General features: G+C 37.4%; 1 protein-coding gene, 1 long non-coding RNA gene and 1 pseudogene across 5 annotated transcripts; 1 reads left to right on the plus strand and 2 right to left on the minus strand.

Moving 5' to 3' along the window:
* Positions 1 to 16,149: 16,149 nt before the first annotated feature.
* Positions 16,150 to 19,665, plus strand: LOC110735071. Of its 3 annotated transcripts, none has more exons than XR_002513985.1 (3): positions 16,150 to 17,102; positions 18,549 to 18,714; positions 19,236 to 19,665. It is a non-coding gene; the product is annotated as an uncharacterized LOC110735071 (long non-coding RNA). The 3 variants fall into 3 exon arrangements; XR_002513984.1 differs by having other exon boundaries at positions 18,558 to 18,714; positions 19,214 to 19,665; XR_002513983.1 differs by having other exon boundaries at positions 16,153 to 17,102; positions 18,558 to 18,714.
* A 3,285-nt stretch (positions 19,666 to 22,950) lies between these two features.
* Positions 22,951 to 29,197, minus strand: LOC110735072 (annotated as a pseudogene).
* Positions 29,198 to 36,286: 7,089 nt separating this feature from the next.
* LOC110735073 lies at positions 36,287 to 42,587 on the minus strand. 2 transcript variants are annotated; one of them, XM_021915207.1, is made up of 8 exons: positions 41,057 to 42,587; positions 38,812 to 39,185; positions 38,288 to 38,433; positions 38,100 to 38,188; positions 37,436 to 37,993; positions 37,051 to 37,252; positions 36,880 to 36,965; positions 36,287 to 36,797 (listed from the first exon to the last, which is right to left on the minus strand). In XM_021915207.1, exons 5-8 carry the CDS (start codon positions 37,454 to 37,456, stop codon positions 36,564 to 36,566), a joined length of 543 nt encoding a protein of 180 aa, XP_021770899.1. In that variant the 5' UTR covers positions 37,457 to 37,993; positions 38,100 to 38,188; positions 38,288 to 38,433; positions 38,812 to 39,185; positions 41,057 to 42,587; the 3' UTR covers positions 36,287 to 36,563. The 2 variants fall into 2 exon arrangements, 1 of the variants encoding a protein (XP_021770899.1); XR_002513986.1 differs by having other exon boundaries at positions 36,344 to 36,797; positions 37,051 to 37,209; positions 38,812 to 41,575.
* Positions 42,588 to 72,089: the final 29,502 nt, after the last annotated feature.

The following is a 72,089-nucleotide window of genomic DNA, read 5'->3' on the forward strand; positions in this document are numbered from 1 at the left end:
CGCATCTAATGCATTCTTGACATTTATCACTTTTTGCCACGACATCTAAGGACTCCTTACTGATATCGTTGAGCTTAACCAAGACAACTCGTATACCTAGTATACCTTACGTTCCTAGGGAAGTAGTGATGCCTCTCTTTGGCGTAGCCCATCACATATGCGCATTAGTTCGGTAAGTGTTGTTCTTGGAACGGCAAATTTTAGCTCAATATTTAAGGGACCTAGGGTTTCTGTGTTGGTTTGATTTAAGTGAACTTAACTAATCATCGCAACATAAAGAAATCCTAGACATGCATCTAACATTCATATATAACAACAATATATATAAAGCAAAAATGATGCATTTGGCAACTAGCATGACCCCTTGAAATCTTCAATTTCCATGGGTCTTCATCTTAGTTCGTCTTCGTCGAAACGCCGTCTTGAGACATCTTGGCCAAAATGAAATAAAGAAGCTAGCTAGAACGACTAAGATTAATCTAATAGTACAAAAATACTTAACAGTTTGCAGACCGTATTTAGATTTACAAAAATACATAACGGAACGCAGTCCGTATTTTCTATCCTAGTCGGGCCCCACTAGTTGCCATTTTCAAAGACCTGTTTTGAATAACAATCTTCCATTCACCCATTCACTATTTGTGAATGGTCCATGCAATTTTACGAAATACATAATAAAACACGCAAAACTAGTAACTAACTTAGGTGGTTAATCCAATTAACGCGCCTAATTAAACCTAGTCAAAGTGGTTCAATCCATTATTTCTAAACGCAAAAAGCTTACGCACTTAATTAAGCTCCCACTAAATTCTGCATCCGTACTTAATTAATCCGATTAATTAAGTCGAACCCATAATTTGTCAAAATTTTGCAAAATCGAAAATCGAGGTTTTTAGCCTCGTTAAAATAATTATTTAAAATTATTAAAACGACAAAAATTGTCGCAAAATCATAGCTCAAACTTAAGCAACAAGGCCCCATCCTATGATGCATGGCGCACCATGGCTGCTAGGCAGTGTGTGCTGGCTGGCTGGGGCTTGCTGCCTCGCTGCCCAGCAGCAGCACAAGCCCGCCAGCAGCTCATGCTTCACATGCACTAGCAGTATTGAAGGGGGGGTGGGCTGGCGCTTGGTGCTAGCATGATGCGCCCAGCACAACACACTACGCTGGCCAGCACCACGCATGCTTGAACGCATGCTGGCGCCTGGCAGCAAGTGGGGCTGGCTGGTGCTTGCTACCACGCTGCCCAGCAGCGCCTCCAAGCACCCAGCAGCCAAAGCCACTGCCCAAGCCCAGCCATAGCATCCCTCGTCACACAGCCACGCACCAAACGATGCACAGCCATATGCGCACCACAGGCAGCCTACATGTGGGCTGCTAGGCAGCCCGGCTAGCCTTGGTGACGCTTGCGGTTTTGCATCGATTTGAGTGCATTTTACTCGGAATTTTAATTCCGATTTGTGTGTGACAATAATCAATTCTAAATTACATTTTAGAATTAATTTGAGGGAAAATAAAATAAAATAAAATTAAGTCCTACTTAAATAAAATTTATTTTATTGGTGCACAAGCCTAAATTTATCCAAAATTTCAATTTTGAACAAAATTAGGTCTAACTTTATGCTTAAAATAAAATGAGCTATGTCCAAAATTAATCTTGCCAATATGCAAATTTATAATGGATTTGACAAATGGGAGTTGGAAAAAATAAATTAACCATCCAGTGATAAAATTTTCCAACTTGCATACTTGTGTAAAATACCAAGATTACATCTTCCAATATGAAGATTAACCAAATTTTACTCACAAGTAATTGAACTTATGGATTTTAATCAACCAAACATGAAAAAATCCAAACTTTGTTCAACATGGAATTTAGGGTTAGGGTTCCAATCATTTAAACCTTTAAAGATTAGAACTTTAACATTACTTGGGAACTTAAAATTACAAATCACAACAAGTTTTCACACTTTATTGCAATTTATTTGCAAACTTTGTGAAAAACAAGTTTATGTGAAAAATGGTATATCAACTTAACCACTAATAAAAAAATTCCATTATTATGCTCAAGGATATTTTAAAACCAGTAGATTAGTGATGCAAATGTGCATTTATTCTAACCTTGTAATGCTTGCATTAATCAAGGCTTAAAAAGAATTAAAATTTTCGTTAAAAAACGAAAAACCCCAGAAAAAATGGGTTTCCAGTTCGAATTTGGCTTCTAGACAACCTTGAAAGAATTGAAACAGTTCCAGAATGTCGATTCCACCCAAAAATCACTATTTTTGAGCCAAAATCTGGGTTCGACAGCCAAATCAATAATAAAATCGAGTTTTAAAAAAAAAACGAGCATCTAATCCAATTAGAAAAACATGAACCAGAAAATTAAATTCTTTTAAAACACCTTAATTAATAAATAATTGCAAAAATTAAAAGGAACGTGGCTCTGATACCGCTGTAGGGTTTCGATGTGACCTGACACTGCGCGGAAGGAAACCCACCAAGACCCACCCCTTAATTAAAACAATTAACAAGCATATTAAACTTAATCAAACAAGATTAAGAACAAGAATTATACCTTTGTCGCATGCTTCGCTCCCAAAGAGCTCTTACTTCAAAATCCCGAAAACACGAGATCTCCGACGGATCGTACCCTCGACCCGACCCGAGCGTCCTAAGTCTTGAAGGTTAGTCAAGACCCGGACAAAATAACTATGAGTTTTACGAATCAAAGGTTTACTCTTTCTTAGAGTTGCCTTTTTAATTCCACTCAAGGTTGTATTCTCAAAATCCCAACTAAGTGGGTATTTATAGAGAATGGGGACTTGAAACCCCTTTTCATGATCAATGTGGGATCATGTGGAATTGCAATAATTTATTTAATTCCAAAATAAATAATTAGGCAAAAGCAATCACAAGCCAACAAGTGGCAAGAGCAGAGAATGGGTTAGGTGAGGACCATATCCCATGGGGGGACCATTGCCTTGCTCCTCAAGGGAAGCTTAGAGGCTTTGGTCCCCACCTCTCCTAAACCGCCACTCATAAGGCAGCTGGGCTGGCTGCCACACACGCACATGCATGCGTGGTGTTGCTGCCTTGCTATCGCAGGCACACGCACATGCATGCGAGGCTCTCTCATAGCCAGCACAGCCAGGCCAGCATACGCATGGCCCAGCCAGCGAGCACCACTCGCCCATGCTCGCACAGCTACGCGCATCCAGGCCAGCACGCACTAGCGCTGTGCTTGGTGCGTGGCCTGCGAGGTGCCTAGCACACACGCAACGCCAGCGCTACCTGCCAGCTAGCTGTGCTTGGTGTGTGGCCTACGATGGTGCCTAGCACACACGCAAGGCCAGTGCTACCTGCCAGCTTGTTGTTCTATGGTGCACACGCACACGCACACACGCATGTGCCTAGCACTGCGATGGTGCTGTGCGTGGTGCTAGGGGGCTGTGATAGTGCCTAGCACAATGATAGGGCTGCGATGGTGCGAGGCATGCACGCACAGGCCCATGCGCCAGCGCCCAGCACTGCGATGGCCTGTGCTTGGTGCGTGTGGCTTGCCATGCGCGCCTAGGCATGATGTTAGGGTTGCGATGGCGCCTAGGCATCATGCTAGGGTTGCGATGGTGCCTGCCACTTATGCCTCACCTAGCACACCATGGTGCGCCTAGCACACACATGGTGCCTCTGGGCTTGCGATGAGCTAGCCTTGCCTAGCCTAGCTACGGCTATGCTCATATTTGTTGCTTGTGATTTTGCGACGCTCGGTCTCGACGCCCTAGGTTCGATATCCGACGTCTGTATTCGTAAAAATCTGCTGACTCATTAAATCCTTTTGGATTAATTCGTCGTCTCGGATCGGTGATTCAATTGGGTTCGACCCGAAGGGTTTAGTTAAGATTAAGCTGTAACATCAATTGTACATTGATATCACTGATCGGAAGCGGCCTCCACCTAGGCATTCCGATCACTTGACCTTATTGAAGAATTAGCTCCGTAATAATTCTGAACCCTCTATCGGAAGAATACACTTGTTGGAAGGACACCATTCCTTTCACACACCGTATTCAATTTTAATAAGGATTTGAAGGAGTTGTATTGGTGGCCAAATATGAAGAGGGAAGTAGCTGAGTTCGTGTCTAAGTGCTTGACGTGCCAGAAGGTGAAGATAGGCCACAAGAGAACCATAGGGAAAGTGCAACTATTAGAGTTACCGGGATGGAAATGGGATTCTATATCCATGGACTTTGTGACAGGGTTACCAAAGACTCGCAATAAGAATGGCATGATTTGGGTGATTGTGGATAGACTTACTAAGTCGGCGATTTTCATTCCAATCAAGGAGACTTGGAATAAGAAGTAGTGGGCAAGTACATATGTGAAGTTGTGGTTCGGTTGCATGGAGTTCCCAAAGACATAGTGTCAGATAGAGATTCGAGGTTTCTGTCTAAGTTTTGGCAAAAAGTGCAAGAAAACCTTGGGACAGCCTTAAAGATGAGCATAGCCTTTCACCCATCGACAGATGGCCAAACTGACAGAACAAACAAAACCATGAAGGATATGTTACGAGCTTGTGCCTTAGATTTCCAAGGGAATTGGGAGGATCACTTACCTTTGATTGAATTCTCCTACAATAACAGTTACCATGTGAGTATCAAGATTGCACCTTTTGAAACATTGTATGGAAGGAAGTGTAGGAGCCCTGTGTGCTGGAATGATTACGGTGAACGCATTACCTTGGGAACGGATTTCATTGAGAATATAGTGAGCAAGGTGAGGTTGATTCCGTCATGATTTAAGGCAGCACAAGATAGGCAAAGAGCTACGCCGACTTGAAGAGAAGGGATGATGAGTTTAATGTTGGGGATAAGGTCTTTCTAAAGGTTTCACCAACAAAAAGAGTGATGCAATTTAGCAAGAAAGGAAAGCTTAGTGCCAAGTATGTGGGGCCGTATGAGATTCTACAACGTGTGGGAAAAGAGGCTTATAAGTTGGTCTTGCCAATGGAGTTCGAGAAAATGCATGATGTGTTCCACATTTTCCAATTGAAGAAGTATGTGCCTAGTGAAACTCATGCGTTGCAACTAGAGACGATTCAAATAGATGAGTCTCTAACTTATGAAGAAAGACCAGTCAAAATCCTAGATCACAAGGTGCGAAGTACTAGAAACAAAGATGAGAAGATAGTGAAGGTCCTTTGGTCTAACCAAGAGTACGAAGAGGTTACTTGGGAGGCCGAGGAAAAGATGAGAAAGAAATATCCCGAATTATTTGTTGAGGTGAGTTACGGGGGCGTAACTCTTTTCTTTTAAGAGGGGTAGAATGCGATGTAATTTCGCGTTTTTTACCTCATTTATGTTATTCATTGCTTGAGTTTGCATGATTTTCCTTAATTGAACATTATTATCGTGTTTGCATGTTATTAAAGTATGTAAACTTTGGCCAAGTACGAGTTTATTGAGTATAAGTTCAGTTTGTTGAATATACATGTTGAGAAACAAGCAATTTACAACAATACAAAACACAAAAGTTTGAATAATTTTGAGAAATTATGGATATTGGGTTAAGTTTTGGGGACAAAACTTCTATTAAGAGGGGCAGATTGTAATCCCCCATATTTTTAGAGTAAATTATAATATATTTCTTTATTAATTATACAAATATTTTATTTCGATTTCATTATATAAATTATTTTATATAAAATTTAATTGAACTCTATTAAGCTAATAAGCATTAATTTAATTAAAAAAAACTCTCCTTCTAGTCACCAATATATTTTGTCAATAGTGTTAGTAGCCCAATTTTAAGTAAAGAAGGCTTAAACTCCTATTTAAGTCCAAACTACAATTCCTAATCCTACTTAAATTAGGAAACCAAGCCCACATACTTATATAAAAACCCCAAAATCCTCAATTTTCCCCCTCACCCACGTTATTTTCTTTTCTACTGCTTTCCCTTGCTGCTTTCACGATCAAACCAAAAAAAAAATATTTTTGCCGCTGATTTCTGCCGCTGCTTAGCCACCGCCGCCAACGCTGTCATCACTGACCACACCACAACACCAACGACCAGCAGTTCGCCCTTCTCTCCCCTTCTCCTTTTTTTCTTTATTTCTCTTTTGTTAAATTATTTTAAGTTTCAATATTTAATAAGTTTTTGTTTTTAATTGTTATTATTATGATTTGATTATGTATATGAATTGTAAAAGACTACAAATTTATGAATTATACTATGTTTAATTTAGTGACTAAAATTCCAGATTTATTTAAATAAGAAAATAAGGGTTTAAAACTTGATTTTCATGGTTTTAGGGCTTAAAAACATGTTGGTGAAGTCACTTAATCATATTATATGTAAATTATGTTTAAATTCAATTATCTTAATTATAAATTAATTTTCAGATTTGCTAAAGTCTTAGTTTTGGATTTTACTTGTAGTAATTTCATATTTTTATGATTCTAGTTTCTACAAATAATTGTTGGGGCTATTTTGTGAGTATGAAGTATTGAATTTTGAAGATTAGTTATAAGAGTAAATTTTTAGATTTTGAATCCTATAATTACATGGAATTGGTGAATTTTTGGGTTTAAAGCTTACTAGCTTAATCTATAATGTAGGTAGTTTCAAAGATTACTATAATTTTAAGATTTCATGTATAAAGTATATTTTCAGATTTTTATAAAGCTTTAAACTTGCTGTAATTTAATGTATAAGGGTGTATTTTAAGGTTTTTATGAAAGAAACTTAAAGAACTATATATAAGCTCTTAATTTTAATTAAAGGGAAGGTTTTAAAGTGTTGTTTAATTGGATTTTGAAGGTTTTAAAGTAAGTTAGTATTGCTGTAAATTAAATTGCTTGGGTATTGATTGAATTATTGTTGTTTGGTCTAGGAGAGGACTTCGTAGAACGCAATTTCTAGTTTCTAAAGTGGTCAACCAATTCGTTTACTCAAGGTACGTACAAGGATACAAAAAACCTTGACTTTAGGAGCATGTTTACGGATTTGGAAAACTTAGAATCATGATTAGGGAACTTGTAGTTGATTGAAATTATTTGGTAATAAATCTCTTTGGTATTTATGCATTAACTTGCAAGATGAACTTGGAGACAAAAGTACATGAGCATGTAGATTGAATTATTATTATTATACTTGTTCATGGTTATTGAAATGGAATGTGTAAAGGAAGATTTGAAGTTTTGTAAGACGAGGTTGGGAATTTGAGGTGCCTTATGCACTTAAGGTGTTTACACACTGAGGTAGTTTAAAGGATTCAACACTAAATGTTGTTTGTCACTAATAATTCAAGAATGAAATTAAAATATGAATTGTATGAATGATTAATGTTTTCTTGATTGTATTGCTTTTGTAAATGAGTCACCACCAAGTTTAAACCTGTAACTCATGTAAAGTGCAAAATGGATGAGCAATTAAACTTTGGATTGTGCACATCTAGAGTAATGACAAACAGGGGTTGGGGTACACGGGAGATTAGCCGTGCACTTTTCTAGAGGTCGTTTGAACTACGAGTCTCTTGTTTTTAAATACTTTTATAAAACTATAAGGAGTTAGATGAGATCTTATACTAGTTATGGCCACGGAGTCGCGCCCGTCTTCCACTAGATGTTTATGGATGTTTTAGGAAGGAGGCATGGGGTTTTTCTTTTATTAATGTTCCAAATTGGAGCATGGGGAGACAACCTTGTCTATTGCTTAATCCAATGAATAAAATGAAATGAAATAATCGGTATTAATTAGATAAGTCTTAGTAATGTTAATAGTTGAATCATGTGTTTGAGTCAATAATTAATTTGTTTGGGTGTTGATTGATAACTAGTAGCATGCTAGGAATTCTATTGTTATACTTTGTAGCTTGAATGTACTCAGCGTTGCTGATTGCACTACTAGAAATAGGCTATTTTCCGAGGGACATTTTCCGACGGACTGTAATTCCCTCGGAAAATTTGAAATTTTCGACGGAAATTAGAGTTGTTGGAAAAATCCCTCGAAAAAGGGACCTTCCGACGGAAAAATCCGTAGGAAATTTACCGACGGATTCCCTCGGAATATTCAAGTTCCGACGGAATATTCTGTCGGAAAAGCTGTTCTAACGGATTTCCGTCGGAATATTTTGTCGGAACCTGTATATTCCGAGGGATTAACTTCCGTCGGAACGCTGCAACAATTAAAAAAAATAACGTCAGGCTGCGAAAAAAACAGAACAGCCATTCGTAGAGAGAGAAAGGGAGAACGACATAGAAGGAGAGGAAGAGAGAGAAAGGGGGAAGGAGAAAGAAGAAGAGAGAGAGGGAGAAAGAACACGGTCGCAGCCACCACCGCCCCACCGCTAGGTCGCCGCCGGTAAGTTTTGATTTTAGGTTTTTTTGTAATTTTTTTTTTGGTCTTTTTTCCTATAAAGCCTAACCATCTCCACCATTTCACCTAGGTTCACCGGAAATAACCACACCCACCGCCGATTTGGGTCACAACCACAAAGAGTCAAAGCCGCTGGCGTTGAATAGTGGTAAGTGGTGTTTGTTTCAGGGTTCGTTGGCAGCTACCCAACATGCAAAAAGGATGGTAAGTTTATTTAAAAAGATCTTATATTACAAGACATATTTGTGTATTTCAATGTAACAAGGGTTTGACATGGTTAACGATTATTCCTATTTTTTTGTATCAAAGGTGGCGAAGAACAAGGGCCAGCTACCAACAGCTCCTGAGCTGTTTCTAAAGACACACTTCAAGGAGCTGCCTGGGAAAGGCACAGTGCCAGTAAACCCCACAACTTAGGAAATTGCGGTAACAAATTCCCTAAACTTTGTTCCTTGGTTCATTATTCATGAATAGGTGTAGATAAAGAAATAGTTCATTTGGTCGAAAAAGTAGTAAATGGGCAAGGAATAGGTCATATAGGCCATAGTTGGTTCAATTTGGCTCCAAATGCGTCCCAAACCTTAGGGAATTGTTGTTATTTGTGATTTTAAGGAATTTACCCCTTATAATACCTATAATAGACATGTTATGAGAAATAAATAGGTCATTTGGTCAAAAACGTAGTAAATGGGTAAATAATAGGTCATATAGGTCATAGTTGGTTCAATTTGGCTCCAAATGCATCCCAAAACGTAGGGACTTGTAGTTTTTTGTGATTCCAAGTCATTAACCCCTTAAAATACCTAAAATATGCATGTTTAGAGAAAGAAATAGTTCATTTGGTCAAAAACTTAGAAAATGTGCAAATAATAGGTCACATAGGCCATAGTTGGCTCAATTTGGCTCCAAAATGCGTCCCAAAACTTAGGGAGTTGTATTTTGTTGGCATTTCAAGGCATTTACCCCTTATAATACCTATAATAGAGATGTTTATAGAAAATAATAGTTCATTTGGTCAAAAACATAGAAAATGGGCAAAGAATAGGTCATACAGGCCTTAGTTGGTTCATTTTGGCTCCAAAATGCATCCCAAACCTTAGGGAGTTGTATTTATTTGGCATTTCAAGGCATTTACCCCTTAGACTACCTGTAATAGAGATATTTAGAGAAAAAAATAGTTCATTTGGTCAAAAACATAGAAAATGGGCAAAGAATAGGTCATACAGGACTTAGTTGGTTCATTTTGGCCCCAAAATGCGTCCCAAACCTTAGGGAGTTGTATTTTTTTGTAATTTCAAGGCATTTACCCCTTAGAATACCTTTAATAAAGATGTTTACAGAAATAAATAGTTCATTTGGTCGAAAACATAAAAATGGGCAAAGAATAGGTCATACAGGCCTTAGTTGGTCCATTTTGGCTCAAAATGCGTCACAAACATTAGGGACTTGTAGTTTTTTTTTATTTCAAGGCCTGTACCCCTTAAAATACCTAAAATATGCATGTTTAGAAAAAGAAATAGTTTATTTGGTCGAAAATGAATAAAATGGGCAAAGAATAGGTCATATATGCCATACTTGGTTCAATTTGGCTCCAAATGCGTCCCAAAACGTAGGGACTTGTAGTTTTTTGTGATTTCAAGTCATGAACCCCTTACAATACCTAAAATATGCATGTTTAGAGAAAGAAATAGTTCATTTGGTCAAAAACTTAGAAAATGTGCAAATAATAGGTCAAATAGGCCATAGTTGGCTCAATTTGGCTTAGCTTATTTGTATAACTTACTACCTCGTTTGTTCCCTTTTATATTTTTATCTTGTAGGAGGCCTACCAAAATAAGGTTGAGGTGGATAGCACTCAAAGGATTCATAAGAGTCCGAATGAGTTGTACTGGGAGACAGTGGGTGGTCGGAACAAAAAAGGACGTGTGAAAGGACTAGGCGAAAGTGCTAACGTGTACTATGGCAGCCAGATGGGTCGCCGACTTTCCACCTCTTCCATGCAGTACACGCCCTCCTTTGTTTCTCAGATGCAGGATCAGATGGAATCCAGGGTCCAGGCTCTTCGGGAACAAATGGAAGTCGACATGGAAGCCCGAGTTCAAGCCCAAGTTCAAGCCCAAGTTCAAGCCCAAGTACGAGCCCAAATGGAAGAAATGGAGAAGAGGCTGGAAGAAAGGATGATGGATCGTTACGCCAATGACCCATGTTCCAACGTGCGACCTCCATTTTGAGATCCCAGGGACGACGACCCGGGTTTTGGTGGAGCTGGCCAGGGCTCTCGCGCTGTTGTTTAGCATTGATAAACTTAGTGTTTGTTAGTTCTAATTTTAGATTAACTTAGTGTTTATTGTAAACATTGGAATTAGTATCTATATATATATATATATATATATATATATAATTATAATTATTTTTGCACAAATTATTCAGTGAGTAATATAAGAAGCAGGAATTACACGTCTGTCCCGGAGGAAAATATATAGCCAAAATAGAAATTGTCGTCGTTAATTCCGTCGCAAGTTTCCGACGGAAACATATTTCGTCGCAAAGAAGAAATATTTCGACGGAAATTTCCGTCGGTAGGTTGCGACGGAATTGTAATCCCTCGGAATGTTACGACGGAAATATCCGTAGGAAAATTCGCACTACTGACGGAATATTCCCTCGGAAAGGGGGGATCTTCCGACGGAAACATCCGTCGGAAGAGCAGAAGATTCCGACGGAAAATTCCGTCGGAAGGTAAGAATATTCCAAGGGATTTATGTCCGTCGGAACCTTGCGATGGACCTCCAATTCTGGTCAAACTAAGGTTCCGAGAAATTAAAATCCGTCGAAAATTCCATCGGTAAGGACGTTTCCGATGGAAAATCCCTCGGTATAACCCAAATTTCCGACAATATGATATCCGAGAACGTGTTCCGACGGAATTCCGTCGGAAACTGGCCTTTCCAACGGATTTTTAAGGCATACCAACGGAATATTTCCCTCGTAAATCAGCTATTTTCTAGTAGTGTTGTGTGCTTTTGTGTGTCTTTTTCTTGGTCATGGCCTTTGTTTCGGGATTTTCTGTGTCCCTCGGGAGAGTAACGTCACTAAGTCTGGATTCTGGGCGCCTATACCTGCAACACAACGAAGACTCCGGGTGGTAGGAGCTCCGCCTCCGACGATCAAGTTAGAACCGGTAGAAGAATGTAAAAAGGTGGAAAAGTAAACTAAGATCTTCTCGAATTCCATGATCAAGTGTTTTCTCTGATGTGAGATAATTCAATGTTCGCAATAAATGAACGTGTCCCTGAAATGGGGGAAATCTTTCTATTTATAGGGTCATTCAAAAATGTGCCCGCTCTTAGGTCATCTTGACATAGATTTGGTGGGCTGCGCCATTTTACAACTTTCTCAGGAACTGGGCCCTGAAGGCCGCCTTTTTCCTTTGTTGATTGGGGGTGCCACGTGTCGGGTGGTGAGCGGCCCTTATTGGATCTGTCTTGGGGTGACACGTGTCCCCTTCTGAGTGGGCCACGTAGCATGGGTATTTTTGCCCAAATCATTTGCCCCTCTCAGGGGGACGTGGCGTGCCACGTGGCGCCTGTGACGCATGTCACTCTGGAAGTGGTGAACAGTTTTTAACTGTTTACCTTCTGAGGAAATTACGGGGATTCCCCCGTTTTTACCCCACTTTAAATAAGCATTTACCCCCCCCCCCTTCCTCCCTCATCTTTGACATTTGAAAAAGTCTAGAGAGAGACTCTGGTTGCTGCCTGCTGTAACTTCCACAAACAATCTCTCCCCTTCTCAGCTTTTTCAAGCTTTTACCGTTTGTATATATATATATGTGTGTGTGTGTGTGTGTATAGCTTTCAATAAATAGATTCACCATTAGCACACACGGCACAACCTAGGTCAATAACAAGCCGGTCTCCTGGTACGGCTGAGTCTAGGACTGGGGGTGCCGTCTCTGGGTGTTTGGATCTGCCTTGCTCATCCCCGAATCATACCGTCTTTGTGTCTGTGCAGGACACAATGGCGAGGGTCAAATAGACGTGCTACAAGGCCAAGACATAGAAGGCACACTTTAGAAGTTCCGGCTGATGAGGTTACGCCGTCTGAGGAATATGATAGGCCGGATGAGCAAGAGACAGATTCTCCTCTGGGTTCCCCCACCACTCCTAGTGATAGAATTTTAAATGAGACAAACGCTGAGGGATCTGTCTCTGCCCCTAGTGCGCAAAACGAATCCGAACAGGAAGATAGTGAAGAGGTCGTCCAACGATCTGATTCTGAGGCATTAAGCGGATGCCAACTTCTAGGAGGGTGAGTCATCAAAGGGGTCGTCTATGACCAACCCGATTGAGACACGCATGTCCGCCAGGGATAGAATTACCCTAGAAGCTAGCTTCGAAGCTTTTAGGGACAAGTACCTAATGGGGAAAGGTTGGGAAATAATTGTGTCGCCTGTAGAGGCGATTGTTGTCTAGGAGGACGATATTAACCATGCCGACAACTATTTCGGCTGCTATGAGGCGGCATTCAATGCCGGCCTCCGCTTCCCCCTCTACAAAGGAATTAGCGCCATCTTGAGGGGTTATGAGTTAGGGGGCGTATGGCAACTCACACCCAACTCATGGGTGAACAATCTGAGCTATATCGTTGCCTGCAAGATGCAAAATCTTACACCTAGCTTTGAGGCGTTCGCTCATGCATTACATGAGCTAGGCTCCGGGAGGCTGGGTGGCGTGGTACACTCTGACCACACTCTTGGAATACATGATGACTCTGGACAAGTCGTCCAAGTGGACCAACTGGAAGAGCAAGTTTTATTTAGTCTCTTCCCCGTCTCTGCGAAACAACCACTTCCTCCGCCGGTACAACAAGGAGTCAGCTCTCTTAGGGAAGAAGTGTGCCCTTCCACACATTCCTGAGAAGGCTTAGGCTGAAAAAATGGAGCCGAAGATTTTCAAAACCACAACTACACCCCTAAACGATAGCTCAAAAATAATAGTGCCCAAGAATTGGGTACCCCATCCGGACTGGCTCAAGGATGAAACGTTCCTCTCCGGCTATGGTCTTAGTACCATGTTTGAGAAACGTACGTTAATCATTTAGCCAGCGTTATGTTTTCGTTTCTATTATTGTGATTTCTGTTTTTGTGTAATCAACTGGTTTCTTTTTGCAGAAAAAGGTCTAGAAATGGTGGATGCTGAAAAGATGCCTGCCAAGTCTGCGGCCCAGATCTGGAGAGATCAGCTTGAGAAAAAGAGAGCCCAATTGGCGGCCAAGAATACTGGGGTAAGTTTCGCCCGCATCCCTTGTGTGAACTTTATAGACATCAGATGGTTGTTACCCGGCGTGAGTTATGCAATTTTTAAATATGAACAGATGATTTATTATTGTTGATTATTAATGTTTTAGATTAATTTCCTATTGATTGATTTACTTCTATGCAATTTGATTTGACCAGGTTTAATAGTATGAGTTATGCAATATTGATTCGAGATTCGACATATGAGAATTGATATTAAGGCTTAGTTTCGATAGACAGGTTAATTTATAAATGGTTAAGTCAAGATTCGAGAGATGCGATTTAATACCGCTAGATTAATTCTATGATTGTAATACGTAGCGAAAGCCCTTTATAATCAGGTTAATTTATGATTGATATTGATTGTTGTCTTTCATCCTGGAATATTATTTATTGGTGAACCTACGCCCTAGAATTTATTTTATTGATATTCTCTTAGTTTTAATTGCTTAGTTTAATTATTTCCCTTAGATTAATTCATATGAAATCCTACTTGTTACTTTATAATTTAGATTTTAATAATTTATTAGGAATAACAAAACATTGTTTCTATTTGGATTCGACCCTACTTCCCTATCTATTTTTGTTAGTGGTTTTAGGAATTACTTTTGATTAGGTGATACGACTTAAGCCTGTCATAGGCCCTACTTGGTGTCAGCTGAGGTGATCCTCCTTTAGTCTGCTCCTGAGCATCCCACGTCTTTGCCTTATCCATCTGCGCCCTTGAGGGGGTCTTGGACGCAGAAATCTTGCGAGACTTGGACGACCCCTTGTCCTTTGAAGCGGACGCCGACTGCTTCTTTATCGGTTTCGGGGTAGCTGTCTGAAAAATGAAAACAAGGAAAGATAGTAAGATGCGTTGTCCGAGTAAAATTGAAAAGTATAACGTTCCCAGCATACTACTCGGCAAATACATCAACCTATTCACCTTGTCCGGGTGAAAGTGAAAAGTATGACTTTCCTAATATATTAACTCGGCCAAGATGGAAAAGGTCAGTGCGTCTGAGTAAAAGTGAGAAGGATGCCCTTCCTTGCATAGCAGATCGGACAAAAACAAAAAAAAAATAAAAATAAATAAATATATAAAAAGAAGAGAAAGAATTGAAAGGAGTTCGTACCCCCTTGGCCGCTTCACAACTTTGCCTAAGGAGCCTATAACGCTCCAATTTGAAGTCGGACGTATTGATCTCCCCCTTTTGCTCCAGATCCAGCTCAGACATGGCAGTCTCTATTACGAAAAAAGAACAAAAAGTAAGATTATATTTCCAATGGAAACTCATTCGGACGGTCATGTCACAAAAATCCACTTGGGGTATAATTCCGGAGCAAGCCGAATGATTACATAAATATGGGATCCCTGAGCCAGTCAGTCAAGGGGATCCAGTTAGAGATAATGGGCACTTGCTTCCCATTCCGGAACACCTTCTTGACTTTAAAGTAGTCAAGCTGATGAGCATGGTCCAGATGGACAGGAGGCCTAGATGGCCGATGATCCCTTCATCCGAGCTGAACCGGCTCGACATTGAATATGTTCATTTGGCGGTTGAAGCGCCTGTCCTTGGTCTTGATGCGATAGAAGCGGTGCTTCCAGTCACGCCATTTGGATGGCTTGTGCAAGACTACTAAGTAGTCAGGCGAGTATTCAGAATAAATTAAACTAGTCGTCCGCCTGCGCATTCAGCCGCACCATGTTGTGCATCTCGCAAAACACTGGGAAATTGGGAGTGAAGACATTCCTAAGGCAAGTCACCAAGTACCCAAAGATATTGGCCCAGTTATTCGGCACCAGCTGGAACAGGGCAAAATGGTATTCGTCCAGCAGCAGCCTGAATTGAAGAAGGATGCCTCTCAGAAGAAAGCAGCTCGGCCGGCATCAGAACCGAGCTAGTATATTGAGAAGAGGGTCGTTCCGAATTTTGGCCAGACGCCGCAGCATTAATTTCTCTCATCTCCGTGGAAGAAGACTGGAGAAGAATTGGTTGTGTGTTTGGTCCGGACGAGGTGGCAATAACTTCCAACACCGAACATGCACTGCCACTGGCAGTAACGACGCACTAGTAAACAACTGAGTTTATGTAACACGTTTTGGTAACACTTTTTATAATGCAAAATTATTAGATTTATAAGTAACATTTCGGTAACTTTTTTTAAGAATGTAACACTTTTAATATAAGTAACACTTTTAAAGAAACATTTTTTTACTTTTTTTTTATTTTTCAAAATTAAAGTAGTACTGATTGCTTATTTTTTCGTTAAAAAAAAAAGTATTGCTTATTTTATTTTGGACATTTTCATTTTTGCTACCACCAAAAGGCAGGCACCTCAGTTTTGCTACCCCTTTAATTTTTTATTTTATTTTACTACCACCTAAATCAGAATTGTTAAAAATTGCTACTAGCTGACAGAATCCGTTAAGTTTCTGTTAAAATTATTAAAAGAAAAATTAAATAAATAAAAATGTTTAAAAAAAAACAAAAAACCAACCAAAACCCCAACCACCTTAGAACTCCGGCAACCCGCCACCTCCCTTGCTCAGCCACCTCGCTCGCCCAGCCACCTCACTTGCCCAGCCACTAGACTCGCCGCTCCGGCGCTTCCCCTAAGCCACAGTCCCCCCTCCCCGAAACCCCTACGCAACCACCTATTAAACCCTTCTATCCCCCATTTCTAAAACTTCCAACCTCGTAACCCTAGAGGCTATTCTGGTGGGGCGAATGGGGAGGGGGTGGTTTCCGGTTCGGGGTGGAGGCCGGGGCAGCAAGAAGGGGAAAGGGAGGGGGTAGGTTTGCCGGCCGTTCAGGGGTGGGTTTCAGTTGCGCTCAGGGAGGGGCGAGGAGTGTGTTTGGCGATGTGGGAGGGGGAAGTTGAGGAAGATATGGGTGGCGGTGGGAGAGTGGTCGAGCGAGGTGGCTGGCAGGGTTGTTTCTGTGCGTGAGTTGGGCCGCTAGTTTGTGTGCATGCTGTCGGAAATATGCAGCGAGGGGCGACGGTGGTGATGTGTGACATGAGAGGTGTGCAGGGGTGGGCTGCGTTGGTGGGGAAAGACAGTGGGGTAGGGTAGCCGACGCTTTGGGCGCCGGTCGCCGGCAGGGGGGGAAAGTGGTGGCTGACGGGAGGGGTGGTGGAGGAGGGGGGAGGGTGGCTGGGTTTTTCTTTTTTAAAAAAAACATTTTAATTTTTTTTTTTTTTTTTGAATAAACTTACTTAACGAAAATCTTAACGGATTCCGTCAACTGGTAGCAATTTTTAACAACTCTGATGTCCTTTTATTTTCTATCTATCTTTCCATAGCTTCTCTCTCCTCTAATCCTCCATCATTCATCTTCATCTTCTCTAGAGACTCCGATTTGGAGGCCTCGAATCCCACCATTGTCTGATCTCTCCCTCTTTTAATCTGCTACTTTCGATTCTCTTTTCATACAAGGTTTGTTGATTTGCATTTTTTTTCACGAATTGATTTTTCGTTGAGTTGTGCGAAACATAATTTTGATTAGGAATTGATTTTGATTTTGGGGGTATTAGTGTTTGTGAATCGATCAATCTTTGTTTTGTTTTGTTGATATTCGAAATTGCGAAAAGACTTGTGGTTCTTCACTATTGTTGTTACTGTTTATTATCTAGGGTTTGCATTTCGTCGAGCGTCATTCAAGCTCTTGCGGGCCGCGATTTTCTTCTTAAAAGTACTGACGTTGTTACTTGGAGACCACTTATGTTGCAATTTATTCAAACTAAGGTTAATACTGGCAGTGGCGATGATAACATTTTGGGTGTTTAGTTAAAAGTTACAAAGAATGCTTAGAAAGATCAACAACATCAACCAACTTAGATACATATTATCTTTTTCTCCCAATATTTTCTCTTTTTAATTTGCTTTTATAAATATTATCTTTGCTGCCAAAGTTTATGTTGTCAAGCTAGATATTTCTATTGTGAGTGACTGTAGAGGGTACATGTTATTTCATGCTGTTGCTGCTGTTTTTCTTGTGCTGCCCTGTAACCGCTGTTCTGTTTGTCCAAATATCATCAACCTGAAGTTATTTTTAGGTCACAGTCCCTTCATGAAGGTTTTAGATCTCGAAAAGTTATTCAATCTAGGCTCAAGAATTTCTCGATTTGGAGTTGTGTGCTAGGAGTTATGCCTTCTGGAATTTACTGTGGTCTGCTGCTTTAGTTCTATCGCATCGGGGCTATTCTGTTATTGCTCATTTTATGCCTATGTGGTGTTGTTGTGTTAAGTTGGCTGGGGTGCTAAAATGAATTCTTGGGCTTCTCTTATTTATTTTGTTTATTTAGTTTTCCCTACCTCCATTTACTTACACATTAGTTCATCAAGTTAAAATGTGGTCAATTTTGATTAATGACTATTTGGACAGTGACTAATTGATATTTTGCCAAAGTGATGAGGATTAATGTATATGTTAAAATTTCGAATGTGTGAGTGACTTAAAGTTAATTAGTTTAAATGTATTAGAGGATTCAAATGTTTCTTTAAAAGTGATTTGATGAACGAACACTAATCTCCCCGAATTTGTTTATCACTCTTGATTAACTTCTTATTTCGAATTACATGAGCCATTTGTTGTTTTATTAAATGAGGTGAGAAAATAGGTAAAGGTTTGTAAATGTGGTATGTCTAGATAAGGGTTTTGTTATTTCTAATTACAAGAGCATAATAACTTATCAAGTAAGTTTGGGAAGTAGTAAGGATTCAACAAATGAGTCATGTTTGATATGTAAGTTTCCTTATAATTTATTAAAATAAATAAATTCATGGGAGTAATTTACATCATACAACTTATAACATGTTGCTACAACTTGAGAATCCTTAATATTATCTGCAGTGATATTGTTACTGATGACGCAATAGCAGCAATTGCAGGTTGGTGCAAAATAATGCAGTGCTTGAAGTTAGAGTCCTGTGCTTCTATAACAAGAAAGAAAGTTCAAATGCGTGGCGCTCCTTGACTCCATATCAACTTAACTAGCGAAAAAGCAACCTGGACATCGAGAGCCAACCTTCTTGTTAGAGAAAAGAGGTTAGTCTTTCAAATATATTCACTCTTATCTCCCATTCCTATATGTCAACTATGTGTGCAATTTTCTTGTTAAATTTAGTGATGGTGAGCGGGAACGGGATCCTTTATATTTAAAGCATTTATTAGTTTTATTTACAAAAGATGTGTGAAGTTAGATCATTGTTAGACCTTGCATTGCTATGAATCTCCCTGTGTTTGTGAGGCAATGGATTCTAAAAGTATATCCAGTTCTTCTAATTGAGATTATTACAACATACTAATCCTCTAGAATTTTGTTCCTGAGCACTTCAATTAATCTAACTCTTTGCTTGCTTCCTTTATTTCCTTGATTGTATGTATTAGAAGCCTGCCAATGCTCACTAAAGCTTAGAGAGTACTCATTACTCTAGGAAAATACAACAAAACTCATCATGATCACAAAACAACGTAGTCATGACCTGAATATTGTCCATGCATTTGCCATTTGTAACTTTATCTACTCCTATACCAAAACTGAGAGGAGTTTCTAATGTGCATATAAGGAAATAGATGACTTAATGTTGAGAAGATTCCTAAGAGCTCGTAATCTAAATGTGAAGAAGATGGGTTCCATGTTCTTAAAGTAATCAAGAGTCTGCTGTTACTGACTCATGCTGATGTCTGCTGCCACTGCTATTTGCTGGCGTGGTGCTGTTGACTGCTGTGTACTCCAAGCTGCTGTTATCTGCTGTTACTGCTAGCCTGTTACTACGTACTGACTGTTGTTACTGCTAGCTGCTGCTATCGGCTGATGGTGCTAGCTGCTGCTATATGCTATTAATTTTGCTTTTTTTGTTTTGGAATTTGATGGTCTAATCTAGAGACCGAAGTTCACTTTCTTTTTGTTTTGTTTATTAGATTTTTAGCCAAACAAAAGTTTTGGTGTAATGGAATTTTTCTTAAGAAACTATGAAATTATATCATTTCAAATTATTGTCTATTGTATATGTAAATTTCACATTCGTAGTTGTTTTACATGTTAATATTATTTTATATTAAAAAAATAAAAAAAAGTTGCATATTCTAATAATGTGATACATTAGTTTGCAAATAGTGATATATAATGTCAAATAAAGTGTTACTATATGTCAAAAGATAATTGAAAAATGTTACTTAATAATCAACAAGGTGTTACTTTAGTTCGCAAAAGTGATACGAAATATAATGTCTGATAAAGTGTTACTATATTATTGAAAAATGTTATTAAAGATAAATAAGTGTTACATAAGTTATAAAAAGTAACACTTTAAAAATGATACCAATAATATTAAAAAGTGTTACATAAGTGGGTTTATAATAACACTTATATAAGTGTTACCATACATTACCCAAAATGTTACATAAGACCTTAGGTAACATGGGCGGATGTATCACCCACTAAAGTGTTACCTAATGTCTATAATACACTTTTATCACTTTTTTTGGGTGTTACTTAAGGTTAGATATGTAGTAGTTGTTCGTCTCTTCAGTGTCCGTCTCATTTGTGTTGGGAGGAGGAAAAGGATTAATTCTGCAGCCACCTCTGTTTTTGGCCGCCTCTCGGTCAAACGTACCGCGTGTACGTGCCATGTTCGATTGTAGGGACAAAGAAGAATAAGAGGGGGTGAGTTAGTACGCACTAAAAATAGACCCACTCCAAAGAGAAGAGGAGTTGGCTCCGTCCACTCTAGACTCCTCAGTCCTAGGCGAATGACTGACCTCATGAGGAGAGACGAACGAATCTGAGTATTGTGCTAGTTCGTGTTTAAAAAATAAAACAAGTATGGAAAGAGAAGAAAAGAAAAAATATAAAGGAGAGGAAACGGGCGATTACCTCTGTGCGAGTACTAAGTTCAAGGAGCTTTGAAGATCTTGAACAAAGCTGACCGGAGAATTAAAAAACTCGAACGGAAACCTCAAACTCATAGCGGAGCTATCGAATATTTGGGTAGAACAACACTTTCTCTCTCTAAAAGCTCTGACTTCTCTCTAGAAAACAAAAACATTCAAAGTGTTTTTCTAAAGTCAAACCGGTCCTATTTATAGGCAAAAATTATGAGGGCAAAATGATAAAACCACTTTTCCCGCCTAGAAGCTCAAACGGTTAAGAAACCGCTCCGTCATTAAAGATGGGAAGATGTATGGATTAACTAACGGCGCGTCAAAATAGACAGCCAAGTCAGCAGAATCAGAACTGTCGTTCCGAAAAATACGGAAGACAGATGTTCACTTAAAGCCAGTGGGCATAACTCGTCCACCTGATTTTAAGACTTAAGTCCACTAATGAAAATAGGCGGACCGATTAAGGCAGATAGCCCAAAGGATCTTCCCAAGATTCGGACGGACGTTATAATCCGTCACTTCCAACCAATGCACTCAAAAGCCTAAGTACTCGAACGCATTCGGACGAGTGATGATCAGAGGAGGCGCCTTGTATGATACGATCCCATAGTGGCATGTGGCCCAATAAATGGGAGACATGTGTCCGTATAGATGACACGTGGCAACCCACCTGAATGAGATAAAAGGCCACCTTACATCAAGAGGTCCAAATCCCGAGAAAGCCGCAAAACGGCGCCCCCAAAGGACACTTGTCCTTACCTGATTGCGCCGCCAATTAGAGACCACCTTTCTAGGAGACTAACCCTAAAGTAGCACACATTCCCACCCCTATAAATATTCCGATCATTTATGATGGGATGGGTGGATTAAGACATAATATTCAAGAGCACTAAATAGCTCCAACTTCTCTCTACTCTCTCTTTCTCTACATTACTTCGTTTTTCGGCCACTAACTTGATCGTCGAAGGCGAATATTTCGTCAACCAGAATATTCGTTATTTTACAGGTGTCCGATACCGTCCGGCTGTATTCAAAACCAGTATCCCGAGGGATTCCAAAAAACCCCGAAACAGCCCCCACCTCCCCTTTTTCCTTTTTCGATCGTCGACGTGTTAGGGGTGTTAATGAGTTGAGCTATAATCAGAATTAAAAGTTCTTTTTACTTTCTGATCGTCAATGTAATAGGGGTGTTAAGCAGTTGAGTTGGAATCAAAGATTAGGAGATTTTTTTTTTTTTTTTTTTGTTTTTTTGTTTTCTTTTACTTTTCGATCGTCAACCTGATTAGGGGTGTTAACGAGTTGAGGTGGAATCGAGATCACGGGTAGGGAGCTTTAGAGTTGGTTAGGTTTAGCTTATAATGCTACTTGAAATTAAGCATGAGTCAAGTGTTGTTTGGCCTTGGTACTTACGTTCTTGGATCAATGTTTCGAGAGAGAGGGGGGGTTGTTTGGTTTATCGGTTTACAGTGAATAAAAATGGACTTTAAATACGATATGTATAGTACTTCTTTTGTTTTTTTATGTGTTCATCTTGCCTTTTGCTCTATTTACACACATCACTTGACCAATGTGATGCTTTATATTTTAAAACAAAAAAAAAAACTGCCAAAATTTTCTCTCTTTAGGGGCACACGATAACAGTGGAGTCTTATCATGCACCAAACTCCATAGATGGGAAAAAGGGAAGAAACAAGTTGTAAATGCAAAGAAAGGGAATCACGTTATGCCTTGATTTGAGGCAAATGGAAGTTCTCAACCTCGAGAAGAAGAAATTTTGAGTAAACCTAGAATAATGTTATTTCATCGAGTCTGTGTGTCTATTTTATGTATTATTTTGTCCCCCATCGCAAAGTCATATTTGTGCTTGTTTGGGGTTCTTTGGAGCTATTTTTGTTACTAATGTGTGTTTTCTATAAGGCATTAGAGATAAATAGTGTTATATGACCAAGTATTAGAATTCATTTCTGAACAAGAGTAGATTTCGAGTTTGGTGATCAAGGGTTCAATTCTAGAGACAAAAGGCTCATCACTTGAGACCCTCAAGAAGAAAGCCACGAGTCCAGTGTCATTCAAGGCCAAAGTTGCGCAAGATGTGGGCTTGAGAGTTGAAGCCCAATCGAAGAAGCCCTAGACCAAAGAAGTCTAGGCCTCAAGGAAGCTCCAGAAATTTAGCAAGCTTGATCGACCTTCTTCACCCGATTGCACGGAGCTTAGCCCGATCGGGCGATCGATGCGTGTTGTCTCAAATGCCCAGATTTGAGCCACTTTGTAATTTTTTTAGGAGGTATAAAACCTACTGCAACCTTGACCCCAAAAGGCACTAAATTGGTTCAAATAACACTGTCAAATTGTCAAGAAACAGAAACAGAATGTTGGTGTTGTCAATTAGCCTGATCGGGCGATCGATGCATGTTGTCTCAAATGTACATTCCTTCTGTCATATCTTACAAAATGATCACAAGTGTTTACATGATGGCAAAGGAAAAACCACACCAATGGCTGAACGTTTTATTTAGGAAAACTATACACTCTGAATAGATGTTACCCCCAAGCCCCCAACATCTTCTCTCTAGCAAATGCACACACACAAACACAAACACAGATCCCTCCCAAAAAAAAAAAAGGGCATCTTCAAATTAATAAAAAAAGGAAGCAAGACCCTTATGAAGCACCCAACCTCTCACGGATAGTGTCAAAAATTGATGTAGCTGCAGTAATTGTGAGAAACTCAACCTCAACCGACCAAGCAGCTCACTATCTTTCACCTGAGAAGCAGCATCTGCAGCTTCTTTGCCATTCCAATTTGAGCATAAGCCTGAGTAACATAGGACAAGAATCAGAAGATACTTTAATAGTTGACACTGGTTTCAGACCACTTCACAAAAATGAGCATTTGCTGAATGTCCAAGCTTTTAATAAATAGTATGGAAGAATAGCAAAAACAAAGTTCAGTTTACCTCAGCTCTTTCTCGAAGATCAATAAGTTTTGGGATATATTTCAAGGCTTCACCTTTTTCATCTGCATCAACGCAGGCCTCAACAAAGGGTTTATAACCTGAAAGGTGCAAGCACAACGCAAAGCTAAGGTTAACATAAAGAAAAATTGGGTGATTGGTTTAATTTACAGCTTGAATGGTGCAAGTATAACTTCAGATCTCAATATTCTTATCCCTTAAATAATAAAATAATTATTTACTGACGATTTAGAAAACAAGTTCAGGAAGAAAAAATTAATAAGAAACACCAAATGGAAATGGCACAACGGCACAAGAAAGAGCATGCTAAATTCTCACACACACACAAAGAGGAAAAAAAAAACAGAGAAGTTTTGTGAAACCAGCTAGCCACAAGGATTGAATGAAAACTTTAGCCACAAACCAAGAAACAAAGGTAACATATACCACACAAAAATTTACCAGAGAACAGCTACACCTACATATAAACTGTACCCTAAATAAATACAAGCACTCGTTTCAATCTATGATTAGCTTTCATTTCAAAAGGACATATTTTAATAAAAACTGTGACGCTCACTGAGGCAGCAGAAGACCATAACAAAAATCGTTGCAACTGAGTACATTAATGAGCTGATTATTGGCATAGTTATAAATTATTCCACATATCACGTACAACTTTACATTTTTGTCCACGTTCCCAAGGATTTTCTTCAGAATCAACTGAGCATATTGATAAAATGGATCGTGTAGCATTCTAATAGGAAGAAAAATAAAAAAGAACCATCGACAACTATTAGTCTCCAGGGTTTTAAACAGGTGACTCAATGGAATATTAACACATTACAAACATATTGTGAAAGCTAAAATGCCTACCAATCGGTGGTTTCTTCTCCTTTGAGAACTTCTCCAAGGCATCCCAATCTCTTATTATAGCTAATGCAAAAACTTTGAGCCAATACCATATTTTCTCAGAAACCTACCTAGTAGCCATGACAAGTAAACAAATAAATTAAAACTATAAGCCAACAAAATATAGAGAAAAAGATTGAGCACATATCTATTCTTGTTAACATAGAGGGTGAAACAGATGATACGACTACACAACTTGAGTTCCGTTTTCAACTTCATAGCAGCTCGATGATTTCCAAGCACAATGCATGTCCGAACGGTGTCACTGATGCTTGAATCTACAAATATTGCTTGCTTTGTGGATACCTCAAGCTCATGTTGTATTCTATAGCAATTGCAAAATTTCATAGATGCAAGGACAAAATATCAAAAATTTATAATCAATCATCGTACAGTCACCCAGATCTATCACTTGTTCAGTTATAAAATTAGTTTTAAAAACACACACAAAAGATGAGCGCAGCAAAAACATCTCAATTTTTAACGGTGTGGGTTTGTGGATGGCTTTCTTAAGATTCAAAAAGAGAATATATAAAAAAGCTGAGAACATAAAGAGCAGGAAACAGTTGCTTAGGCAGTAGATTTAGCACACTCAGTTAATATATTCCCACTTGTGGAAGTACAGTTTTCATTAGCTGTCTCAGGAAGGGGAGTTAGAAAAGTAACAGGGTAAAAATGATTAACCATATATCCATTCGGCTAGTTAATCCCTCATTTTCACATATTAGAGACAGCTGCCAGTAAAGATATAAGTAAAATGCTTGCCCTCATCACCGAGAATAGGAACACATCTAACACTCCCTCTTCTTATTCTCACATGCTAAAAACCTAATAGTCCTTTCTACAGCCATGCCACAACAACAACAACCCCAATTTTATTTTATTTAAAAATAAATAATAATAAAATTAAAAAAAAAAACATACTCTTTACACTGAGCATGGTATATATTCAGGCTCTCAGCATAGACGGCATCAACTAAAGAAGAAATAATGATAAACGGGTAAAAGAAGGACAAATAAAAAAACTGACATATACCTCAATAATTTTGCATGCTCTTCTGCAGCTTTTGATTCAAAATTGTGTTCCTTTGTTTCAGCAAAAAGATCACGGGCCTTCTCAATAAGTTTAATGCGTGGCCCATGAAGTGGAGAGCCCTTGCTCAGTTGCTCACCATAGGATTCTTGCTTACTTCCCAAGATTCCTTCCATAAAAGAAATGCAACTTCCTGCAAAAAGAGACACATTCTAGAGCTTTATAACTTAAGTTATGGATAATACAAATGTTCTATGCATTCCCATACATAATGTCAGAAATTTGTGAGCCTAAAGTACAGTACAGTACAGTTGGGATGGACTGCATTGCATTGGAAATGAGTACTAACAGCAAAATTTTCAATATTATGCACATAAGCATCAGCACCAGTATCCGCCACATACATCTAAAATGTTTGGAGTACACCATAGAAAATTTTATCCCAGTGCTACAAGAGCATTAGGGTAAACTGAAACAATTGAAGTGATTTAAAGATCACACCTAAAATTATAAGAACTTAAAATGAAACAGAAGACTAATCTAGACATGGGTGTAAAGTGAAAAGGATCATCACATCTTTCCCCACTTGGGGTAAATAGGTAAGCTATTTCCAATTTTTTTAAGAAAGTAGGACTGGCAAACACTGCAAATTTGGTCAACAAAACAGCCCATAGTGTTCTAAGCTTTTAAACCAACAAAGCATATAAAATTATGAATTGTTAAATTTAAATTATTAGTCCAATGAAACAGAGAAGTGGAGGTATTCAATTTCTCAAGCATGAATAAGCAGTAAGTTCGCATTAGTACCAAGGCATACAAAGTCTTTTCAATGACCACTTGATATTATTAGAGCCTGCAACTTAAAGGACTCACTATGCATGATAATTTTTAAAACTCTAAGGACATTGTCAGATATAGCTAGATATGTGAGGTTAATTCTGGACATAGAGAAAAATTCAAATGTAATTGACATTTCCATATTCTTTTTTTTTTTTTTTTCCTTTTTAATTTTAATTTAATATAATTTAATTTATTGTGGGTGGGGGGGGTGTGGGGTAGGGGTGTGGCAGGTAAGACAATGATGAGAGAGATACAAAATTATTAGTGAAATAAAACAAACAATACTATCACCACACTGCCTTTAAAGAAACTCCTGCCTTGAATGAGGTATAAGAAGAATACCAAAGCTGTAGCTTTACTAATGCATAAACAGAAGTTTCTAATTCGCTTTAATTAAATATACAACAGCTATCTGCTATTTCCCGTAAATAAGCCATGCTAATTTAGACCATAGTAATCTAATAGTCAAAGAACATTGAATCTTCAACTCTGTCGGGAATGAACATTACTCTATGTCTATATATAAACATAATACCACAAATTGTTTCAATTAATATATGCAGGGCTTAATCATAATCCAAAATTCATCATTAATCTCGTCTACTCTTTTAACCAAACATTAAAACATCAACATGTTCACAAACAAAACCTACCTGCAGCTGTCCAGCAGATAGAAAAAAATCCTTCAAGAATTCATGATTATAGCACCTGCAAAGAATAGAGAAGCAAATTTTAATAAAAATATATACAATTCTAGGCGTGAAATTTCTTGACAGGAAGGCAGAGGGACAAAAGTCATATATTAAATAGTTGCAGAAAAAAGTCTTATTTTAATAGTCGCAGAAAAATCAAAAGAGAATAATAGACAACATGATGCAGTACTTTGAGTACACTAAAAATAAATCCCTTGCCAGAGATTTAGCTTGTATTGTTCCAAAGAACTCCAATGCTGGCCTCTGCAACAAAGATGAGCAAAACCAACCATAAATTTCACACAAAATATGCTACACAACTGAAGCCTCATCAGAAAAGGCAAAATTCCACTAGAATAAACTTGATAGTTAATACTGTATCACAAACTTTATCGTCGTCTAAAGTTACCTTGTGCCAAATGTGGAATAGAACAAAATAAACAAGATCAGTATCCCCACTTTCAGTAGATTTGGTCAAAGCTGAGTCTTCCTCTCCTATGCTTAATAGCAGTGGAACCTAAATTGGAAGACATAAATTAAGATGTTTTTATATCTATTTTTTGGATAAGAAAAAAAGATAGAACTTCACAAACGCAAGCCCATAATAACATTTGAAAAGCAAAAACCTGTTTAGATGAACAAGGCTCGTGCTCAACAAGAGCAGCAACCAACTTTCTGCGGCCTCTTTTATCTGCATGCTCAGCAACTCTTGCATAGTCTATGCCTTTGCATATCTTCAACTGAAAGTTGTACAAGCACTGATTAGGAGTTGCTCAAGAGCTCAATATTAAAGATAGGAAGCTCTGAAGAAATAAACCTTGTCAAGCAATAAGCTGAGGAGAGCTGAATCAGGCATCACTAATGAACTTATTATCTTTGTACATGCCAAGTCAGCCAAAAGTCAGCCAATCTGATGTTTCATAAATTCACAACCAATGCAATTCGTCTGAAGAGAATACTATAGTGAAGGCAATAAGGTGCACTATCGGAAACCTATGAATTATATTGATATTTTTTTTTCACAAATCATTCAAAGGTTTTTATCAACATATATCAGCTTGAATCTGAGCAGATAAACCATCTATGTAACAAACTGAAAACACAATGAAAAGTACATATCTTATCTTAACTCAAATTAAACCATTCATAATAAAGAAGGAAAGATACACTTGCAGTAATATGGTGGAATTATTGCTTAAACTGAATTGCATAGATTTAAAGTAACAGCCCTTGGAAAATATGACATGAATAACAGTTTTCGGACTTTCCTAATTTAATATTGATTCGATGTCATAAAAAATGATTGAAACTCCAACAATGTCTGCCATCCATGCACTTACATCATATGGATAGGTCAAAAGATTAAAAGCCGCTCCGGCAACTGTTTACCAAAACACGGGTAATCGAAAATGGGACTAAGCAGCACTACACTATCATGTATGCTACAGCACATACAATTATAATTTACTCATATAACACAAAAATGATCAGAAATGGCCAACAAAACCCCACAAATAAGATTAATAATCATGGCAATTAGTTCAATGGTCATAACTAACTAATTATAAAACCCACAAATGAAATAATAAGAGGAAACAATAATAGAAATCATCATATCTTCTTTCAACCCTATTTTCTTCCTATACTGAACAAGGTGTAAACTTAAAAAAATCAACAAAAACCCCATAAAAGAAGAGTCAAGTTTAAAGATAAATGAGCATAAATAAACAATACCCAGAAATTTTAACATCAAAATTAACTACTTGGTAATTAAAAATTTACCAGAATCTCCCACGACTAAGACACGAACCGTGCCAATAGGCAGGCCGCCATTATTATATCTGGTTTCTCTCTCTCTCTTTCCCTCCAGAACATCTTGAATGTAAGATTGAAGAGCAGCAGTGTTAGAACATCTCTTCACAATACAAAAATTGATTGAATGTCAGATTGAAGAGCAACAGAGTTCATTGATAGTAATTTAGGTGAGTTTGGTGGATTTTTTTTGATGAGAGGGATATGATTAAACGTTGCTAGCGTTTGGTGACTTGACTGACTTCTTATGCAGTTCCTGCCTTCCTGCAGGTGGTTGGGGCACTCAGATGTGTGAATTCGGGTTCGGTTACACATACTCGTAGTAAATACGGAGTACGAAGTATTTTTTACCAGTAATCTATTTGTACTATTGCCTCTGTGAAATTGTGTTGCTACATCTAAGCCCTATTTAGTTAATCTGATTGTGTCATATATTATACAAATTTTTTCCTATACACCCCTATGTAGGTAACACTGCTTGCACCTCTCCATCATAGTGATGTCATCTTATAATTTTTCGATTTCGAATCATATGTAAAATGTTCATTTTGGTATATATAAATGTTCATTTTTATATATAGAAATGTTCAATTTTGTAAATATTCAATATTGTTAATATGGCGTGCTATATACTTATTGTTTCTTAAGCATAAAAGGGAACTTTTTTTTTTCTATTTTTATCTTTTCATGTATGTACACATGCTTAATTTATAAATTCAAAAATAAAAACTATAAAAAAAATCAAAAGTGAAAATCTCTTAAACTTCAAAAATGTACACATCATATACGTAGTATAAATGTGTCTTACAAAATGAATTGAACATCATCTCTAATTTAATATATTTGGTATAAATAAAAAGTATATAGAATTATTGTCCTTGTTATAGAACTCCTTCTACGTACTTTTACGATGTTTGTGTGTTTTTCTAATTTTCTTGATATATATATTTGTCACAATACATACATTTTATTATCGTGTTCAACTTTTTTTTTTTTTTTTCATTGTCTTGTGTAATAAGAGATCAAAATATTTTAAAGTAAAATGTTAGTAACAATCAAAACACATGCACTATAAACAAAACAGGAACATTTAAAAATATAAATTTCAACATATTTTCAGAAAATAATGAACATAACTTAATATGAGAATGAACAAGTATCAAAATCTATATAAATTATAAACATTTTTCAATATGAGAATGAACAAATTAAAATTTAATTGAACATTTTTCAATATGATTATTAACAAGTATTAAAATCGAAACAAATGTCTTTTAATGTGAGAATGAATGAACAAGTATAAAACTAAATGAACATGTTTATATATGAGATTAAATATTGTATTAGATTGCAAATGAACATCTTTCAATATGAGAATGAACATATAATTTTAAGAGAATAAACATGTATCAAATTTAATTGAATATAAATGAACATGAAATCCAACTAAAATGATCATTGTTCCACCTAAAATGAAAATTTATGATAGATTGAATTTACTAGCCAAAATTCGTCAAATAACAATTTTTAGTAACAAAATAATTGATATTAGATTAATTGATAATTGATGCTTCAATTCCATAAATCAAATTGACTATTTATCTTTAACTTCATTTTAGTTATTGTAATATGAATACTAGTCCTTTTACAAATGATATAAAGTCCATCTAAAATGAACATTTACAATAGATTTAATGTACTAGCCAAAATTCACTTAATAACAATTTAATTAAACTATATTATAATAATTCAATTATTATTATAAGAATCATTTTTATCAAAAACTAATCGATATTCCTTATTAGATCGGTAGAAAATGTAGGAAGAAAATGGAGATCAGGACTTTTATCATAATTCTAATGATCGTATATTAATATATGCATGACCATATACTATTATATAAATGAACATTTATCAAAATGAAAATGAACATTAATCTACGAGCTAAATATATATTTCTCTAATCCTACTAAATAGATCAAATCCAGAAAATTAGGGCAATTAAACTCAATTTTAATTTATTTTTCTTGCCTAGTAATTAAATTTATAAGCTAAAAATACACCACAAATTGATTCAACTTAAAATAGATTATTATACCAAACATCATTCTACTATAATTATAAGAAATCATTTTTATGATAAAAATTATAAGAAAACATGAACTAATACTGGAATTTCACATATCTAGAGAAAGTAATTGAAGAATAAGGCAATTAAAAAGTTAGGGATTGTACTTTTTTTTTGAAAAAATAAACATAATCAACTTACAATTTGATTGTTAGTCGCTCTTTTGTAGAAATTTTCTGCATTTTCGCAATTTCATCTCTTACATCCAATGTTTTGGTAAAGATCTAAGAGTATCTTAATTTTTTAAAGACAAATTTGGGAGATTTTGTTAGTTTAGGAGTGAGAAAATGGGGTGAGAAAGGGGTAAAATTGAGAAGAGAATTTAAAATGTTGGAAAAATTATGGGGAAACTGATTTATAAGAGGAGGGAGAAAAGGTGGAAAACAAATTTTTATTGTTTAGGCTACATAGTGTACGTGGGGAGGGGGATGTAGATATTAATACCTACACTAGGGTGTAAGTATTAATAACTACTTAAATTATTGTATCCGACCTAATTCCTCTATTTTTGTAAGGGTACTAAACTACGCTCGTATAACCAAGTAAAGCTTGACTTGGTGTAGTTGGGGAGGAATTAACCTTCAAGGTGAAAAGGTCGAATCTTCTCAACTGCGGTACTTGGGAGGTGATGATCCCTTACCCTTCCCTCTCACTTCCAACTTTCAAGGGGTCTTTAGCCTTCCCTCATATTTTTGTATGAACAAACTTATTTATACCTCAAATAAATAACTCGTTTAACCCTCAAAATCAATTTTACTTCTATCTCTTCACCCCTAGGTCTAACTTTGCTTCACCAAACCACCACACTACTACTATTACAATTCAACCACCACACCATTATTACTACTAGAACATAACCACCAAGCAAAGCTACTCACTACAATTCAACCACCAGTCCAACGAGGAAACAAGTCAGGAAATCGAAAGTCTAGGAACGAGCAGTTATTTCTTTTTTATTTTTCGATTTCGCGTTGTTTTTGTTTTTGTTTTTTTTATTGAGCTACAAATAACTATGTAGCTTATTATTTTATTATTTATTATTTTTAATGTTATGTTAGTCAATTTGTTATTATTATTGTGTTCTAATAGTGATGATTAATATTGTTAATAATGTTACTATTTGTGGCCTTTTGAATTTTATTATTATTATTATCATCATATCTCAAAAACTGACAAAGCATATCTCAAAACTGACAAAGTCACACAGCCTACAAAAAATTAGTGGGAAGTCGAGATAAAATCTTGGCCCCCACTCCTCTATCTATAGCAAATCCTATCCTAGTGAAAAGCAGCAGCACGTGCCCCAATGTCTTGAGTTTTCGAGAACTTCTGGATCCGCTTCAACAATGTAACCGCCTCCTTCTCTAATTCCCCAAGTGAAAAGAAAGAGAAAGGAAGGAAGCCATATTTGATTAGGGGATTTTTCCCCACCGCGTGGACCAATTAAGCTCTGCCACGTGTCTCCCACGTGGACCAATCAGAGTCCGCCACATGCCACCTCGTGACAGGTCCAGGGTGGACCAATCAGGCCACGACACGTGGCAAACAGATAGCCAATCAGGAAAGCAGCTTATTACGGCCCAAATTCCTAGGCAAAAGCCCAGTCAGTCCTAGGTTTACTGAAACCTAGTACTGGGCACGTTTTCCATCACCCTATAAAAGGGAGATGTTCCCCCTCGGGAACATAGATACATTGCATACACAAGAGTGATTACGCAATCAATACACATTAACTCACAATCGGAGAAAGTCAGACACTTGACACCTCGAACCGAGCAATTACACATTGCAGATCCTCTCTTGGAATCCAAGAGAGACTTTACTTTCCGCAATTTACTCCTCATACACGTTCTAACTTGATCGTCGGAGGCGGAACTCCACCCAACCGGAGTTTCCGTTGTTTTGCAGGTACAGGCGTCTAGAGACCAGTCCTGGAATTGTAACTCTCCTGTAGGACATCAAAAAACCCCGAAACATTTGGCGCCGTCTGTGGGGTGAGTACTTTCGAGATGGATTCACAACCTATACCGCCCCTAAATGAGAAACGGCCCCTGGACGATGCCCAGGTGACCTCAGATCGAGATATGGAGGACGACTGCGAGGTCGCCACCCGAACGGCCCCTGACGGGTCCCTTATATCTCGGCGCCTCCGTCCCACCAAGACGAAGGAACAGAACGATGATCAGGCGGCCAAAGGGTCCACTCCCATCACCAGAAACGAACTCATGACTCTCATGACAAGTTTCAAAGGGGAGATTAAGGATCTCATTGACAAACGGACGATTGTTCCCATAAAAGAACAGTCGGCCAAGAAGCCCTCCCAGTCTGGGAGAAACAAGCCGGTCAAGGACCGAGAGGCAACTTCTTACCCTAAACCTAGGGAAAGACAGTCGCCTGTGATCGACCTAACCAAATTTTGATTCCCTGAGCCAGGGAGGAGGAAGGCCATCCGGCATGTTCAGCCGGATGGTTCAAAGAAAACCTATTCCGATGCTCGGATGCTAATCCAACAAAAGAGGAATATACAACTGTCGGAGTCGGCTTCCACGTCGAACTTTCAAGACAGCTCTCAGAATACCTCAATGAGGTATTCCCACTCAAACCATGAGAACTAGAAAGGCGGCATGTCCGCGTACTCTGGCCCTCAGGCGTACCAAGCGGCCCCGTATGTTCCTCAGCAGGCATACGTCCCGTATGGTCAACCTTATATGCAGCCTACTCTCTTCGAAGGATAGGCGGCATCTAATGTCCAGCCCCTGGACTGGCAGCTTCGTCTGCTAAGACTTGGAGAGCAACCCAGTGTATTCTCCAAGGAAATAACTGAAGTCGCACAGCCGGCTAAGGTGAAGAATGTGTTGGTTGGAACTTATGATGGTACCACCAACCCTGAAGACCACTTGATGGCATACACCAACCTTATGTATCTTCAAGGGCTGGATTACATCTCAACGTGGAAAAAACACTATGTGTGTTATTTTGTTGTGCTATTTGTGTTTGCTGCCATGTCTTTTTCTTATGGTGGCCCTACGATGATCTATTTTGGAATTTGTCCTTAATGGTGAGCAACCAAAATTGTCTAAATAGGTTGATCAAGTGATTATAGCTAAAGAAGCTCAAGTGTTTCGATTAGTCTGTTATAACGAGTTTATAAAGTTTTATAAATAGCTCACTTAATTTATTGAGTTGTAATTATTTGGATTTTGTAAGCCTTAGCACTTGACAAGAGTTGTCAAGTGTGGCAGTAATACCTCCGACTTTAGGTATATGCTTCCGCAATTTTATTCAAAGGTTGTTTATTTTTCCTTTAATTCTTATTCATTATTAGTTAGTTAATCGGGGGTGTTACAAAATGGTATTCATAGGCTAACCGCTCGTGGGATTTACGCAGGGATCTTCATATCCCAGTGCGTTTTGGTTTAGGATTAAACCTATTAATTAAGAATTAGGATTAAAATTGACATAGGTTAAGCCATTTCAAGAGTAGTGTTTCTCTATGTGCTTGTGTTTGTTATTCTTTTTATTTTTATGTGGCTGGATAATCTTACACCCAGAGATATGTATATATCTCGAGATAAATTAGGCATTGCTCTTAGATCATATGACTCCAAAGTGACATAGAATCATGTACATAACAATTGAACACCACCACCATATATATATAATAATCACAGATAAATCACTAAATCTAAGGCCTAATTTATATGTAATGTATACAAGCAAAGCTAGCATTTTGACTCAATCAATCTCAAGAGACTAATGTCTACTGTTTAGGCCATCTGTAAAATTACAACACGAAAATTCGAGAGCTCACCATTTGGTTGTGCATTAGCCAATTTTCGGACCTCAAATATAATGAACACGAAATCATTCGCTCGATTTAACATTAGATAATACCAAGAAACTACCCGTAAATTTTATTGTAGAACAACTCAGCAAAGACAGTTAAAAATATGACTTACTGGAGTAAAATCTTTGATGATGCTTGAGAATTTAGGAGCTAAGATCAGAATTTGTAGTTCCAACTGTCATCAGAATCCCATTAGTCCCGCATTCGCATAAAAATATCAACAATTTGCAATAGCATGAATGATAAAGGAGTATATATCATTGAAACTAATACAATTTCATGAACTTATAATAATAAAAATAAAAAAATACAAACAAAAGAATTAAAATAAAAATTAGTCAAAAAGTTCTAATTAATGGAGAGACACTACTGTGAAATCCCCCAAAGTGCGAAAGAGTATTGCTAAGTCGTATCGAATTTCGAGAGTAGTTAGCAATGTAATGTGAGAATGATCCAAGAAACCAGCATATCTTTGCAACTTTCAATTGCATTGTTTGAAAAAGCAGAATTCATTCCTTAAAAAAAAAAAGGAACATCAAATGTATCAGCGAAATTGGTTCATGGGTAATCAAATTATCTAGCAAAGATAAACGATAAAGACTTTAATTACAATAAAAACACAAAATTACTTCATAATTCGAAGTTCTTGAAGAAATGAAGAGGGATACTCTGTTCTTGTAACTAATCATAGAAATAGATTATACTAAAATAAAAACTTACAATAATACAACGATAATTGAATAATAATAATCTTTAACAGAAATTTCAATCTTTTCAATAATAAAACATAAAAATCACTAACCAAATATGGAGAGATTGGAAGACTCATCAAGATGAAATGTGGTATTAATTTGCGAAATGCGATCGAAGTTAATCATCTTGATAATAATGGGTTTGCTGGAATTAATGTAGATGATCATTTCAGAATCTTGAATTTGGGTATTGCCATCATTAATCTCATTCTGAGTAAATTTTGTCATCAATCTTATATTTTGTGGGAACAATTTTTGAGTCCTTCATTTGAATTGGTTGAAGTTGAAATTGATTTCCGGGTTTAAGGTTTGAAGGTTCAGTAATGATTGAGGAAGATTATTGAAGAAAAAATCAGATTAGAGAGTAATTAAAGAGAAATGAAACAAGAATTTTTTTTTTTCGAGAATGTTTTTGTAGTTGGGTTACTACTAACAGAACAGAGGTTGCTTACTTGCCTAATAACGGCCTAACTGCCTAGTTGGATGAGTTAGTTACAGTTTCAATATTTTGTCACACTTTTAATTAACTAAAAAATGTGACAAGAAATTTAAATTAAAATATAAATACGATATATAAGATTTATTCGACTAGTTAAGCTACTTCTAGAACTGATTATGCACGCCTTATGTTACTAAATCAACTGATAATTCAATTTTGAAACTTTGAACTGTGGTTTCACCCTTTCACTAGGCAGCACAAAAGACTAATTTTCAGTACAAATTAAGTGAATTCAATAGAACTTAATAAAGGATGAGGTAAGAATAACAATCAAAATACCATCACTTTTACTTCATTGAGCAGCTATGGGCAGTATGATAATACTAACAGCTAAAGATGCATATAAAGCAAGCATATCATATACTTGATAAGCTAAATCATTGTTTAATTCTCTAATCAAGCCAAATTTACAGTACCTTTGTGTGTCGTGCTTTGTACATTCACTCTATTTTCCACATTCTAGGAATTTCACTATATAGTCAATTAGTTACTTAGAAACTACTTATAGCTAAACTTATCCATAAGCGTGTAAAACTGCTTATCAGAACAAAGATTTCTTGACAACCGATGTCGCCTCGAAGAAGAACACCAGTTCAACTTCTTCGAGGCAAAATCGGATCATGACACGTTGGTGAGGTTCTGAAAGAACACTCACCAAAGGCCTTAGTGCCAACTTTGATGCCATATGTGCTGCCTTCATCAACACTTTCGAATGATGCATTATAAAGTCTGCGGCATGCATCTGATCTGCTTCTACTCTCCTGCTTTCAACAACCTGCAAAATCACAAGCAAAAACTTAATGCTCTGCATCGATCACATTAATCTGATCATGCTGACTATGAGTTTTGAGCATTACCTCTTCAGGTTTATAGGTCGTATGCCAACTAAAATTCTCTACAGGAAGGGAAAGCCACACATATTTCTCATCTATTGTCACTGAAACTGATCACATATAGAAAATTCACAGATTAAACCAAGCTTACATTGATGAAACGGTTGACTAATACATGAAGAATGAGATACAAACCTTTCTGAGATGGCATGTCAGAATAATGATGAAACTCCGCCAATTCCCTAAGATGTTCAGGTTTGATAGCACCCTCACAATCACAAAGGAATGTGATCCCAGGAATGCTCTCAATTTCTTCACCCAGCTTGAAATTAAACTCCTTTTTAGGATCCATTCCTGAAATAATTTCAAAAACCTCAACAAGACTTTTATGGTGTGTCTACACAAGGATCAAGAAGTAATAAGAATAAAAGGAAAAAAAACCAAAAACAAAATGAAGTTATTTGTACTAAATATCTTATTAGTAAAATATTGTTACTAAATAAAAACATATCTCAATGTCATTCAATCACACTACAATGCAAAATAAAGAATAGATAATGCAACAAAATAGAATTTTTACCGTTTCTGCAGAATAGCTCATTAGAGCCGTCAAGATGATAAATGGTTTGAAGATTTTCTTCAGGAGCGCTTCCCCAGAATTTGATCAACCTCGAAAAGATCAATTGTCTTTCCAATAATGGGTTTGGTGCATTCAAAGTCTATCATCACACGACAGTTCAATCGAAAGTGAGCAACAACCTTTGCTTTGGGTGTTGTGGACCGTGATCTCGAAACCTCCATTCTCAGTAATGTCCAGCCTTCCTATGCATTCGGGGTTTAATTTCTGTTTAGCGAGAAATGATAATGGCCACCTCACTTTGAGTACTGGCTTTAGTTGAAAGCTAATGACCCTTTCAGGTTTTATGTTCCTCACAACCCATGTTGTGGTGTAGACGAACTCCAAATAGCCGAGTCCTTGAAGGCCAAATCGCATCCTGACTAGTTGGTCTGGTTGGAGATGAAAACACAACATAGGACGCTCTTCCAATGTTGATGCTATCTTCAATACTTCCAAATGATGCATTATTAAACAAGCTTGAGCTTTCTGACCAAGTTCCAGTCCTCTGGTTCCAGCACCCTGCAAAATTGACAAACAAAATACTTATTTCTCTGAATCATCAGTAACCTTCTTTTGTAATCAATTTGATCATTCATGCTGAATAACTATGAGATTTGAGCATTACCCCCATTACCCCTTCGAAATCATGCGCCAAAATGTCAGGTTGTCCTCCAACATAGAAAACCACACCTTTCTCTTCTATCTCCATTATAACTGAAAACACACACATCTATATATATAAATAACCAAGCTAAGTTTACATTGATGATATGATTGACTAATACATGAAAGGATGAGATAATTATTAACTACCTTACACACATCTTTGAGTTGCTGAATCATTTTTCTTAGATAGGAAGATGTCAGAACAGCCTCACAGAAGGCGATCGCAAGAAATCTCTCAATTTCCACATTCATATCATACAACTTCACACTGTACTCATTATCAGGATCACTTCCTGAAATAATTTCAAAAACATCAACAAGAATTTATGTAATGTGTAAAGGTCTGGAATCAGTTTTGATGGTCGAAGAACTCAGACATCACTATTTGGGTATTCAATAGAAGAATTTTTTATTGTATAGTTTCCACTCATAATACAAAGTCACGACTAAGCCTTATATAAAATAACTCCTAGTCAACACTGTAAAGTAAAATCCTGTATACAAGAAGGATAGATACTTACTAAAATAACAAAATACAAGGAAAGATAACAAATATACAAAGATCATATACAGCTCATACACAACTCATATCATGCAAATCTTGGACCAAATATGTTTCTTTATAATGACTTATCATTATGAAACTAATTAAGATTAAGAAAGAATTGTACCCTGTATGAATGTTAGCTTATCGGACCCATCAAGATAAAGAATGGTGAAAGTATCATCTTCACTAGCACAATGCATAATCAGTCCAATCTCTGCCACAAAAATCAGCTTTCCAGTAATGTGTTTGCTGCATTTGAACTCGATCAGCTCAGAACGGTTCAAGCAAAGATGAAGAACAACATTGGTTTCTGCGTTGCGAACCGTAATCTCGAAACTCTCCCCGGTAATGTCCAATCTCCCCATGCCATTTGAGTTAGCAAAACAAAGAGATTCCATTGACTGCCTCAGTTGGAGTATTGAATTCAATTTAATGTTTATGACTTCTTTTGAGTTTGTGTTTGAAGATTCAGCAGCCATGATTGAAACAGTGAAAAAACTAATAGAACTCAGAGAAGAGAGAAGAACATCAGGAGAGATTTCTTATTTCTGAAAGAATTTTTTTTTTCAGATTATACAATGTATGAATGAGTAATGTAATAATATTACAATGCTTAAGTATATATACAGTATACAACAAACTATAACAAACTAGATTAATTAGTTACAAAAAGGTGCTTTAGGATCGATTTTTTTTGGTCGATTTACTTCTTCAACTAGCCTAATAACCTTTTACAGGTCGAAATATATTGCTTGATTCAAACACCTAGCTTAATATACATCTTTGTATCGATTTTTTTGGTAGATTTACTTCTTCAACCTTCCAATTCTTTCTCTTTCTCTCTTCTGCCTTTCACTCCTTTTGATTTTACTCTTCTCCATTTTTCTAAGCTTCCATCCTATTGGATAATGAGGTGCTACACTAAACCTTATAACACTCAATTATTGATACATCAAGCCATCAACAATGGTGACTCAACTGCAAAATCTACTCAGTAATTCAGAATTTTAGCTAAATTGGCCATCAGACAAAAAAGATCACTGAAACAGCAAGCAATAAACATATATCTGATATATGCATTTATAATCGACGAAGAGAGAGAAGCAACAAGCAAACAATTATTAGTCAAATTTAGCCACGGTATTCTCTTTACGCCGTTCAATTTCATAGATCAAGCAATAAGCATAGTGCATTTATGATCAACGAAGCAATCAAAGATATCAAATCAAGGTTGAGAAACTATTTCACTAGCGCAAAATCAAATGTATACAGTATTCAATCAGCAAAACATTGATAGCGTAACACTCAAGCAAAATTCAACAAAAAAAAAACTGCTAAGTTCCTCAATAATTGAATCTGAACAAATCAGAACACTAATTTTACTGAAAAATTAGATAAAATACACAAAAATGAGCCAAAATTGACACAAAAATGAGCCAAAATTGACTAGAAACAGCAGAAGTGATCAATAATGCAGAGAAATTTACATGAATAAAAATAATGGATAATCAATGATTGCAAATCGAAAGAAATTGAAAATTCTTCGGTAAAATACACACTTACTCAAGAATGAGATTGAATACATACTAATGAAACGCTACATATGAATTTTAGTTAAACCACAAATTCAATTTGATATTGTATCATATGCAAAATCTACTCAGTAATTCAGAACTTCAGCCAAATTGACAATCGGATCAAAAAAGATCACTGAAACAGCATGCAATAAACATATATCTGATGACTGATATATGCATTTATGATCAATTAAGAGAGAGAAGCAATATGCGAACAATTATTAGTCAAATTTAGCCACAGTATTCTCTTTATGCCGTTCAATTTCAGAGATCAAACAATAAGCATAGTGCATTTATGATCAACATAGCAAATATATCCAAATCGAAGCTGCGAAACTAAGCATTAGCACAAAATCAAATGTAAACAGTATTCAACAAGATATTGACACCGTTACACACATGCTGAAGAAGATTATAATTCACAATTTAGGACAAAAAACAGCTAAATTCCACAATAATTGAATCTGAACAATTTAGAACACTTGAATTAAACAAATGTTAGAGTATATACTCAAAGATGGGCGAAAATTGAGTAGATACCGTAGAAATTAAGCTCGATCTATGATGCAGAAAAATTTCTATGAAAAAGTAGTGGATAATCAACGATCACACACCGAAAGAAATTGATAATTTACCGATAATTAAGACAAACTTGCTCGAAAATAAACGATCAAAACAAATTTAGTTAAGCCACAAATTCAATGTGATATGGTAAATCGTTGAGCAAATGAAAAAGCTGAAACTGAAAATTGAAACAGAGAGTTGTGAGAGAGAGATGAGAGAGAAAATTACCGTAAAGAAGAGAAGAAAGTTGAGAATTAGGATTGATTTGCGGCGATGAAGAGGTCACAATTGCTTGCTCCACTGTTGAGAATTGATCAGCACTCAAAGAAGAGAGAGAGAGAATTTGAGAGGGAGAGAAACAGAGAATGAGAGATGATGTATGAATGTATTAGCGGGAAATTTTGAATCAATTTGTAATCAAGTTTATGAATTTGCCGATGAGAAATGACCAAAATCAGATATCCGTATTTGAAAAATCAGATACTACTATTTGATATCCGTATCCGATCTAAAATTTTCGGATATCCAAATATCTAATATCCGACCCATCTGATAATATGGGTTTTATCAAAAAAAATACTAGCCAGCCCATCTGCCCATCCCATCCCCACCACCACCACCGTTCCCTATTTTCCGACAGCCCCCTTCCCATCCCCCACCCTCCGGCAGCCCTTCTCCTCATCCCCCACCACCGGAATCCCCCCTTCCCCACCACAAACTCAGCGAAATCAACCCCCCTCCCCGAATCACCCTTCGATTCCCACCCCCAGCCCCGAAAACCACCCAGCACCGTAAACCAACCATGCTCGTAAGGCTACCTTAATAATTCCCAAATCCATCTTAACTATTTGGAAATCGCCATCCCCACCACCGAAAACCCTTCACCCACCACAAAACCACCCACCCAGCTCGAAACCATCCCTTCCAACCGTAAACAACCTCACCCAACCAAAAAGAACCCCTAATACTGCTCGAAAGAACCATCCTTCAACCTTAAATCAGCTACCTTCCACCGAAATCTAGCCACCCTAGCCCAAAAATTACCCACTCCCTTCGAAAATCCATTCACAGTCCATCCCTTTCGATAATTCGGCTCACATCGCCTACCCCCGTCGAAAATTTGACCCTAACCAGCCACCCCCTACGAAAATTCGACCCACACCACCCACCCCTTCAAAATCGATTTGGGGCTTTAAGTGGATCGTTGCAAGCTGCTGCTGTTTGCGGCTTGGTTCTGTAGTTGCATGTCGGACAATGGCTGGTGTATAAGGCGAGGGCAGCTTTGAGCAATGATGAAAGAGACGGTGTGTGTATTAGCTTCGATCTATGCTCTTCTTCTCTATTTATCAATCTTCTCTTCTTAAAATTGTTACAGTGAGATCTGAGAAGTCATGAACAACTTGCCATTTTCAGAGGAGAGAGAAAGCTCGGAAATTGCCGATAATGGCGGCCTACAGAGCAGAAGTCGAAGAGGGAGATCTGAGATGAGAGAGGAGGGAGGAGGGAGAAGGGAGAAAATAGAAGAGAAAGAGAAAGAGGCGGATTACGGGATTAGCGTCTTAGAGTTATCCGAAATTTTGTTAAATAATTTTTTTTTTTTTTTTTTTTTTTTTTTGTTTAGAAAAAAAAGTGTTTTTTTCGGATCCCCGATCCGATTTCTGAAATCCGACATTTTCCGGATATTCGAATATCCGAAATCGAAATTTTCAATATCCGATATCCGAAATTTTTAAATCGGATGCGGATCGAATTTTCGGATTATCAAATAGTTTTGCTCTGCCCTACAAAATACCCCTTATGAAAAGAGCGAAACTCTTAATTTGAATGCAATAAATGATTCCGTTTTGTGTAAAATTGCCATGTCTCTCGATCTTTCTCTTCACATGATTATATATATTTTTTAGGAAAAATTGTCGGGATAGTTCGACTTTTGCCTTATCAGCCCAAAATAATCTCACCTTTCGATTATTTTTTAATAATCCGACCTTTATATCCAATCCGCTTTCAATGGTTCCAAGTGACCTGAAACCGGTTAAATAGGTTACCATAAGATTGTTTGCACACGTGTCATCACGTCATTGGTAAAAAAAATTAAAAAAGAATTAAAAGAAAAATTAATCAAAGATAATTAAAAAAAATATTGAAAAAAAAAACGCACAACCACCCTTCTCTGGCAGACCCACCATCGAAACCACCTCCCTACCCAGCCCACCCACCGAAACCATCACTCCATCGTGGGTAGGGATCGAACCCTTGACCTCAAGGGCCAAAGGGGGGAGTACTCACCACCTGAGCTACTCACCTATCCCCCTATGTATGATAATATTATCATGAAGCATAATAGACCTATATAGGGGAGATGTTTGACATAAGTGTAATTAAGAAGTGTAACTTCTCTATCAATAGTTCCTTTTTTTTTTTACAAGGAGAAAAACACAGGCACAAGAACCTAAAACATAGTGCCAAGGTCATAAAAATCTTAACCCCTACTAACCTCATTCCATCTATATCTATCGCTACATACAACAGGAAAACAGTGGAGAGTTCTTGATAATAGCTGGATCTTCCTAAAAAAGAAAAAAAATCTTCCCGGCACATTGAAATCAGTCGAGTTGAAAATGTCTTCACTGTTTTTTCTATCTCCATACACTCTTAGCTGGATATGCCAAATTCCTTGGTTTATAGCGCAAACCAGACCTGAGTGGATACCCCAAAGTAAAAATTGGATCCGTGAAGCAGAGAAACTCTTCAATGTCCACTTTTAAGAGCCTATTTTTCCATATCAGAAACTAATTTCGAACGATCCATGCAAAATGATCTTTGAAGCATGCAAATTCTGCACTTGAGAATCTCGTGAGACTCACACATTTGGGACCCAATAAAGGAAACTAAACAGTCTCGCTCGAAACCAGGGAGTTCTTTCGGCTCTTCCTTAACAACCTTCCGAAGGATGGTAAACCTACTTCCCCTTAAAATAGACATCTCCTCTCCCATTTTTATGTACCTGTACGCATTTGGTTAATACCCTTTGAAGACCACTCTATTCCATTCTAGCCATATACTACGGGTGACTAATAGGATTTGTAAAACACGACTCCCTCCATCGTTATCCATCTTACCTAGGTAATGACTAATGAATCTAGTTCTGAGCCCACTGATTCAGGGGAAGGTGCTCCTGGGCCCCAATTCTGATTCCAATGAAGCTAGAAGCCCAAACTCGCTTAGAAAATTCACAGTCTCTGAAACTAGAGATTTTCCCCCAATAATCAAAACTTAAGATTCACTAGACGAAAAAGCTAATTTGGCACCGGTTCAAACCCCCCCTAAGGCACCGGTTTTGAATCGTTGGGGATTTGAGGGATGCCAAATCCTCAAAAATTTGGCACCGGTTCAAAACCGGTGCCAACTTCAATGGCGCCAGTTTTTTTTTAATAAATTCAATGTAATAGGCACCGATTTTGAGCTTGAACCGGTGCCTTTGACTTGTTTTTTTTTTTCGGCAATAATATATATTAATATTAATACTAATAAATATAATAATAATGAGATCATGTACATAATACCGATAATTAATAATAATAATAATTATTATTATTATTACTATTATTATTAATTTTAATAATAATAATAATTATTATTATTATAATATTAATATTAATATTAATTATTATAATTATTATTATTATAATATTAATAATAATTAGTATTATTAATATATTAATAATAATAATAATTGAAAATAATAAAAATGCAAGGACATAAATATTGATAACAATCCCAAAATATGATATTAATTAGAAAAATGTGTCATAACTACAAACAAACATAATTAATTAGTAATAATGTAGTACACTAAACTAGTTAAAACAGAAATAAATGATGTTTACAAATTAAATGTGATGTAGGCCGCCAACATGTCTCGAATTACATTGAGTTCCTCGTTCGTGAACGGATTTCCCGTTTGTCCCTTGCAAAACTTGGAATACATACACAAAACGTAAGTTAGTAGGAGTGAACTCATAAATAGGCATAACATGTCTTTATCACTTATTTATAGATGGCCAAGGCTTGAAATTACAAGAAAATAACAGTTAAGGGGTTTTAGAACGTATTTTGAACCATAATGGCCCGAGTAAGGCCGTTTTGACTACTAAGATGCCTATTTCTTACATTTCTTGTCTAGTAAACTCATAAATAGGCATAACATGTCTTTACCACTTATTTATAGATGGCCAAGGCTTGAAGTTACAAGAAAATAGCAATTAAGTGGTTTTAGAACGCATTTTCAACCAAAATGGCCCGAGTACGGCCATTTTGACTACTAGGATGCCTATTCCTATATTTTTTGTCTAGTGAACTCATAAACAGTCATAACATGTCTTTATCACTTATTTATAGATGGCCAAGGCTTGAAATTACAAGAAAATAGCAATTAAGGAGTTTTGGAACGCAATTTCAACCAAAATGGCCCGAGTAAGGCCATTTTGACTACTAGGATGCCTATTTCCTACATTTCTTGTCTAGTGAACTCATAAATAGACATAACATGTCTTTATCACTTATTTATAGTTGGCCAAGGCTTGAAGTTACAAGAAAATAGCAATTAAGGAGTTTTGGAACGCAATTTCAACCAAAATGGCCCGAGTTGGGCCATTTTGACTACTAGGAAGCTTATTTCCTACATTTCTTGTCTAGTGAACTCATAAATAGTCATAAAATGTCTTTATCACTTATTTATAGATGGCCAAGGCTTGAAATTACAAGAAAATAGCAATTAAGGGGTTTTAGAACGCATTTTGAACCAAAATGGCCCGAGTAAGGCCATTTTGACTACTAGGATGCCTATTTCCTACATTTCTTGTCTAGTGAACTCATAAATAGACATAACATGTCTTTATCACTTATTTATAGATGGACAAGGCTTGAAATTACAAGAAAATAGCAATTAAGGAGTTTTGGAACGCAATTTCAACCAAAATGGCACGAGTAAGGCCATTTTGACTACTAGGATGCCTATTTCCTACATTTCTTGTCTAGTGAACTCATAAATAGGCATAACATGTCTTTATCACTTATTTATAGATGACCAAGGCTTGAAATTACAAGAAAATAGCAATTAAGTGGTTTTAGAACGCATTTTGAACCAAAATGGCCCGAGTAAGGCCATTTTGACTACTAGGATGCCTATTTCCTACATTTCTTGTCTAGTGAACTCATAAATAGGCGTAACATGTCTTTATTACTTATTTATAGATGGAAAAGGTTTGAAATTACAAGAAAATAGCAATTAAGGAGTTTTGGAACGCAATTTCAACCAAAATGGCATACCTCTTCAAGCTGTTGTGTGTCTGTACAATGACTCACTATGTCAAACATGAATCTCATCACGTATAGGCCACAATCAACTCCGTTATCTTGTTGTGTGCACTAACATGAGGAAGAAAGTACATGAATCAAACATACATAGCAAATTAGCAACATCTTACGCATTGTATATTACGAAAATCACAATATCATGTGGCATTACCATTGGTGATTTCCATGTAGGACCTCGAGGAGCTCGAGAATTTATCTTCTTCGTAACACTACATAAAAATGTAAGTTCAAATTTGATTAGTATAATTAATATATACGAGTTAGGTTATGATAATCAATAACAAGAGGTGAAGCTATGTATATTTACTTTTGCAGTATGGACTTCACGAGGCGCTTTCTTAGTTGAGGTAACTGAGCAGAATCAAAGAAGAAGATTGTGTTACTGGAAACACAAATCACCAGTAGGGTCCAATGATAACTACGTACATACATTCACACGAGACAAACAAATCAATAATTAGGCAAGTACAACATATAAACTGGGAAAACAAATGAATTTGACAAGCATAATCTGACGTACTCCTCATAATATGGGGCAAATATAAACATGTCTCCCGCATGCACTGATTCCTTGATACCACGTTCAACATAGTACAACATGTCAGCATGGTTGCCTAAGATTCTAGCAGTGGAGATCTGCTCAGGGCATAACCACCCAATTTGACATGGAGAACCAAGCTCCCATAAGTGCTCCTGGAGTGCTCTGCATGCATGACAATAGAATGTTAATCGAAAACCAACCGTCAATCACCACTAAACTGAATAACATAAATTGAGTAGTAGTTGAATTACCTGACGCATATTTGAATGAGGGAAATGTTAAGCATTGCACCACTTAGAAATTCCTTCACATCTTCTTTGAATAGCCATGCCATTGCATCATCATCGTAGTGGAACATTTCCTTAGGTAGTGGAACTTGAATGGGGCTGTCACTAGGCAACACGCAAACACGGTTGTGCAGATAAGTTAACTCCTTAGAGAGCGATTGAAGCACCGTGTCTTCAACTAGTGGAGTAGCTTGCATAGCTGAACCTCGTGAAGAGCTCTTGTTCGATGCTTTTCTACTCACCGAGCCATGTTCACTCCTCTTCTTTGGCATCGGTTGATCAATGCTTTTTGGCCCCTCCACCCTCTTCTTTGGAGTTTGGCTTTTCCTCGATGGCTAATAAGACAAATCACACAAATGGTTAGAAAAGAATTTCATCCAACTCTTGGGAGTAAAGCGTGAACTTTAAATCTTAATTACCTAGTTCATCAACCGTATCCAAGCACATGGCCATTGCACAAAACTACCTTTTGCCTCCCAAAGTGTAAGGAAACTCATCCTCCTCTACGGGCACAGGTATTAGGATGTCCTCGAACCCGGCAACCACAGAATGGATCCCGACCGAATAATGCTTAGGTCGAAGCGGTCGCAAATGGACCGTACCTTGTTCGGCCGGTTGTGCACTACCATATGCAACAAAATTCAAAGCTCCACTAAGCGATTCACCCGGGTGAAGAATTTCACAACGGGTCTCTTCCTGCACCAATTTGGAATATCACTTGTAAGAAAGAAGTAGAACAAAAAAAAGAGAAGAGCAAAACAACTAATGAAAAACTGAACAACAGCAACATCGGAACAGCGCAGCAACAGAACTGCTGCACAGCTGCTGCCTGCACCAGTGTTGCCTGCTGCCTGCATCAGTGCTGCTGCTGCCTGGTGCTAATGCACTGGTGCACTGGTGCTGGTGCACTGGTGCTGGTGCAGTGCCCTGGTGCCTGGTGCGCTGGTGCTGGTGCAGTGCACTGGTGCCTGGTGCTGGTGCCCCGATATCAATAGAGAAAGCATTACGTATTTCCGTTTCATACACAACCAAGGAGGCAAATTGTAGATCACTAACAGTACCGGCCATGTGCTATGTTGGGTACTAAGAGTGCCAAATGGATTTATCCTGTCCGTGCACAAACCAAGCCTTAAATTTCTAACTTCATCACCAAATTCTCCAAACTTGATATCAAGGTTCTTCCATTGCGGGGAGTCGGCTGGATGTTTCAGCATTCTATTATTCTTTCTTCCCTCTGCATGCCACCTCAAGTTTTTAGCGTCTGTTGGTGTTGAGAATAGACGCTTAAACCTTGGAATAATGGGAAGATACCACAACACCTTAGCAGGCGGTCCCTTCTTCCCAGCATTGCAACTCATGTGCTTGTAGCGCGACTTCTTACATCGTGGACACTCCTCCAATTTTTCATATTCATTTCGATAAAGAATACAATCATTAGGACATGCATGTATCTTCTTATACTCCAAACCAAATGGACACATGAGCTTTTTAGCGTAATAGTAAGACTTATGAATTTCATTCCCGTCGGGCAACATCTCACTCAACGCGCTCAACAAAGAAGTAAAACTATTGTCCGTCCACCCATGCTTCGACTTAATGTTAAAAAGTGTTAGCACGGCTGATAGTTTAGAGTATTTTTTACACCCAGGATACAAAGGCTTTTTAGAAGCCTCCGATAATGACACAAACACGTCACCTTCAAAACCACACATCATCTCATCCACCCCTTCATCCTCGACCTCATCCACATGATCATCCTTAAATCCATCCTCAGCACTAGTATCAACAATATGTTCATCATTCTTGTATTCCTCGTCCACACAAATGTCATTACTTCTATCATCATGCACATCATTCCCAATAACATCCCCACTGTATTCTCCTTCTTCACCGTGCTAAATCCACACGACAAACTACATGATCTCTAATGATATCAACACTATTGACCACCTTCACATTATTACAATCAACATAAGGACAATAGAGGCAATCGAAACCCATTCTGCGCTGATAAGATGAAGCCCTCTCGCAAAACTCTTGAGCCCCATTAAAGAATTCCAATGTATCACGTCTACCATACATCCAGCCACGATCCTTCTCCATTAAGTAAATTGTCTCTAAACATGGAATCATATTACGAATCATGTATAATTGCTACCATCTATTATATATGTAAATCAAATTCAAACACACAACATGCATATAACATTCATGCATATAGATACAAAAATGCATATATGCTTCCAAAGGGTCCTTATCACTCCAACCTAACCCATCCTTGAACGTTTACTCTCACTAGTGAATGTATGTCGACTTTCCAATTTTAAGGAAAATCCGGCAGCATTTCCCCCCAGTTCTCCAAGTACACGACGCAGGTAATTACTTACCCACATATGTACCCAGAGAACATGGTGATCGAGGAAATGGTAAGCCAAGATGTTCCTTAAAATCGCAAAAAAAGACATACATTCATCGCCTAAGTGAGAGTAAACGTTCAAGAACAGTCCCAACCGGGGACTATTCAAGACTTTCTCCTAATGAGAAAGCCTTGAACGGGTATCTAGGCATATGATGATACATGCAATCAATCAAACATACAATGGATTAATCACACATCATGATAGAAGTTGCACTAAAGTTATATCATACACCATCTCCACAAAAGTGTGCAAACAAGAACTTATATATAGCACATAAAGTTATATATATACACCCGAGTACTTATAAAGTCTCAACACTCTCAACTAGAAGGTCAATGCCAAGGTCAATGCTTCGCCCAAAAATTCCTCTAAATCTTTTTCATTATAGCCTATATAGAACACAAATAGAAAACCAGATTAAGGGAAAAGATAAAAATGATATTAGTGAGCAAGAACAAGGACAGTTAGAGTAAGATAACAATTTAGAATTATAGATAAATGTAGCTTGTACTAGATAGAATTCTCAGCTTATAAACAACAACAATAACAACTACAAAGGACTTACATTTGTGGAGGGGCAGCCTTGTGCGTTTAATGAAGGGGGAGCCTTGCGCGTTTAATGGAGTAGTTAAGTAGTAATTGACAAACCCTAGCAATTACAAGAAACTTACAAATATTAAACTAAAGACCAATTCCTCATAAAACCCAACAATGGTTTTAATGCAATACATGGAGAAGCTAAGTGAATGGAGGAGCGTTATTACTTACCTAGGTCGAAGTTGCTTCAATAATGCATGGAGGGAGGCAGAAGAGAAGAACTGAGTGCGTGCGTGAGGAGAAGAACAAAGCCCAGACAGGCTGCGTGCATGAGGAGGCAAAAGCTTCAATGGAAGCTTCAATGGAGGAAGGGTTTGGGAAGAGGGAATTCAGAAAATTGAATTGAATTGAATGAAAGATGTGAGTAAGGTCGCTTAGGTTAACTGCTTCAATGGAGAGGAGAAAGCTCGCACAGCCTTTCAATGGAGATGGAGGGATAAAAGAATAGGGCAAAAATGTCTGGGAATTTTTGAAGCCAAAACGAGGAATGAAGAAAGAATGCCGTTGAACCAAGTTGAAGCAGCAAAACCCAGCAAAACCCGCGTTTTATTTTTTTTAAATGGCACCGGTTTGAACCGGTTCTAACTACCTTACTTGCCACCGGTTTAAGTAGAACCGGTGCCAATTCCTTCCCCATCTTTTTTTTTTTTTTTAATTTTACAAGTTGCCACCGGTTTGAACCGGTGCTAATTGCATGCTTGGCACCGGTTTTGGTTAGAACCGGTGCCAACTCTTAATTTTTTTGGTCCCGCCCGTTTTATTTGGCACCGATTTTTAAGAACCGGTGCTATAGGGGGGGTGCCTATTTAATTTTTTCTACTAGTGATTATTAACTGAGAATTAACAAAAGATGAAATTATTCATGTAAATCTTTTCTTCTAAAATTTAACCAACTAAATTAATTGACATCACCTTTTTGAAATTGCTAGTAATTACCGCCCTTTTCAGTTTTTCACCAAGAACGTAATAAATATACAATTAAGACTATATTTGGGAACATTGCTGAAATAGAGCTATAACTTATAAAATAGCTAAAGCAAATTGAAAAAGTAGTTGAAAATTTCAACACCTTAAATTGAGATGGTATATATAATAGCAACTCAATTTCAATTAATTTTTAACCTTAAATTTTATTTTAGCTCTTACATCAAATACAATTTTTTAGCACCTTCTCATTTATGGTAATTGAATTGAGATTCCAAACAAAATGCTATTCATCCATAATACTGTACTAATAATAGGGCTCCCTATGTACCAAAGTTGATGGGTTTGACAAGTTAGTGATATATTTTGCTCATTTGAAGCAGTCCAAATAAATGAGCAAACACATCAACAAAAATTTTGTTTAATGAAAATTTAAGAATTTGTGAAAACTAAGCTCAAGTGCTCAACTCCATCCTTCCTAATTCTTTATAATAATACATTATATTCTTGTTATATTCTCACAAATAAAAAAGAAGCTATTATTATGAATACGATTGAACAACACCTACCAACTCAAATCAATATTTCTGAATTTTTTCGTTGAAAAGGACTTTGTTGATGATATAAGCATTATACTGGTAAATACTTCAATTCGTATATCATAAATTCTTAATAATTCAGTATTCTTACTATTCCACTCAGTAATTCTCATCTTTGTATTTTTTGTTTCTGTTAAGAAATTAATTAACTAAACTAAAGCAAATAATTCTCATCTTTGTGTAGTTCTTAGCTTAGCTCTCTTTTTGTTTTTATTTAATTTATCCTTTGTCTATGTACATCTTTAAAGCCAAGGGTAAATTTTGGTACATAACTTCCTTGGACAAAAATACCCTTCTCACAATAACAATATTACATTATATTAAATTTTAAAAAAAAATTCTTCAACCATTTTAAGAACATAAAAAAACAAATATTAGAATGGAAAATTTGCAAATTGTAGCCATTTAAAGTTAGTATTTTGCAAATTGCAGCCATTTAAATAAAAAATTGTAAATTGCAGCCCAAAAGTTGTTATAAATTGTAAATTGCAACCTAATTAATTTTTTTCATCGGTTTGCGAGTCAAAAAATATTCGATAAAGGTTTTAGCGGCCATTTTAGATCTTAAGGGACCAAATTGAGCTCGAAATTGGCAAAAAAAAAAACGTAAGTGTCTCGTTTTTACATCAAAAAATAGTTGCCCACAAATCGATACATTTTTGTTACGCAAAACGAGGCACTTACGTTATTATTTTGCTAATTACGAGCTCAATTCGGACCCTTAAGAGCTAAAATGGCCCCAAAAACATTAGTCAAATATTTTTCGACACGCAAATCGATGAAAAAGTTGAATTGGGTTGCAATTTACAATTTATAAGAACTTTTGGGCTGCAATTTGCAATTTTTTTTTTAAATGGCCGCAATTACAAAATACAAACTTCGGTTATTTCATGAAATGCCTAAGCAATTGCAAAATTCACCAAATGCCATGAACGTTTTCAAAATTCACCAAATGCCACCGAGTTTTCAAAAAATTCACTGAGTGCCATTAATGACTGACAGCCGTTAGTTGACCCCATCACTTGCCAAGTGTCATCTTCTGATTGGTCCATTTTTTAAAATAAAAAATAAATAAAAAAATAACAAAAAATTAAAACAAATTAAAAAAAACAATGAATTTTTTTAAAAAAAAAAGAATTTAGAGTTTGGTGAAGCAATTCGCAAAATTGTTTTCTCTAATTGATTGTATGTTGAATTGTGAACATATTGGTACAAGTTTAATAAAATTTGGTGAAGAAATGATGTTCCTCAAGCTTTGGGGTTTCGGGGAGGTGGAGGAAGAGGGGGTGGGGTTTCGCGGGTTAGAGGGTCGCGACAGGATAAGAGAGGGGAAGGGGAGGGGTCGCCGGCTGCCGGCGCACCTTCCGGTGCTAGCCCCGGCGGCAGGGGGTGGTGGTGGCTAGGGTTTTGGGGTGGGCAGGGGGCTCGACGACAGGGAGGAGGTGGTGGTTGGCCACCTCTGAGTTCCTTTTTTTAAAATTTTTTTTGTTGTTTTTTTAATTTTTTTGTTATTTATTTTTTATTTTAAAAATCGGACCAATTAGAAGATGACACGTGGCAAATGATGGGGTCAACTAACGGTCAACTAACGACTGTCAGTCATTAATGGCACTCGGTGAATTTTTTTAAAACTCGGTGGCATTTGGTGAATTTTGAAAAGGTTCATGGCATTTGGTGAATGTTGCAATTTCTCAGTGGCATTTCATGAAATAACCGTACAAACGTTAAATGGCTGGAATTGGAAAATTTTCCTATTAGAATCATACAACCTTTTTTACGTAAAGAATTACAATACCACAAGTCCATAACATTTTTTAGAACGTAAAAAAATAAGTACAGAATTAGAATGCTACAACCTTTTTTAGAAAGTAAAAAAAAATGGAAAAATTGAAAAAAATAATCCCACCTTTGGCATATCTTTTCAAAATAATCCCACCTTTACGTATTTTAGAAATAATCCAACCTTAACACCTCATATTCTTAAAACAAGCCTTTTTACTTTCAACCTGTTTTGCAAGTTAAATTATTTTTAATTTTTTTTATTCTTCTTTTTCCACCACACCCCCTTCATTCAACCACCATGGCCATTACCACTAAACTGACCACCCTCCCACCATCACCACCAAAATGATCACCTGAGATGCAACCCCAGCGCTAGCCCGCCACCTGAGCCACGACCACCCAAAGTCACAAATCCCCAACTCTCCTGAACAACCACCATCCTACCCCCTACCTGATCTCAACTGCCATCATAGTAGTGTGCAAAGAGATTGAAAAGATGAGATCTTAATCGCCATTGATTCCGTTTCGGTCAAGCTCCGAGGTTTCGAAATGGCAACCGCGTTTTGTAACCGATCTCTTTGACGCCATTTTTCCATCTTTGTTTTTATTCCATGGATCGTTGCTTTCGAGCATTTCAACGGCAGAATTTGACAATTTTCGGTGATTCACCTTCAGTTTCAATTTTTGGTGGAGGGGATTTGGGGTGGGGATTGGACATGGAGGCTCGGTCCAACGACGAAAGGAATCAGGCCTCTGTCCGGCCCAAAACTTGATCAACGACGCCAATTGGGTTTGGCAGGGGAGAGAATCGGCGTTTGGGTTCGGCGGCATCGGTCCGGCAGGGGAGGGAATCGAGGAAGGGGAAATGGAAGGGGGAACGGGGAAGCGAAGGGAATCGGGGAAGGGGAAGGAATCAAGAAGGGCGGTTGGGTCAGGCTGTTCCGACGGGCGACTGGGTCCGGGGAGGGAGGGGACTCCAGCAGGGTAAGGAAGAAGAAGCTAAGGATTATTAATACTTTTGTTTATTTCTTATTTTTAAAAAAAATAACATAAATGAAATAGAAGACGACACGTAGTAAAATACCTTCTAAACAGGTTACCAATTTCACTAACAGGTAAAAGGCTTGTTTTGAGAATATGGGGTATAAAGGTGGGATTATTTCCGGAATACGTAAAGGTGAGATTGTTTTGTTAAGATGTGTCAAAGGTAGGATTATTCTTTTCAATTTTTCCAAAAAAAATTATATTCACAATTTGAAGAAAATTCTATCCAAATAACAAACTAAGTTTATTATGGAAATTATCTACGTATTATTAGATGACTTATATTAAAATGTTACGATTAAGAATGAACAAACTACGTTTGTTACTAACTATATTCACAATTTGAAGAAAATTCTATCCAAAAAAAATTTTAAAAGAACAAACTACGTTTATTATGGAAATTATCTACGTATTATTAGATGACTTAAATTAAAAAGTTACGACTAAGGAGGAACAAACTACATTACGTATTGTTAGATAGTATTTTCTCTTCATTATATATCATCACGTACAATTTTAATTCTATTCCTTTACAACCATATTCAACATGTTAACTATCTATCCACCATTCACGTATCTTGTCTCTATAATGTTGAATATTTAATCGAGGTGAAAAGATATGGAAGATGGTACTAATAGATATTACAGTAAGTATTAAAAACCAGATATTCTATCTTAAATATTTTTACTTTTATATTTAGTTTTAACGTTTTATGAAATAATTTTTTTTCTGTTCTTTCAAGGGAGAATCAATTCAGTGTTTAATCTATGGAAAAAAAATGTCGATCACTTTGAAAAATGAGTTGAAGAAGGAAAAATTTATATATTCAAAGGAGCACGTGTTATTCAATCAGACAAGTTGTAAAGAATAATACTTGGTTAACCTTATTCTAAATTTAGGTCATATTTATTAATAATAAATAGATTTGCATTTTGATTTTATTGAATAATAAATTTTTTTGATATTTTGCCATAAAAAAATATAAAGTCCAAGGAAATTTAAAAAGAATAACATAATTTTTTCTTTTTAAACGGAGCATAACAAACTTTATTTACGAGTATATTGATTTTCACACTAACTTCCTATTAAAATGAGATAAAAGTCAAATAAAAATCCTAAAAAGCTGTAAATTAAACCTAGACAATTGACACTTTAATTGAATTTTTAATATTAATAAGTTTATGTATGACTACATTTTATACATGCAATAAATTATATTACTGATTAATTTATAAATAAAAAAAAAGAATATTTACACTATGCACGCATAGTGTGCACTTCTTAGCTTGTATATTAATAAGAGTACTTATTTTTCTGAATTCTTTTAGTTTTTTAAGTTTTGAACCCCCAATATAACACGATCTAATAAGAATTACAAATATTATAGTGTTTGGCAAGGTAGAGGTCTTGGTCTTGGTAGGGGTTAGACTTTGAGTTTGAGGTAAAGTTTGTGTGAAGTTAAGAAAATGTTATGAATCTTAATATTTCAAGTCGGGCAATAGGCGTTAAACAAAAACCTTCTTTTACATACTTCACTCCTCCTTTTCTATGTATTAAGGTTAAAAAAAAATTAATTTTTTGTGATAAAATTATCCTATTTTTGGTTAAAAAAATGAAATAAATTTTTTTGTGATAAGATTATCTTATCTTTTATGAATAAAAAAGTTTAAGATAATTTGGTGATTGATTAATTAATTGATAACTATTCTGTTTTAAGATGTATATATATACTTCCTCTACTTTTTGTTTCTTTTACTCAATTGTTAAACACCACCCATTTTTTCGTGTACACCACCCGTTTTTCGTATAAAAGACAGGTGTAAATTATTATCCCTCCCCCTATTTAACCTTACTTACCTCACCCTCAACCAATGCCACCACCGCACTACCCCCACTACCACCACCACTGTCGTCACTACCATGCCACCACTACCACCTCCACCACCACTGCCACCACCTAACCACCACTACCATTCGAACCATCACCCTCCACTCGAACCACAACCACCACTCTAACCCCACCACCACTCAAACCACCATCACCACTCAAACCCCACCGCCGCCGCACTCTCAACGACAGAAAAGAAAAACAAAGGATTGGCGGGTGGCGGCCAAACGCCAATCCTTTTTTTTTTAAAGAGTTAAAAAAAGAGGGTTGGCGTTTGGCCAAACTGCCCCTCTAAGGATGGTGGCGTCTGGCCAAACGCCATTCCTCTTTTTTCTTTTAAAAAAAAAATTAACGGTGGTGGTGGTAGTACCGATAGGTGGTGGTGGTGGAAGGTGGTGGCGACATGTGTGTTGGTGGTGGCAAGTAGAGGTGGTGGTGGCAGGTGGAGGTGGTGGCAGGTGGTGGTGGTGGTGAGTGGTGAGTGGTTAGTGGCAAGGGTAGTCTGAACATTTAAAAATACAAATTTTAACATATTTCCAAAAAATAATGAACATAATTTAATATGAGAATGAACAAGTATCAAAATCTATATAAACATTTTTCAATATGAGAATGAACAAATTAAAATTAAATTGAACATTTTTCAATATGATTATTAACAAGTATTAAAATTGAAACAAATGTCTTTTAATGTGAGAATGATTGAATAAGTATAAAACTAAATAAACATGTTTATATATGAGATTAAATATTGTATTAGATTGCAGATGAACATCTTTCAATATGAGAATGAACATATAATGTTAAGAGAATGAACATGTATCAAATTTAATTGAACATAAATGAACATGAAATCCATCTAAAATGATCACTGTTCCACCTAAAATGAAAATTTACGATAGATTGAATTTACTAGCCAAAATTCGTCAAATAACAATTTTTAGTAACAAAATAATTGATATTAGATTAATTGATAATTGATGCTTCAATTCCATAAATCAAATTAATTATTTATCTTTAATTTCATTTTAGTTATTATAATTTGAATACTAGTCCTTTTACAAATGATATAAAGTCCCTCTAAAATGAACATTTATAATAGATCAAATGTACTAGCCAAAATTCACAGAATAACAATTTAATTAAACTATATTATAATAATTCAATTATTATTATAAGAAACATTTTTATCAAAAACTAATCGATATTCCTTATTAGATCGGTAGAAAATGTAGGAAGAAAATGGAGATCAGGACTTTTATCATAATTCTAATGACCGTATATTAATATATGCAGGACCATATACTATTATATAAATGAAAATTTATCAAAATGAAAATGAACATTAATCTAAGAGCTAAATTTATATTTCTATAATCCTACGAAATAGATCAAATCCAGAAAATTAGGGCAATTAAACTCAATTTTTATTTATTTTTGCCCAGTAATTAAATTTATAAGCTAAAAATACACCACAAATTGATCAACTTAAAATAGATTATTATACCAAACATCATTCTACAATAATTATAAGAAATCATTTTTACGATAAAAATTATAAGAAAACATGAACTGGTACTGGAATTTCACATATCTAGAGAAAGTAATTGAAGAATAAGGCAATTAAAAAGTTAGGGTTTGTACTTTTTTTTTGTAAAAATAAACATAATCAAATTACAATTTGATTGTTAGTCGCTCTTTTGTTGAAATTTTCTGCGATTTCGCAATTTCATCTCTTACATCCAATGTCTTGGTAGAGATCTAAGAGTATCTTAATTTTTTTTAGGAAAAATTGCTTTAAATAATGCTACCTTTCATCCGTCTGCTAAAAACAAGTTGACCTTTATTATTATTATTATTATTATTATTATTATTATTATTATTATTATTATTATTATTATTATTATTATTATTATTATCTCAAAAACTGACAAAGTCACACAACCTACAAAAAATTAGTGGGAAGTCGAGATAAAATCTGGGCCCCCACTCCTCTAGCTATAACAAATCCTATTCTAGTGAAGATATGAGCACCAACACGTGCCCCAATGTCTTCGAGAACTTCTGGATCTGCTTCAACGATGTAACCGTCTCCTTCTCTAATTCCCCAAGTGAAGAGAAAGAGAAAGGAAGGAAGCCATATCCAATTGCCCGACAACTGGATTCATACTTGACCCGCTTTCGATGAGCCGCATCAGCCACAATTTGTCCAGGAACAAAGTCAGAGAGTCCAATCTGTGTCAAAGGAGAAGACCATGTCAAGTCAACACATACATCGCGTCCTCGGTCCCAGGAATAAAGTAACACATCTGCAGGTCTGAGGGGCCCCGTCGTTCCCTCCAGACAACCCAATGTCTAACTCCTTTCAAGTTGAAATCCCAAATCTATAGCAAAAATCAACAAGGGTATACCGAACATCATTATGCCGATGTTTAATGTCCATAATACCAGCACACGACACCACGTGATCACCGAAAATATCCCCAGTGAAAATCCTTGAACAAGCGGAACACGACGGCGAGGCAAAGAATAATGGAACAGCCAGCCGGTAGCACAACATACATCGGTAAGTCTTTGCGTTCCTCGTCTAGGAGTAAAGTCAGATAGCCCAGATTGTGTCAAAGGAGAAGTCCCTGGTAAATCAACACAAACATCACGATCACGATCCTAGGAATAAAGTAACACATCTGCAGGTCTGAGGGCCTCGTCGTTCCCTCTAGACAACCCAATGTCAACCTCCATTCTCGTTGAAATCCCAAACCTATAGAAAATATCAACAAGGGTATCCTGAACAACATTATGCTGATGTTTAATATCCAAAATCCTAGCACACGAAACCGCGTAATCACCAAAAATATCCCCAGTAAAAACCCTTGAACAAGGAGAGCACGGTGTCGAGATAGGGTAGAATGGAACACCCAACCGGTAGCACAACACACATTGGTAAGTCTTTGCGTTCATCGTCTGACCCAAACCCGAAATAGGAACCGTGCGATGCCAAGCAGAGGTGTGATCTCCCTGCTACAATTTCCACAATACTGATTGTCAAGGAGATAAAGAAAAGGTGGATTCTGCAGAAGAGGTAACCTTTGTAAAATATATATTTGCCAATTTCTTAATGAGTTTAGGGGCAACAACCTCACTAGGATTACTCAAAATGTCAGACTCCATCGTTCTACTAAACAGACTCAATGCATCCTCAAAGGCTCGACCAAGACCAACAATGCCAACATGCCGTAGAAGCTTTGTCTGCAACCTAGCAGACTGTAACCGGGAAGCAAGAAAAGGATAATGACGCACATCCCCTGCAGAATAAACACCAATCCCTCCAAATGCAAATGGTAAGGTGGCAAGCCGCCACTGCCAATCGCTAAACCCAAGCCCTGAAGCAGTAACAATACGCTCCAAGGAAGATCGAAGAGCCCGTCGAATGTACGCTGAGCCACCTCAAAAGTACAAGGAGGACAAGTATGTAAAGAAAAGTAAAGTTTATAAACTCCAGTACATGCCCTAAGCAATAACAGCTCGCACTAAGGACATCGAGCTTAGCAACCCTATCCATGAGCGCAATGGTCTTGGAACCCTCTGCATCATAAGTTCACCACTAAAACCGAAATCGGAACTTGCGGGACCACCAAGCAATTTAACACCATGTGACGGACGAGCAATATTAAGCGGAAAGACACCCACAAGCCTGCTTCGAGGGTTTTCTGAAGGCCAGAAAACTTTAGTTTTTTCCACCTTGAGATGTAATCCAAAACGAGGCCCTTCCTCCATAATCAAATGTGGAACCTTCCCCACCACCAAAGTGTCACCAAAAATAGTGTCGTCATCCAAATACCACGCCTTAAGACATACCTTAAAAGCATATCTGATTTTACATACCAGGGGTTGTAAAATAAAAGCAAAAATTAGAGGATCAAGAGGATCACCCTGCTGCACCCCCTGAGACTACCATAAGGTGTGGTCCCCATAATAGAATCTAGCTGGTTTAGAATAGAAGAATTCAACCCATCGCAAAATGCCCGGATAACGACGACGAACTTTACGTAAAATGACCGCACGATTAACTAGATTGAAGGCATTTTGAAAATCCACTAACAACATTGAAAGACCAACATCAGAACCACGATCCTCAATCAATCGATTCACAGCATGAAGAATTGCCTCACCACCTGAAGAAACCCCAACACCAAATTGAAGACCATCAAAGTAACTTCCCAAAAATCGGCCTACCATAACAACACCGACCTTCGAAGCCTGACGCCGCCAAACAGTACCCACAGCTATAGGACGAATACCACCATCGGGCTTGACAAGTGTTATGAGAAGTGCACTAAAAATGTACTCTCCTACTTCTAAAAGACATCTACTAGCTAGAAAGAGATTAACCACCCCGAAAATAGAATAAACTAACTCATCGGAGACAGCCACAGCAGCACCACTTAAGCAATCCATAAGGCGTTGAGCACGTAAACCATCCCTACCACATGAAGTGCCACGTGGAAAACTCTTAATTCGATCCAAAACAACAGTTGAAGTAGCAACAAGCCGAAGTTGATCAACAGGTATATCGGGCAAGAATGGAGTTGGAGAAGAAAGGGTGTTTCGACTATAAATCCGCAAGAATGGCCTCGTTATAAGGAGCAACTCCTGAAGAAGAAAGAACCCGGGATGCAGCGGCGTAATGGCCATCACAAATCTTCCTATGATAATGCTTGATATTACGCTATTCCAAATCAAGGTCCTCATCATCAATCACCGACAAAGTAGGAGAATCCTCTGCCAAAGTTTCCATCACAAGCTGCAAACTACCACCTGGTGCACGTACTCCAAGAACAAATAGCACTAGAAAGGCGCTCCAGACTCAAGACATCTCCGAGGGCGAAAGGTTTTTAAGGTGCAAAGCGGTAAAACCAACAAAGAGATTCAACTAGAAATGTCATCAGGCTAAGAGATCACCTTATCAAGAGCACCTTTCAGAACCTGAGAAAACCCCAAAGGACACTTGGGAGGAATAGACTTCACATTGCACAACCTCTTAGAGAATAAACAATTGAGGAGAGCCACATCAAAACCACAATGCTGATCTTGCACCAAACCACCCACGTGTCCAAGCCGAGCCGGAGAAGAGGGAGCTTGCGGCTTGGAGAAACCATGAAGCACAAAATAAACAATACCATCTCCTTCATCAGGGGGTGACACAACCTCACCTGAACTATGACGACTCTTAAAATGAAGCGTATGTGTTTTGTAGCAAACCCCACATAACCAAATCCCCATACGTTGAAAAGTAACTTGAGCCACAGTGAAAACAACCAAATTAGAAGTAAGTGAACGCCGCGTGATATCCCACGCACCGGTATAAAAATGACGATCACAAAGATGCTTGATAAGAGAACTTCTAGTAAGGCCATTTCCACTTCCATCTCAACAACCACTAAGACCCACAAAAGGACGATGAAACTTCACTACGAAAGTTGACGTAGATACACACAACCACCATAAAAAACCACAGGCAAAGCACCTTGAAACATAAAAAAAAATCTATATAAAACAACCAAAAAAGCAAGCAAAACAACAATGCTTGATCAAAATTTGCACCAGAAACAGAAGGTGTAAATAGACGCTACAAAGTGCAAACACGATGTTGCCGAATCTGCACCAAAAATGCACCAAAAAACCTTGAAAAATGGTTGTAAAATGCCCCCTTACTACGTCTGAAATAGCCACAAAACGCCGTCGGAAAAACGTGAAGGATGCCTGAACACCCATACGACCAGAAACCTGAAGGTTACCTAAAAAACCGCTGCTTAACCCTTGGAAACTGCACCAGAAACTTATAAGAGTAACTAATCATAGAAACCACGACCATGACTGAAACTACCTAGAAAAAATGATTAGCGATGCTTCACCCTCAATTTGAAAAGTGAATGCTGATTGCCGAACCCAACAGGAAAATGACCTAAGGCCACCGAAAATTAGACCTAAATGTGTCGCAGAATCACTGCTTCCACAAAATGCCAGAATGCCGCCTGAAACTCGCCTGGAATTTGCGTCTCAAAACTGCTCTAATTTAGCCTGGAACAACCTAAATATCACCCAAAAAACCGAGAACCCACCTGACCTAAACACGCTTGACCTAAACACACCTAATCGCCGGAAAATATGCTGGAAAAAGGACGTGGAAAGCCTAGCTTGCCCTGCCCTAATCGCCCCTAAACGAGAGAAAAAACCTCTTTTATTATTATTAGGATAATTTGTAAATTACCACCCAAAAATATACTTGTTTTTGAAATAACCACCCGTTTAATTTTTATTTTTATTTTACCACCCCTTAAATTAAATAACCGCTCAGATTACCACCCATTTCAAAATTCTGATGGGTTTTTCGTCTATGGGCCCCACCTAACGGCTATTTTGACCCTTTTGACTGATTTCCCCCCCCCCCCGATTTTTTCTCTCTCCATCTTCTTACCCTCTTCAACCTTCAATTCTTCCAAATTCCTTTTTTCCCTTTCTTCTTCTTCCTTTTCCACCTCCATGAAAGCAGGCTCCATTTCCGGCCAGACCTCCGCCCACCACACCTCCACCTCCGGCATCCCTCGAACCCCTATCTCCACCACCAGAATTTTTCCGTTCCGAGGTCCACCATCGAAAACCTATTCCTTCCCCCACCCCAATACCCACCCATTCCCCTCCCCCTACCCACAAATCACCCCCTCCCCTCCACCACCAAACATCCGACAACCCACCCCCTCCGACCACCCCTCCCTTTCTCTTTCCTCCTTCCTTTCTCCACCATAAATTATGGAAAACCCACCTCGTCAAAACCCCACCCAACCCATCGAAACCCCACCTTCCTCGTCAAAATCCAACCGAAACCCTGATAATTGAAGAAGGAACCCTAATTTAAGAAAACCCCCAATTCATGCTTCAATTGAATTGGGGGTTTTCTTAAATTAGGGTTCCTATTTTAATTGAATTGGGGGTTTTCTGAAATTAATTTGCTATGGATCTAATGCTTAGTGCTCGCTTTCTATCAAGCATTTCAGGGGTTCACAAATGGTTATTTAGCCGGAAAACAATTCGATTCCTTATTCTACATTTTCCTCTCATTCTTTTGGTCAAGTTCATGCATCTGTTGATTCTGAAGTTGATCCAAACTCTTACTTGCTTGAGAAGTTCAAACTTTATGAAACTCGAGTGGTATCGAATTTATTGCTTCTGATTATTTCAACTCACTGAAGCCGTGAATTTTGTTGAATTTTGTTGCTAAGGTCTATGGTGTTACTGGTTGTATAAAATATATGGTGTCTTATTATTTGATTTTGGTCACCAAGGGCCGAAAAATTGGATGTATATATGGGCATGCTGTTTATGCTATTGATGAAAGCCAGATGATCACAATCCCTCATGCATCTGTTCAGACTGATGTTGCGTATTCTAAGACAGAGTTGAGCTACATCTTTGAAACTTTGTTAGGTTTTTAATTCTGACTGTTTGAAAAAAAAATTAGAGTTTTACTTTTATAAATTTAAGGGAGGTCGATGATTTGACAGAGAATTTATGAAGAACTTGAATGGATGAAGAGTATAGTACAGTTGAATAGAATAGTGAGAGAGGGAAATCGAGAGAATAGAATAAGAAAAAAGGAAGGAAATAAAAAAGTGGGGCCCATTGTCGGAAACTTCACCGGAATTTTGAAACTGGTAGTAATCTGAACGACAATTTAATTTAAGGGGTGGTAAAAAAGTGGGGCCCATTGTCGGAAACTTCACCGGAATTTTGAAACTGGTAGTAATCTGAACGACAATTTAATTTAAGGGGTGGTAAAAAAAATAAAAAAAAAATTAAATGAGTGGTTATTTCAAAAACAGGTACATTTTTGGGTGGTAATTTACAAATTATCCTTATTATTATTATTATTATTATTATTATTATAATAATAATAATAGTAATAATAATTTCTAAATTGAAATAATAATAGTACATAGATATTAATTAATAATCCCAAATGCAATACAATGAAGTGTCATATTTACAATTCCTCAAGAAAAAAAAGTGTCATATTTACAACCAATACTAATCAATAATGTAGTTAACAAGTTGAAATAGAAATGACATTTACAAATTAAATGTGATGAAAGACGCCAACATGTCTCGAACTTCATTAAGTTCCTTGCTCGTCAACAGACCTCCCTTTTGTACCTTGCAAAACTTGGAATAACAAAAAGTATGTTAGCAATAATTACTTATGTTATGCATGTAAAAATACATTTACAAGTTTAGTTAGGTAAAAATTTATTACTTAGACCTATATGACTACTACTTCACCTATTTTCTACATTTCTTATAAAATCAACTCATTCTTTCTCATAACATGTCAACATTACTCAGTTATAGGCGGATAAGGCTTGAAATCACATGAAAAGAGCAATTCAAGTATTTTAGGACGCATTTTAATCCAAAATGGCCCAAATAAGGCATATATGACTACTAAGACGCCTATTTTCTATATTTCTTGTCAAACCAACTTATTATTTCTCATAACATGTCATTATTACTTACTTATTGGCGGTTAAGGCCTGAAATCACATGAAAAGAGCAATTCAAGTGTTTAAGGACACATTTTGATCCAAAATGGCCCAAATAACGCCTATATGACTACTAGGATTCCTATATCCTACATTTCTTGTCAAATCAACTCATTATTACTCATAACATGTCATTATTACTTAGTTATAGGTGGCTAAGGCTTGAAATAACATGAAAAGAGCAGTTTAAGTGTTTTAGGACGCATTTTGATCCAAAATGGCCCATATAAGGCCTATATGACTACTAGGATGCCTATTTCCTACTTTTCTTGTCAAATCAACTCATTCTTACTCATAACATATCATTATTACTTAGTTATAGGAGGTTAAGGCTTGAAATACATGAAAAGAGCAAGTCAAGTGTTTTAGGATGCATTTTGATCCAAAATGGCCTAAATAAGGCCTATATGACTACTAGGATGCCTATCTCCTACATTTCTTGTCAAAAAAACTAATTCTTACTCATAAATGTCATTATTACTTAGTTAGAGGAGGCTAAGGCTTGAAATCACATGAAAAGAGCAAGTCAAGTGTTTTAGGACGCATTTTGATCCAAAATGGCACAAATAAGGCATATATGACTACTAGGATGCCTATTTCCTACATTTCTTGTCAAATCAACTCATTCTTACTCATAACATGTCATTATTACTTAATTATAGGCGGCTAAGGCTTGAAATCACGTGAAAAGAGCAATTCAAGTGTTTTAGGACGCATTTTGATCCAAAATGGCCTAAATAACGCCTATATGACTACTAGGATGCCTATTTCCTACATTTCTTGTCAAATCAACTCATTCTTACTCATAACATGTCATTATTACTTAGTTATAGGCGTCTAAGGCTTAAAATCACATGAAAAGAGCAAGTCAAGTGTTTTAGGACGCATTTTGATCCAAAATGGCCTAAATAAGGCCTATATGACTACTATGATGCCTATTTCCTACATTTCTTGTCAAATCAACTCATTATTACTCATAAAATGTCATTATTACTTAGTTATAGGCAGCTAAGGCTTAAAATCACATGAAAAGAGCACTTCAAATATTTTAGGACGCATTTTGATCCAAAATGGCCCAAATAACGCCTATATGACTACTATGATGCCTATTTCCTACATTTCTTGTCAAATCAACTCATTCTTACTCATAAAATGTCATTATTACTTAGTTATAGGTGGCTAAGGCTTGAAATCACATGAAAAGAGCAGTTTAAGTGTTTTAGGACGCATTTTGATCCAAAAATGGCCCAAATAAGGCCTATAGGACTACTAGGATGCCTATTTCCGATATTTCTTGTTAAATCAACTCATCTTACTCATAACATGTCATTATTACTTAGCTATAGGCGGCTAAGGCTTGAAATCAAATGAAAAGAGCAAATAAAGTGTTTTAGGACGCATTTATGAAATCAATTAAGACCACAAAATCAATCAATCAAAGCTAATTTAAGAAACGAAACTCTTGATTGACAAAATATTATCCACGCAACAGTCTAAACTGAGTATTGACAGTACGGACTTATCTGCAACTTTCTGAGTAAGTTGACCGCCCTTCTAAACCTTTTTGAGTAAGGTAGCTTCTCCTCAAAGCTCGGACCATTTGATGACACGTAATGAATGCTTGGGCTACATGGAAAATTACGTCCCGTGATTTAAGGAGCGAAGAAAGGAAACATCAATCAACTAAGTCAACATTTCCTAAAAGATGAAGATGCCAATCAAGATTATCTGCATTGACAAAACAATAAAGATTCTTCAATTATTACCTTTATTAGATTTAAAAATCAATATAAATAGGATTCTCTTTGTAATAGAATTCATTCGAATATTGTCTAACACAATTTACAACACTTTAATACTAAAATCTCTTATATCATTCGTCATTACATGTCCTTACTCAAAAATGCCTCTCTTACTTTGACCTTTATTCTTTTATTTATAATTATTATTCTATTTCTATTATTTTATTGCTCTTAACTCATTCTTTGGGAGATAGTGTTTATTTTCTTTTAGTAGATTTGGTTACAAAACCCCTTAAAACCCTTAACAAATTCAAAGTAAATACTTTCTGACATTTGTCCTAAACACTTGTGTTTTAAAAGGACCCTTTAGGTGATCAATTAGATCACACCTTAGAGAGCCGTTAATATTTAAGACTCCTTGTATTATTCTCTTGTTCCTTCTCCATTATAGGGATAGTGAAGAAGTTCTCGAATCCCTCACCTTTGGATGTAGGTCTAATTTGACCGAACCATATAATCATTGTGTTCCTTGTTTATCTTCTTTATTGTTTTTCTCGTCCTTATTTTTCATTGACATGTTCCACATTAATCAAACACAATAACACCCCTTATTTCCTAACAAATTGGTATCTAGAGCTGGATTTTAAGATCTTAAGTTTTAAGTGTTTACTAGAGGTGATCATTAGGCGGGCCGGGTCGGGTCAAATCTAAAAAATTATGCTTACTTCTCGGGCTGGGCCGGGCCAAGCTTCGGGCTGGAATTTTTGTGCCCAAACCCGCCCAAAATAATGGTCGGTTCGTGCGGGCTTTTGATCGGTGGACAATAGGTCGTTAGTTTACTACCCTAGATCAAAACTACAATTTATATCTCCTATCCTAACTCTATCAATTTTACTTTAGATAGCGGTAAGGTAGGGTCGATTCCCAAGGAAACGTGGGTTTAGCACAATTGATACGAAATCTAGGATAAATTGCTAGTAACAAAAAGAGGTATTAAGATTTGGGGATGAGAAGTCCTATAGACAAACTATCAACTAATGAGTCTAGTATAAGCCAAAAACAAGGGATAAGAAAAGGCACTTCTATATGCAAGTAAAAGGATTAGATTTAAGAGATAACAATGACAAAAGTACTAGGGAGAGGGGGATTCAATCACGAACAAGGAATACTAATGAAAACCAATAAGGAACCAATTCTAGGAGTATAAACTCTACCTAAGATAGTTTATTCTCATGTAACTACTCAAGCAAGTCAATGAAATCATTCACACCTAGATTAAATCATTCTCATGCATTCAATCAAGGGCTAGACTCTTGGGATTAGAGGTGCACACACTAACTCCAAGCATATTTCAGCTCAAATCATCAACTCAAGAATAAATCCTAATCAATAATCAATAGATAATCAAATACACATGATTTTCACCCCCTTCCCTAGCTAAAAACCTAAGCTAGAAGAAAGGGAACAGCCATAACAACCAACATAAGCATATATTCAATATCAACACAACCTAACATGATTCTAACTTGAAAGGAAATCAAAGAAACTAATAAAGCTTGAATATTTATGAAGGAAAACTCAAGTAAGAACAATGAAACCAAGAAAATCAAAAACTAGAGAAACAAAAGTAAAGATTGATATTATAAGGATGAAAGATTACCAAATCATCAAAGTAGTAGCAACAATCTAGAAGAAAGCTTGAATATTTGATTACAAAGATTAAACCATGAAGGATAAGTGTTTTTCTCTCTCTAGAAAACCTAGATTTTCTCTCTCTAAATAATGTTTTTGATTGCTAATGGAATAGTTTCTTAAAAATTCAAGCAAAGAGGTATTTATAGTCTTCTCTCAAAGTAAGGAGAAATGGGCAAGGGAGAGGGCTCTCCAGCCAGCAGCTGCGCCCTCTCCGAGCTGGGTACGAGCTGCGCCAGACCCGCAGTGCCGCGCCCGCGGATGAAAGTGCTGCGCCCGCGGCTAGCCATCTCCTAGGCATCTCCAGAAAGTTTGGTTAGCTCGCTTGAAACCTTATCCGCGCCCGTGGCTATCTTCCCCGCGCCCGCGACCCTTCGCTGCTGCGCGCCCTCTCCTTCCTGGCATCTCCACTCCCCTAACAAGCTTCCTAGCAACTCTACTCCGACAAACGATCCAAGAATCGCCCACGAGCGCTACGAACTGTCAAAACGCACAAAAAGGAATTGAAAGTAAAAGAAAAGACAAAAATGGAATGGAAAACCCGAGAGGGAGCTAAAGTAATCCAAATCGAGATAAAATGGGTAAGAAAAGGCATAAGAAAGTGACAATTCTGGGGGGAAATCTCTAGTGAAATAGGGTGAAATGGTGGCATAAACGCCACACATCAAAATCCCTCACACTTGCCTCTTGCTTGTCCTCAAGCAAAACCAAAAAGAGAAAGATGAAATAAACACCACAAAGATAAACATAACATGGCATGGCTTTGGAAAAACAACATTAGATTTTAAAATGGACAATTGCTTTATTCGGACTCAACCATGTCAAAAACATCAAAGAATATTAGCTATTCTCAATTACATGATGCATGCACGCCTCAAGATGCTAAAAATTGCAAGAGTCAAGCCCCAACTAAGCATAGAGAACTAGTGAGTCGTCTTCCGCCCTAATCCCCTCTAAAACGGTCCGTGTTCTCCCTACTAGTTTCAAATCGTCCCCCTAGATGGTTCCTCATGATTCCACGAAGGAACCGGAAAAAGATTCATTTTAAGGAGGTAAAAGATCATCCCGACATCTCAACTATGCACGCTCTTTCCACAGGGTTGAAAACCATCTCCCTCCACCGGTTGATGACCACGTACTCTTAAAGTCAAAGGGGCTTCACAAGGGTTGTAATGACACGACTCAAGGTAGAGGTAGGGAGAACATTTGAAATAGTGGTGGCAAATCCTAAGTGAAGCACAAGAATTACAAATCCTTATAAACGAAACTCAAGTTGCAACCACAACTCAAACGAACACCCATAATTTCAATTTCATCGCATTATCAACCTTATTCAATTATATACAAAATAGGCAAGCTTTCTCGTTCCCAAATGACACATTTTCTTTTTTTTTTTTTTTTTTTTTGAAACACTCTTTTCCAATCTTCCTTACATATTCAACTCTAGAATCACAAACCAATTTCACAAATGATTCATGCTCATATTCATGACGCTCTTTCACACTAGCCTCGCAAACCCATTGCTTCACTAACTAAAAGGGTTGGTAAACATAGGTCGCTAGGCTTGTAATGAGGTTGAGACAAGAATGGGAAAACATTAGGCTCAAGTTGGTTGGCAAGAAGGTTGATGCAAAAAGGAAAAGCAAATTTGTAACTAAATAAAAGAAAATATAAACAAAAATGAGAAAGAGTGCCCTTTTCCTCCCCTAAAGTCCTAGGTCACGATCTCGGGAGCTAGTAATCAACACAAGGATTCAAACATGCATAGTCGAGGATCCTAAAATGCCGCTCAACAAATTGATGAAGGCTTGAATAAAGTGAACCTCACAAGGGATGAGAGAAGTAAGCAAATACCAACTAGAGGGCTTCAAATCCACTACAGGGAGCAACTCCATCTTACCACATCCCACGAACTAGGGGTTCAAACGCCCTCACAAGTTCTTACCCTTGCTATCTTAGCTAAGGCTCGTCTAATTCAATCAACAACAATCTCGAAATGTGCATCTCATCACATAGTTAAGAAAAAGGACAAACATTCTAGGATGCATAATCACGGAGATAGAGTCCAAATGTAGCAAGCAAGTTCCAAAATACAACCATATCATCATGCCATAATTACGCTTATCACACAAAAGAAAGTAGAACAAAAGAAAGGAGGAATCAAGGAGGTTCATATAAGAGGCATAAAGATTCAAATTAATCCCAATCAACATACAAGTGATCGTTCGGTATCAATACCAACGATCCCAGGTTCCTTGGAACCGCATGAAAACATCCTCGAACCATTCAACTCCTTCCTAAGCTATGTCCTAAACTAAACTCAAACGAGAAGGGAAAAAAAGTAAAGGAAAGATCTCACCCATGTCTCTTGAAGAAAGAATAAAGCAACCATGCAATTTACCGTGTCTCCACATGCCGCTTCCAATTTCTTCCAAGCTACAAGAGAGAGAAAAAAAAAAGAAAAACAAGACAAACACTACAAAGAAAAAGAAGTTAGTACTAAAGAGAGAGAGAAAATCCATGAACACAATCATTTGGGTATGACCTACTACCCAAACACACCATCATCAAGAAATCATCATCATCATCATAGAAATGGACATCATAGACACCAAACAACAACAACGCTACCAACAACACCTACACCCAAAACCCCTAAATATTCCTATGAGTCCTAGGTGCTTTTCCCCCACACTTAACTAAAGCATTCCCTAACACTCTCCTTTGACTCAAACACTCCCCCACACTAGAGTAAAGCATCGTCCTCGATGCGTCACAAGGACATGTAATAAAGGGGAGGGACAACAAAGGGAGGGAACAAAAAGAACATGGGGGAAACTAATGGACACTAGGGTCGGCACCATCGTCATCCGCATTCCAACTGTCATAAGAGAAGCCCGAGAGGGGCCATATGGGTCCCAACCTTCGGTGTAACTGGGAGGCCACCCATAATGACCCTTGAAGAGGTCAAGTTGGGATGCGGATAACTGGTCATATGGTTCGGGTCGGACAAGGGGTGAGGGGTGAGAGGGATTAACGTAGGGGTAGTTAGGGTCACCCCTAAATCAGTCCCACCCGAAACCCGATAATCATAATGACCGGACTCATCGGGGAAATCACGCCTAGGCACATTAGGGTCCGAGGGACCCTGCCAATAGGGGTACGTAGGTTGGTTATCACCCCCCCAAGATGGCACGGGCCCTTGTTGGGCCGGCACATATAGGGCGTTAGTTTGGAAAGAAAGGTGTTGGTGGGAAGCAAACATACCTTGCATGCCAAGTTGCATGCTTTCCATTTGGGCTCTCATTGCCTCCATTTGTTGTTGGTAGTCGGGTTGATGATGTTGTTGTTGTTGGCTATTTTCTTGTTGTTGATGATTTTGCCTAAAAGGGGAAGCTCTTATCACCTCTTCATCTTACTCCGTCCCAAAACCTTCTCCGGAGTCCTCACCCAAATCCATCCTAGCACTAGGGAGGATTCTCGAGTCCTGCTTGACCCACCAAGGGTGATTAACCCCTTCCCTCGTGTGGGAAGTGAACCTTGGCTTAGGGAGGAAGCAATGATGCTCATGTGAAACAAGTAAGCTCCAAGTTCGTCCTCGATCCTTAGTATCGGCGATGAATTTCATGGTCTTTAACTGATCGAGGTCGAGCCAAATGTCGCTCTCATCACTCTTCCCCACGGGGGTGCAAGACTCTAATTTATCACCGTGGCCCAACTTTTCGGCCAACCTAGTTATCATCCCCCCAAAGTGAATCTCCCCCTTCTTTG

Source organism: Chenopodium quinoa, unplaced genomic scaffold (genome assembly GCF_001683475.1).
Source record: "Chenopodium quinoa cultivar QQ74 unplaced genomic scaffold, ASM168347v1, whole genome shotgun sequence".
In the NCBI taxonomy this organism is placed as follows: Eukaryota; Viridiplantae; Streptophyta; class Magnoliopsida; order Caryophyllales; family Amaranthaceae; genus Chenopodium; species Chenopodium quinoa.

What these genes read in the sequence shown, in the direction of transcription:
- LOC110735073 (XM_021915207.1), bottom strand. Translation starts at nt 37,456, where the DNA reads ATGAGCTATTCTGCAGAAACG. An exon ending in TGAGCTATTCTGCAGAAACG is followed by an intron (nt 37,253 to 37,435) that starts GTAAAAATTCTA and finishes ATCCTTGTGTAG; the next exon opens with ACACACCATAAAAGTCTTGT. An exon ending in TGACATGCCATCTCAGAAAG is followed by an intron (nt 36,966 to 37,050) that starts GTTTGTATCTCA and finishes ATATGTGATCAG; the next exon opens with TTTCAGTGACAATAGATGAG.